Source organism: Lepidochelys kempii, chromosome 3, assembly GCF_965140285.1.
Source record: "Lepidochelys kempii isolate rLepKem1 chromosome 3, rLepKem1.hap1, whole genome shotgun sequence".
In the NCBI taxonomy this organism is placed as follows: Eukaryota; Metazoa; Chordata; order Testudines; family Cheloniidae; genus Lepidochelys; species Lepidochelys kempii.
The window spans coordinates 203,870,557-203,942,645 of NC_136382.1; the positions used below are offsets into that span (position 1 = coordinate 203,870,557).

General features: G+C 44.0%; 1 protein-coding gene across 2 annotated transcripts; it reads right to left on the reverse strand.

Annotated features, from left to right (window-relative positions):
* Positions 1–28,094: 28,094 nt before the first annotated feature.
* BMP2 (bone morphogenetic protein 2) lies at positions 28,095–35,682 on the reverse strand. 2 transcript variants are annotated; one of them, XM_073339674.2, is made up of 3 exons: positions 34,655–35,682; positions 33,382–33,722; positions 28,095–30,111 (listed from the first exon to the last, which is right to left on the reverse strand). In XM_073339674.2, the coding sequence occupies exons 2-3, from the start codon at positions 33,713–33,715 to the stop codon at positions 29,267–29,269; spliced, it is 1,179 nt and encodes a 392-aa protein (XP_073195775.1). In that variant the 5' UTR covers positions 33,716–33,722; positions 34,655–35,682; the 3' UTR covers positions 28,095–29,266. The 2 variants fall into 2 exon arrangements, with proteins under 2 accessions (XP_073195775.1, XP_073195774.1); XM_073339673.2 differs by lacking the exon at positions 34,655–35,682 and having other exon boundaries at positions 33,382–33,931.
* Positions 35,683–72,089: the final 36,407 nt, after the last annotated feature.

Here is a 72,089-nt window from a genome sequence, read left to right on the forward strand (position 1 = left end):
ATACACAAGGAGTAGAATGAGAGAGAACCAGGCCGGTGATCTTTCTAAGCACCAGTCCCATAAACTCTGCGTGGGATCTGACTCTATGATTGAATACCATTTAATATCCATTCAGTCGAGCTCCAAAGGCAAGCAGGAAAGAGAACTAAGGAATTGCAACTAAGCTTCATCTGAACGTGCATGGGCCAGATCTTCAGCTGGTGTAACTCCACGAACTTTAGTGCAGCTACAGCAATGTATACCACCAGAAGATCTGACCTACTGGGGGCAGGAATGGACAAACTTACTTGAGAATTTGGAATGAGTTACTTACATGAACCTTCCTGGGGGGATCTCCATACTAACTACCACCCTTGACCTTTCTTTGCAGATAGATCCATGAGAGCTGTGACAGGCACAACTCTAATTGAGCGCCTTCTCCTCCTACAACACTTAATCCTTTTCAATCTCTGGTACAGCAGATCAGCTTCACTGGGACCTGCTCTATACCCAACATCTCTATAAATCAGGTCCCTTCAGGTATGTAAATTTCTGTTTCGGTGCCTGACCTCAGACCGCCAAGTTTTAAGATTTTGGCATCATTTTTTTTACCCACTGTCTTTTGAGACATCCTGGCCCAGATTTTTTTTTTTCTTTTGAGCTAACTGTTGCCATCTTCTGGTAACACATAGTGGTCAAACTTTAGGAAAATCTGCCAGAGGACTATTTTACGTTATCAAAACTGCAACTCTTTTAGAAAGTTCAGCATGGTTTATTTCACTATAGTTCTTGTCATACAAATGTTTTAGTGGCACTTATTTTTCTTGAGAACTTTGATACCACTCCTAGTAGCTGATAAACATTTATAAGCCAAAGCATAATTCTACCTAACTGGCCTAGAAAGGAAAGGTCACACTGTAAACAGAGTATTTTTGTAAAGATTTTGTTCATTAATGTTTTGAATTCTTGTTTTCCTTAAGTAAACGGCAGGCAAGAGATAACAGATGCCTAATTTCAAAGATCATGGCGATTATAATTTGGCACGCAATGACATGAGTTGTAATGAAGTTTACAGAAGTACGGTCAGAACCTTCACACGGGCTCTACATGAAAATTAAAGTGGGGACTGCTGTTTTATGGAAAGCAAATACATTTTAAGAAATTCTTTATCCAATCAAACTTTTAGGGAGTGAAAGACCAACATACCTCTTCTTCCCCCCCTCCCCCTCCCATCCTCAAGGTTTTCCTCATAACAATTAATCCCTAACCTCGTACATTTTGTCTTAAAGAGCAGAGAGGATGGATAGCTAGAAAGGCATTATATAAATATATACCACACACTCATATATACATACACAAAGAGCAGGTAAGCAGGGCTACTACTGAAATGTCTGTATTGTTAAGTAAAGGGTTGGATCTATTCAGATTTACAGCAAACTTCAGAGAATTTTCATTTTTCAGATCCACCCATTGTAATTATACAAAACACTATGATGGTTGCAAACTCCTGCATGCGTTTTTTTTTTTTAAGTGTTTCCACTATATTTGTCTCAGTGCTCCCAAACAGGCAGAGATTTCATTCCAATCTGAACCTTTTAAAATGTGCTTTCATGAGCTGTCGATGTCAACCGGGTATATTGTATTCCTCTCATTCAGCTGTGGTCCCACAGCTCACCACATGCCTGGATAGAGTGGCATGCTCTTGTTTTAGATCCATGAAGTGGCATAGATCATATCTGTGTTGCAGGTAAACCAATAAACTGCTGACTGTGTGATAAAATTAACTAATGAAAGTCATGAGATTAACTGGAAATAAAGGCAGCAATGTAAGTAGTACCACACGCCCTTTAAGTTGAAGTAGTTTGTTATGGATCAATATCTGAACTGCCTGGAGAGTTATCCTGTTTAATTGACCTTTTTTTGGTACTACAAACGGAAGCCATCGAGGTGCCCGGACCCAGCACTGGAAGTCTACTCTTCCTGCTCTAAAATTAACATTGGTAGCTGGGCTAGGAATCTGAGGAACACAGGAATCGCCAGACTGGTTCAGATCTGGGGTCCATCTAGTCAGAATCATAGAATTTAAAGCCAAAAGGAACCACCAGATTATCCCATCTGACCTCCTGTATATCACAGGCCACTACCACCGCCCAGCACCTGCAAGCTAAACCCAACAACTGAAATTAGACCATAACATTACAGCCCACAGGAGACTAAACTGTTAGGTGCCACAGGCAGAGAATGGGAGGGACTGAAGTGCACCTGTGCCTGAGGCCCACACAATGGCAGGAAAATGATTGAGAAACACTTGAATAATTCTGGCAAGTGACCCATACTCTCACACTGCAGAGAAAGGTGAAAAAACTCCACCAATCTGACCTGGGGGGAAATTCCTTCCCATCCCCACATGTAGTGATCAGTTTGGTCCTGAGCATGTGAGCAAGAACTTCCAAACAAGCACCTGAGAAAGAGAATGCTCAGTGCCACCTCAGAGCACTGGTCCACCCCGACCAAGATCCCATCTCCAGCCGGGGCCATTCATGGTGCTTCAGAGAAAGGAGATAAAAATATTGGAGAGGACGGGGGCAGAATCCCTTCCTGACCCCTGCAGGTGGCTAGCTGAAATCCTGAAGCACAAACTTTTAGAAACATAAGACAAATCAGAAGTGAGCCCCAAGGCTTCTGAGCCCTGCTTCCTACCTTCTGAAGCAACCCCATTAAACAACTACATTTGTAAGTTTGTCCAGCTCTTTCTTAATACTAATTAAGTTGTTTGCCCCCCACTACTCCTACTGGGAGTCTGTTCCAGAACCTCACCCCTCTGAGGGTTAGAAACCTTCTTCTAATTTCCAGCCTGAATTTGTTCATGGCCAGTCTGTACCCATTTATTCTTGAGCGAACACTGTTCTTTAGCTTAAATAAATCTTCACCCAACTTGGTATGTACCCCACTGATGTATTTAGAGAAAGCAATAATATCCCCTCTCAGCCTTACTTTTTCTAGACCAAACAAGACCAGCTCTTCCAGTCTCCTTTCAAGATAAGCCCTCCATTCCCCTGACCATCCTAGTAGCTCTTCTCTGCACCTGTATCAGTTTAAATTCACCTTCTTGAACATGGTTAACCAGAATTGTACACAGCATTCCAAATCAAGTCATACCTTAGTCCAGTATTCTGTCTCTGACAGGACCAGCACCAGATGTTGCAGAGAAAGGTTCTAGATTTATGTAATCCTGCCTTCCATTTCTTGGGTTAGAGGAGTTAAACAGCTCCTCCAGCAAATTTTAGATGGCTGTTATTTGCTGCAGTAACATTCAGACTAAGGCTAGTAATTTAGGAGTCATCTACCAGGAACAAAGATACAGTCTAAATACTTAGGCCAGGAAGGATTATTTAACTATTATTGTCCTGCACCCTTTAGAAGTCGTCTGAAAAATAGGATATATTTTATGATAATAAATATATTATATATATTTATATATTTAGATATAGATAGAGCCAGGTGTAATGAAACAACTAAGCTCCGCTTTTGGCCTAGAAGTATATAATTTCATCAGATATTAATGATGGCAATTAACGCTGTGTATTCTTGAGACCTTACAGGGCTTTTTTCTGTACATTTAAATGATTTATTTAGTTAGTTATTTAGTTAGTTTATTTAGTTGGGAAATGGTTTAATTTTTTCCCACTGAAATTTGCTGATGGAAGCCAAAACAATTATTTTCATCTAAATTTTCAGAGGAAAAAAATTGACTTTTTGTTGAAAAACAGAGAACCTAAAAACCAAATATCAGAAATGCTGAAAACTGAGTCCCTCCCCCCAACGCACACACCAGAACCTGCAGAAAACGGAAAACATTTCTGACAAAAAATTAAAAAAAAAAACCCCACCCTAGAAATGTTAAAGGAGAGTAGACATTTTCTACAGAAAATTTTGTACAGTCGAAAATCCAATTTTCAGTCAAAAATGTTCCAATGGCAAATTTTAACCAGCCTTCAATTTACTATTTCCGTCCACACCTCCACTATGTATTAATAAGAGCACAGCCAATATAGTCAGTGTTTAAGTGAAGCGACTTGAGATTTTCAGGACGTCCTTTGCAGCTGCCCCTGGGAGAAAAGAAAATATCAGCCCATTGAAGCTGGCTCAGGTGAAGCGTCCCCATATTGAGACATGCAAAAATCACTAGTCACTTTTGAAAATCTTGGCCAACCAAACCTGAAAGGATGTGGAACCTGGGTAGCTTGGGGATCCCAATAAGGAAATTCAAGCAGCCAAGTTCTGTGAGAAACACTTTCAAACCTTTCAAAGCTCAGAGGGGAAGTGTTTGGCTGGTCATACAGGCACTCATAGTCCCAAGACTGAGTCTGGCTGTTTCAAAACCTCACTGGTTTAGTTTTCACCATATTTGGTCGGAAGAAACCTAAACCAACAACAACAACAACAGTCACCTGGTGTGACCCAGCCACTGCAAGATTCCCAGCAATTTAGAAATGATCATTTCCCTTCAGTGTCCCTGGAAGCCTAAGAGATTGCTTTGGTTACCTGCTGGCTTTTCCCCCTCCTGTTCATTCTTCCTTTCTTTGCTATGAATGTTAATTTGGGGGCTGGGGGGAAGAGAATCATAGCCTAGGGCAACACACCTGACGGCTTCCCACCCCAAGGTCATTTACCATTAAATGCATGGGTACATTCATTCTTCTGCCTTTTATAGTTCCATAATGAGCTTGAACTGCAATTAACAAAATGATCGTGTTCACTTTAACATGATACACCCGTGAAATAATACCAGGATCTGAAGCAACGTTTAAGATGCATGCACACACACCCTCCCCCATATTTCAGCACAAGCTGGATACCCTAGCATGAATTTGAATTTTAATTGGTGCAAATGCCTGTATGTGGTTATTTTAAGTTCTCATTGGTTGAAGATTTCCCCATGGCGCTTTATTAGCATTGGCATAACATTTTTTGTAAGTAAGAACCCAAAACATTGTTCATTTCTTCTATTGTGGTCATTTGCCATTCTGGAGCTAATGGATTTTTATTGTATGGAAGGATAGAAGTTAGCACTGTAGTCTCTTTTCCATGTGACGCTTTTTAAGTCCCCTGTTAGAAATCATTCATGTCTGAAACTTAAGAGGGAAAAAAAAATACCTACCAGAGGCAACTAATCCATATCTATAGATATTGGCTATATTGTTTTAATGAATAATTAGCTCTTGAATCTGCATAATGCAGCTGATTTCCTATATTTGTAGCCAAATATAACAGAAAGAAACGCAAAACACATGCCTGAATAATTAAGCGGAGAGCAAAAACAACAAAACAACAACAATTTAGTGTATGATATTAAGAACACAAGGACTAAACTGGATCTAAACTGTTCTCAGTGTTAGCTGATGACAGAACAAGGAGTAATGGTCTCAAGTTGCAGTGGGGGAGGTTTAGGTTGGACATTAAGAAAAACGTTTTCACGTGGAGGGTGGTGAAGCACTGGAATGGGTTCCCTAGGGAGGTGGTGGAATCTCCTTCCTTAGATATTTTTAAGGCCCGGCTTGACAAAGCCCTGTCTGGGATGATTTAGTTGGGGATTGGTCCTGCTTTGAGCAGGGGGTTGGACTAGATGACCTCCTGAGGTCCCTTCCAACCCTGATATTCTATGATTCTATGACTCCGCTAAACTATCTTTCTTCCTTAATTGCTTTTCTGATTGTCCCAATAGATGTGATTTCCTCTTAAAGGAAGTTTGTTCCATTGTCAATAAGTGCACGTACCTTTTGATAATGGGTACGTATTTACGGTGAAACGGCTTCACCCTGAATTTATAGGCAGGGCAACTAGTTTCATAAGCACAGTTAGGATCTCAATTAGAGCCTTTGTTATATAAGTGCAATAATCACTTGCAGGTCGCTTTGCAAAGGGTCTATTCAGACTAGAACGGCCAGCCTGACTGCATCACCTGTGCAGGAGGAACTGTGAGTATCCTCAGCTCTGCAGAAGCAGTCGCAGCTTCTTATCCCAAGTGGGTGATTCCCACACCTGAAGTGCTTGCATAAAGCTAATTTGGGGCTTTGCAATGAGGTGCATTGACCCATTTCAGGAGCTGGCAAGGAAAGGGTTAACATTCACCTTCTGAAGGATGGAAAGATCAACGCTGTAGAGCCTACCTCAGTTTCACTGCTTTCCCTGCATTGAAAGTCATGACGTAACTGAGGGGAGAACTAGGCCTTCAGTTTATGTCTGAAATGGTGGGAAGTTGCTCAAAGTGGGCTGTAGCAATATGAAAGTCCTAGCAGACGCTTGCAGGCAGCATATTGTTTCCTGGCTGGAACTGTTTGGAAGCGACACCTCCTGGGGAAGTGTCTCAGAAGACAGGAGGCTGAAGAAGCCATGTTGGAAGCAGCCACCACAAAGCTGGAGTTTGTTAATTCACCCTGTGTCAGAAGTGAGATCTCATATGGCAGAAGATCCAGATACAAATGACCCATAAAACACGATGGCAGAGGTAATCAAGCCCTAGACAGCAGGCGAGAGCTGCACTGCAGAGAGCAGGATACTTCTGTCAGTACACAGTTTGTTTTACAAGACAGAGCTGATAACAGAAAATGGAGGGACTGAAGCCTCCAGGCACATGAAGCCTGCTAGCTAAGTGTGGAAGAGCTGGAAAGAGGAATTTAACCTCTAGTAGATATTGCTATGGCAGATAAAGGAGATGCTATGAAAATAAAATGGTTTTGGTACCTGATTGGAGAAAGGGGGAGAGAGAGAGAAGTGAGACTCTGTTCATAGAAATTCCCCAAGCTCAGTGCACCTTAGAAAATGGCCTGTTTTGATACTCACTGTAACCCCAGGAAGAATGAAATGGTGGAAAGATACAATTTCTTTACTTGGGATCAGACAGCTGGAGAGGGTATAGCTCAGCAGAGCACCAACTTAAAAATGCTAGCAACCAGTTGCAATTTTGGAAATATTAAAGATAGGTGACTGGATAGTGCCTGGGATGCGAGGTTTGCAAAGCCAAGAGCAGTTGCCGAGGGAAGCTGACTTCACTCTGGAGAAAAGCTTGGAGAGATGCAGGCCTGCAGAGCTGTCCAAAGAGAGGCCTAGAAGTCTGGAAGGGAAGTCAGTGGAAACTGTCCATGCAATACATAAGGAAGAGAAATCAAAACCATATACAACATCAGTAGATGACAACAGTGTGGACACATGCAATTACTGTAGGAGAAAACATAAAACAGAAAGAGAAGTGCCTGGCTTATGGGGAAAATGCCATATCTGTGACAAATTTAATCATTTTGCAGCCAAGTGTTTGTTCAGAAGGAGCAAAAACAAATCCAAGGGACACACAGTAACCACAGAGAGCACCAGTGTCTATGAGGACATTATGTGGGTGACTGAATAGTGGTAAACACAGCTCAAGAAGACCCTAGGAAGCACCAGAAACTGTTATATGCAGCCATGTTACTTGGGAAGAAAGTGATATGATTTCAATTAGATTGTGGTGCAAAGTTGTAACATTATCCCGATCAGTCCAGTGAACCCAGACATACAGTTGGAAGAGACTAACCTGCTGTTAATGTAGAAGCTTACTGCTTTAAAGCCTGTGAGGGAAATGTAAAATGAAATTAAGAAATCCAAGGAACAAACAAAATACAGACTGGACTTTGTGGTCCTAGATGATGAGACAGCAGTCCCACTTCTGGACAGCAAGACTGCCCAAGCCATGAACCTGATAGAAGTACAGTTCCAGAACATAATGAAAGTGGATAGCAGGGTGACTGAAGATACCTTGGATGGTATTACTTGGGATCAGGATGTGATACAGAGGGAGTATAGAGATGTGTTCAGGGAGACAAACTGCTAAATGGTGTTTATAAAATAGAGATTGACACCAGTGTGAAGCCAGTTAAATTGGCAAAAAGATAAAGTACATTACTACAGTCACTGAAAGACGAACTGCAGAGTCTACAGAATTGTGGAATTATACAGCTTATAGAGAAGATCACAGACTGGATAAGCAATCTTGCAGAGGTAAGAAAGCCATTCTGAAAACTGAAAATGTACATAGACTCAAAACCTTTAAACAAAGCTTTGAAATGGAACCATTTCTCTGTGCCTACAATTGAAGACATATTACCAGATCGGTCTAAAGCGAGACTCATTACAGTGTGTGATGTAAAAAATAGATTCTGGCACATCAAACTGGATGAAAAATCCAGTTACTTGACAGCCTTTGCAACTCCATGCTGGAGATACCGATGGACCATAAGGATGCCAGTGGGAATCAGTCTGGCACTAGAAGTATTCCAGAGCAGATTGACCCTGACAGGAATCTGGACAATAGCAGACTATGCACTGTCAGGAGAGAGACTGATGATCCAGAACAAGCACAGTGAGATCATGACTACAAGTGACTACAATTTTTACAGAGATGCAGAAAAAAGAATATTAAATTGACCTTAGACAAGCTCAGGTTGAGAGTAACTGAAGTACTATACATTGGACATTTGTTGATCTTCAAAGGGCTGAAAGTAGACCAGAGAAAGTGAAGGCAATTAGACAAAAGCCAAGATTCATTGATTAAAGGAATCCAAAGATTTCTGGGAATGGTCAATTATTTAGCAAAGTTTTGCAACCAACTGTCTGAGAGCTGCGAGATCCTAAGACAGGTCACAGGTCGAAACACCTTTTGAGACTGGAGAGACCAACATGTGCAAGCATTCTGGAAAGGAAAAGAGATGATTGGGAAGTCTCCCATTTTGAAATAGTACAATGCAGAGGGACCCCTGATGCTGCAATGTGATGCATCTGAGTCAACTACCGTGCTGTAAAGGGGACAACCTGTTGTGCTTGCAGACAGAGCATTGTCCATGACAGAGAAGGCCTATACTCAAATTGAAGAAGAGTTGTTAGAAATACTCTTTGGAATGGAAAAATTTCACCAATACACTTATGGTTGCCCCGTAAACATAGAATCTTACAATAAACCTCAAAACCATTTGGAGAAAGCCAGTGCACCAAAGTGCTTACAGCAGATGATGGGGGGCAGGGGGAGGGATAGCTCGGTGGTTTGAGCATTGGCCTGCTAAACCCAGGGTTGTGAGTTCAATCCTTGAGGGGGCCATTTGGGATCTGGGGCAAAAATTGGGGATTGGTCCTGCTTTGAGCAGGCGGTTGGACTAGATGACCTCCTGAGGTCCCTTCCAACCCTGATATTCTATGATGTGACTGCAGAGGTACGAGGTACAGATCAAGTATTGTCCAGGCATAGACTTGGAGTTGGCAGACACCTTGAGCCATGCATACCTGCCAGAACCCAGCAAGGAGGGATCTGCAGAGGCCAAGATGGAGACAATAAATATGGTGCAGTCCTTACCTATCTCAGAAGAAAGGCTGAGAGAGATAGAGAGGAAGTAGATGCTGCAGACATTGAAATTCATGGACCTGAATGGATTGCCAGCAACAAAAGATTAAGTACCTAAAAAGAAAACATCATTCTTTCAGATAAGAGATGAGTTGTGTGTCCAGACTGGCATTATATTTTGGGGAGAAAGAAGAGTTATTCCAGCAGCTCTTAGGAATGAGAGTAGGCACAAAATTCATTAGTCACATTTGGGACTTGCAGGTTGCTTAAGCAGGTACTTTCAGGCTTTCCTGGGAACTGCCTGAGAAACCATGAGGCGGAAGAAGCCATGTTGTAAGCAGCCACAATAAAGCTGGAGTTAGTTAATTAATCTTGTTGTCATTGTGAGATCTTATATGGCAGAAGACTCAGAACAACGAAGCATAAAACACTGGCTATGTCAGTCAATTGGACTTGAGAAAAGGCAAGTCCTAATCCCTATCTGGACCAGGATGCACTTGTCCTATGAGAAGGCTGTCGTGATTGCCCAAGGATAGTTCCGTCACCGGCAGGTAACTCTGCCTAATCAAAATATTGTATGCAGTGTTGTCGCCGCGTTAGTTCCAGGATATTAGAGAGACGAGGTGAGTGAGGTCATATCTTTCATTGGCCTACCAGAAGTCACCTTGTTTTTCTAATAGCCAAAATATTGGCATTTGGGAATGATGTCAGAATACTTTGGGTACATCTCTTGGTCATCTGCCATCTCCCTTTCTATCTATGGTACTTATATGGCTCCTGTTGCCACAGTATCTGAGCACCTTGCAATCTTTACTGTCTATCTCCTCACAACACCCCTATGAAGCAGGGAAGAGCAATTATCCCTGTTTTACAGATGGGGAACACAGAGATACTATTGGATGTATATAGGTATTTAGGTACCTAAAGATGCAGATAGATGCCTAGTGGGATGTTCAAAAGTACCTAGGTGTCTAACTCCCACTGAAATCGTTGGTCTGGGTTTTGTCCCAAGGACACCATGTTTTCCACACTCCTGAATATTCCCGCAAAAAGCCCTACTAGTGTTAACACTAGTTCAGCCGTTCTGGTGTTCGCAACATTATCATGGGCAGCGGGTATCATAGGCTGGGAGAGGCTGTGCCTCCCCAAACAGCCTGGCATGGCTCTGCCCATTCTCTGCCCTCAAGCTTCCTCCTGCCATTCCCTGCGTTCTGAGGCTGCCCTGGCCCAGGCTGGCTGAGGCTGGGGCTGGCCGTTCTACCGTGGGGACTTGGGGCAGCTGGTGCTCAGGCCGTGCTGCCACCCAGATCTGCGGCCACGCCACCCATTGCAGCAAGGCTGGAGGCCGCAGCGGGGGGTGCTCTGGGCTCCTGTGGGGATGGAGGGGCATAAGAGGAGGGGCAGGGAGCTAGCCACGCAAGTTCATCGGCTGCCCATAAATATTAGGACTATTTTGTAAAGAACACCCTGAACAGTGTTATCACTTTTTTTTGTGTGTAAATCATGAGTCTTGTGATATTTGGTGTTTTTCTTCAAGCCCCATCTCCTGGAGTCAGGTAATTATGTGAGAATTTTCACTTCTGCTGTTAAGAAGTCAGTCACCAGCCCTCGTGGTTGCAGAGAAAAGCCTGAAAGCATAACCCTTGAAGGCTCAAAACACAGATGACAAACAAAAAGAATCCAAAATGTGTTTGGTTTTAAATCTCCTAATTATTCAGCCATCTCATGATTTTTGGGGAGGCCGACTTCATGATTTTTCAGCACTTGGGGGTGGGCAGTACCACTAATGTAGACAGACACTGCAAACCCTAATAGCTGTAGTTCACATGGGTGTCAATGAACTTTTTCTTTGCTTCTGGGGTGGGTGAGTTTGCAGCCCTGGTTTCACACTGAGTTTTGGAATTAGGGCTGAAACCATGCAGAAGTGCCACATGTCAGTCTTTTTCACATGAAACCATAAATCCCGCCCCAGAACCCAAGGGGGGCAAGTGGAGGAACAGGCATGCTCAGAAGGGTCACAAACTTTGATAAACCTGGACAGCATTTGGGGTTTGTAACAAGATATGAAGTGGGGCAGGGTGGTTTGTGGTTCTGTTACAAAAGCCTTGCCTAGGCCCCAATAGAATTAGTCATAATATTTAGAGTTAAGCACACATGTAAGCCTTTGCAGGATCAGGGCCCCAGGCAAAAATTGTAATGTCATTTTGATGGTGCTTGTTTGTTTTTCCAGTGAAAGAAGAAATAAATAAAATCTTTTCTGGAAGATTAGGAGGCAAATATTTGTCTAGGGTCATTCTAACCCTCTTTTGTAAATAAGTATTTAGACAGGATCCTTTCATATTGTATGTTTGCATAGATTTTTAAACCACATATTTACCAGGCAGAGGCAAATGAGCAAATTTAGAGGTGTGAAAGTACATGAAAATACTTACATGGCCATTTAATAGAAATCCTTCTGAAATGTCTCTAGGAAAAATAGTTTTATGTACACATTACGGAATAACCATGTGTCAACGTTTAATATCTTGGCTTTTTTGGGAATAAAGTTTAACCAAAGTAATCAGAAAAATCTTATAAAATAAGTCACTGTCCCAATTTCATTTTAAAACACCAAGCGGTTTCAGTTTTCACAGATAATATTTGAGTCGAGTGGAATGCAGAGAGAGAGAGAAAGGCTCAGGGATTTGAACATGATGCTGTAAAACTTTAGAGGAAAAAGATAGTATCGGTGAAGTTCAACATACCTTTCCAAATTCAGAATGTACAAGGGACATTGAAGAATCTGAGACACAAATCTTTGGTCCCTGGAAACAAATGTGTCAACAAATTAGGAATGGATTTAGTTCATGTAAAACCTAGAATGGCATCATAAAAGATTAATTTGGGGCCATATTTGATACCCTTGCTCATGTTAAAAGTTGCCATTCATCATCAGTAAAGGTGTCAGAATCTGGTCCTCTGGCCACAAAGTGGTCATGTGATAAACCGGTACATGCATTGGTGACAACAGGCCTGATTTTGTTTCCTCTGAAGTTAAAGACACCATGACTGCAATGGAAGCTCTTTAGCGCTGGGGCTATGTCCTAGATCCTCAGAGGTACTTAGGCTCCAAACTGCTTTTGATTGCAATAGAAGCTGGGACCCAAAATACTTTTGAGGATCTGAACCTATCCTCTTACTCTGTGTTTGTACAGTGAGGCCCCGTGTGGGCCTTCTAGGTATTATTGTCAAACAATAAGGGTGATATGCAGCATCAGACCCATCAATAGCAGGCAACTGAAATGATATTGCCACCAGCCTCATATTATCGATAGATCTCGGAGCACTGTACAAAATCGGTCAGTATCATTATCCCCATTGTACAAATGGGGAAACTGAGGCACCGAGCGGGAAAGTGACTTGCCTAAAGTCACCCCAGTCTCTTGAGTTCTAGTCCCGCGCTGTAGCCAATAGGTTACACTGCCTCCAAAACACTTTTCTGACCAAAGTCCTATCAAGAGTAGCAGCCCTGTGTTGAACGTGTTCAATGTTGAACAGACCTCTGATGACCAGTTTTGGCAATAAGATTGGCGACATGTAAAAATTGGTTATTGATAACTGCTCCCCTTTCCTTCCCAGCAGATACATGACTGACGAGAGTAACAAAAATGTCAGTTCTGAAGGAGCCTTTAATCTCTGAAGTGAAATAGGAAAAAAAACAAACCACTTACAAACCACTTTAATGGAATGTTAAAATTGTGAATTAAGCTCACAAAAGTCAGGGAACTCAGGAATTAAGGGCTCCCTTGGTTCCTCTAACCCTTCCCTTTGCCCATGTGCATTATGGGGCTTTCATTGCATGATCACATAATGCTGGGCAACGGGACATACCATAAGTTATGTTGAACAGGGTGTATGGCTTGTTATGAAGTCAGGCTGAATAAATGGAAATGTTAATAAGTAGTCATTTTGTCTTGTAAAAGTTTAATGTTCACTGTAAAAAAAAAATGGCAGAACATTATGGAACTTAAATGAAATCTAAATGAGCTTTTCCCGCTAATAAATATTTTGTTGACAGTGTTTTTGCAATGGTGTTTGTTTCCCTGTGGGCCCAATTGTGTATTTTGAGTAACTATCCAGGCTTATGCCTATGTGTAAACAAAATCTCTCTTTAAGAAGTCCTGACCAAACTCTGTGGTGTTTTGAGGACAGTGTTGAAAGTGCAAACTATCACTTTTAAGGGGTTTTCTGGCTCTGTTTGCAGGGCAGCGGGCTCCGTAGGGAAGCTTCTTGGAGTAGCAGCCAATCTACAGCCAGCCTAACTGTAAGGTGGGCTCAATTGTACCTCAGTTTTAGGGAGCAACCTGCTTCGTCTCTCTGTTTTGGGGTTCTTGTGCTCCACACTACAGTGAAGATAGTGGCTATATCAGCGTAACCCCATAGTGTAAACAAAGCCTACAGCAGAAAGGGATTTTCTATCGCGTTAGGACCCACCACCTCCCCAAGCAACAGTACCTGGGCGAGACAAGCATTCTTCTATTGACCTAGCTGTGTCTACACTGGGGTTTATGCCAGCATATCTGTGGAGCTCAGAATATGAATTTTTCATGCCCTATAATACCATAGCTATATCATAAGAACTGCCATATTGGGTCAGACCATGGTTCATTTTGCCCACTATCTGGTCTCTGACAGAGGCCCACGCCAGAGCTTCAGGAGGAATGCACAGAACAGAACAATTATGGAGTGATCCACCCCTATCTCCTGGTAGTCAGAGGTTTAGGGTCACCCCATGCATGGGGTTGCATCATAAGAACATAAGAATGGCCATACTGGGTCAGACTAAAGGTCCATCCAGCCCAGTATCCTGTCTACCAACAGTGACTAATGCCAGGTGCCCCAGAGGGAGTGAACCTAACAGGTAATGATCAAGTGATCTCTCTCCTGCCATCCATCTCCACTCTCTGACAAACAGAGGCTAGGGACATCATTCCTTATCCATCCTGGCTAGTAGCCTTTAATGGACTTAACCTCCATGAATTTATCCAGTTCTCTTTTAAACCCTGTTATAGTCCTAGCTTTCACAACCTCCTCAGGCAAGGAGTTCCACAGGTTGACTGTGTGCTGTGTGAAGAAGAACTTCCTTTTATTTGTTTTAAACCTGCTGCCCATTAATTTCATTTGGTGGCCCCTAGTTCTTATATTAAGGGAACAAGTAAATAACTTTTCCTTATTCACTTTCTCCACACCACTCATGATTTTATAGACCTCTATCATATCCTCCCTTAGTCTCCTCTTTCCCAAGCTGAAAAGTCCTAGTCTCTTTAATCTCTCCTCATATGGGACCCATCCCAAACCCCTAATAATTTTAGTTGCCCTTTTCTGAACCTTTTCTAATGCCAGTATAACTTTTTTGAGATGAGGGGACCACATCTGTATGCAGTATTCAAGATGTGGGCATACCATGGATTTATATAAGGGCACTACAATATTCTCCCTGACCATCTGGCTAATAGCCGTTGATGGACCTATCCTCCAGCAATGTATCCAATTCTTTTTTGAACTCAGTTATCCTGTTGGCCTTCACAGCATACCATGGCAATGAGTTCCACAGGTTAGCTGCATGTTGTGTAAAAATACTACTTCTACTACTAATAATACTTGTTTGTGTTAAACCTGGTGCCTATTAACTTCATTGTTTTTTGTATTATATGAAAGGGTAAATAACACTCCTCTATTCACTTTTTCCACCCCATTTATGATTTATAGACCTCTTTCATATCCCCCCTTAGTAGTCTCTTTTCTAAGCTAAACAGCCCTAATCTTTTTAGTCTCTCCTTGTACAGAAGCTATTCCATACCCTTGATTGTCTTTGTTGCCCTTCTCTTTTCCAGTTCATATCCTTTTTGAGATGGGACAACCAGCAATGGACACAGTATTCCAGGTGTGGCGCGCCATAGATTTATATAGTGGCATTATGATATGTTCTTGTCTTATTTTCTATCCCTTTCCTAATAGTTGCTAACACACTGTTAGCCTTTTTGACTGCTATTGTGCGCCAAGTGGAAGTTTTCAGAGAACAATCCACGGTGCCTCCAACATCTCTTTCTTGAGTGGTAACAGATAATTTAGACACGTCACTGTACATGTATAGCTGAGATGATTTTTTCCCAATATATATTACTTTGTACTTAACATTGAATTTCATCCGCCATTTTGTTGCCCAGTCACCAAGTTTTGTGAGATCCTTTTGTAACTCCTCACAGTCTGTTTGGGACTGAACTATCTTGAATTATTTTGCATCATCTGCAGACTTTGCCAATTCACTGTTCACAGGGCCGTCTTACCCATACGCAAAGTACGCAGCTGCGTAGGGCACCAGGAAATGTGGCACCAAATTCCCTGGTGCCCTGAGTAGCTGCGTGCTGCTCCAGCCCCTGCTCTGGGGAAGCCCCCCCCCCCCCCCGGAGGCCTGGGGCCAGCCCCCCTGTTCCCCGCCGCCGTGGCCTGCCTCCCCCCCCGTGAGGGGGGGCCGTGTAGGGCCCCAGAATGGCTAGGAACGGCCCTGACTGTTCACCCCCTTTTCCAGATCACTAATGAATATGTTAAACAGAACACTACCAGGGCAGATCCTTAGACCCAGCTGTTCATCTCCCTCCATTGTGAAAATTGACCACTTATTCCTACCCTTTGTCTCCTACCTTTCAAGCAGTTACTGATCAATGAGAGGGTCTTCCCTTTTATCCCATGGGATATCTTCCCTAAGACCCTTTGATGAAGGACCTCGTCAAAGACTTTCTGAAAATCCAAGTACACTCTATTGATTTATCCCCAGACTTGCTAACTCCCCCAAAGCATTCTCATAGATGGGAAGTCACACCTCACCATTTACAAAAGCCATGTTGAATCCTCCCCAACAAATCATGTTTACCTATGTGTTTGATAATTCTGTTCTTTGCTATAGTTTCTACCAATTTGGCCAATACTGATGTTAGGCTCACTGGCCTGTTATTGTCAGGATCTCCTCTGAAGCCCTTTGTAATAACTGGTGTTGTTTTAACTACCTTCCAGTCATTGGGTACAGAAGCTGATTTAATTGATAGATATGAAATTGTAGAACTAATAACTTTAGTATGTAATGTGATCTGAGTTCCTTCAGAAATCTTGGATGAATCCCATCTGGTCCTAGTGACTTATTACAGTTTAGTTTATCGGTTTGTTCTAAAACCTCTTCTATTGACGCATCAATGTGGGACAGCACTTCAGATTTGTCACCACAAAAGAATAGCTCGGATGTGGGTATCTCCCACACATTCTCTGCAGTGAAGACCGATGAAGAGAATTCACCCTCTGTTTCTTTAACACCTTTGTTGTCTAGTAGCCCCACTGCCTAGCTGGAAGGCTTCCTGCTTCTGAAGTACTTTTATAAAAAAATTAGTTTTAGCATCTTTAGCATCCGATGAAGTGAGCTGTAACTCATGATAGCTTATGCTCAAATAAATTGGTTAGTCTCTAAGGTGCCATAAGTACTCCTCATCTTTAGCAAGTTGCTTCTCACATTCTTCCTTGGCGTGCCTTATATTTTTACATTTTACTTGCCAGAATCTGTGCTCCTTCCTATTTTCCTCATTAGGATTTGATTTCCACATTTTAAAAGGATGGCTTTTTGCCTCTAACAGCCTCCATTACTCAGCTAGTTAGCCATGGTGGCATTCTGTTGGTCCTCCTACAGTCTTTTTTTATTTGGGGGAATACATTTAATCTGAGCCACTATTATGGTGTTTTCAAGTCGTCTCCATGCTGCTTGCAGGCATTTTACCTTTGTGACTGACTCAAGTTAACCAGAATCCTCATTCTTGTATAGTTTCCCTTTTAAAAATTAAACCCTACAAGGATGCTAAATTTAATTACATTATGGTCACTATGGCGGAGTGATTCAGCTTGGACCAGATCCCGTGTCCATTTAGGACTAAATCAAGTTGCTCCCCCTTTGTGGGTTCCAGGACTAGCGGCTCCAGGAAGCGGTCATTTATGGTGTCCAGAAACTTTCTGCATCATGCTCTGAGGTGACATGTACCCAGTCAATAGGAGGATAGTTGAAATCCCCCATTATGATGTTTTCTGGTTGTGTAGCCTCTCTAACTCCCCTTAGCATTTCACCATCACTGTCACCACCTTGGTCAGTAGTATATTCCTACTGCCATACTCTTGTTATTCAAGCACTGAATTTCTGTCCAGAGAGACTCTATGGTACAGTTTGATTCATGTTAGATTTTCACCTTATTTGACTCTATGCTTTTGTTTAACATATAGTGCCACTCCCCCACCAGTACAACCTACTCTATCATTCCATTATATTTTGTACCCTTGTATTACCATGTCCCACTGATTATCCCCATTCCACCAAGTTTTTGCAATGCCTATTGCAATGCCATATCCTCATTTAATGCCAGGAACTCTAGTGCATCCATTTTAGTATTTAGACTTCTAGCATTTGTACGTAAGTACTCATAACTTTTGTCAATATTTAGTTGCTTGCCTTCATGTGTATTGTTTACGAGACTCTTACATTTGACTATTCCTCACTAGCTCCTACCTCTACTTCACTAATTTCTGTCCTATCCTCTATACTAAGATACAGAGTTCCCCCCTCTTCTAATAAATTCATCCCTCAGGGATGTCTCTGCCCAAAACGTGTGCTCCTCCACACCAGTCGGCTTTCCCCCAACCCTTATATTAAAAAATCCTCTACACCCTTTTTCATTTTATGTGCCAGCTGTCTGGTTCGACCTCAGTTTTAGGTGTAGACCAGGCCTCAGAAAGAAAGTAGCGTTATTGCAACTTTTCAGCAAGCGTATTTGTTTTTCTTTAACATTATATGCTGTGAACGTAATCTCTGTATCCCATGCCTAAAATGTGGCTAGATATATCTTTGGGGGCAAAGCCTACAAGGTGCTGATACAGTGTACTCTCATCACCCTGCGTGCAAGTCATTAGCACCTGTGTCTATGTATATCTAGCGAGATACTTCTTTGGCCCCTCACAATCATTAATTAATGTATCCTCTTAATGTCCCTTTTGAGGTAGGGAAATATCCCCCCAGTTTTACAGACTGGGAACTGAGGCACAGGGAAACTAAAGCTGTAATTTTTCAAAGCTTCCCAGTTAATTAAAATGGCTGGGAACCAGGTGTCCAAATTGTTTTGACAGCTTTGAAATCTCAGCCTAATTATCTTGCCAAGGTCACACAGGGAGTCTATGGCTGACCCCACATTCCCAGGCCAGTGGCTTAATCACTGGAACCATCTTTCCTTTCCAACCTAATACTGACCAGACCTTATTCACATCTAAACTACTTACCAAAACTGTGAGTATTGCCGCCTTGCAGAGCCAAGCCCTTATGTATCTGGCTCTGGGAAGGCTTCCCCAGCAGGAGTAGAAGCATTTTGCACAGATCACCAGTCCCAGGCACTTCCTATCCTTATGTACAATTGGGTCACATTTCACAGTCGCAATGAAGCTCTCTCTAAGCTGCATGGAGCTGAAGCAAATTGGCTAGTGCACAGTTCCCTAGAAATGCCTTGTGGGTATCCAGGGTAACTACAGCACCTCCTAGAAAGAGAAATCCATGGCCAAGAGTTTTGAGCACAATTAGCTATTTCAGGTGCATCAATTCTTGGGGACACAACTTGAGAGGCCTGATTTGCAGAAAGTGCTGAGCACCCACCCCCTGAATATCAGGCACTGTAAAGGCTCTTACTTTGGGCACTCGAGAAGTGAGGCACCCAAAATCACTAGTTGGTTCTGAAACTCTTGGCTGACTTGCCTATGGGATTCCTCCCACCTTATCTGGTAGTAGCAGGAACTGTGTAGCAATCGCCCTCTGGTGTCAGAGCATGGCACTGTGGGTGTCTTCACCTCAAACACCCTTATACAGCCCTTTGGTGCTGCAATGGCCTGTTTCTGTCCACAACTTAGCCCTCTAGCTAAGTCACATCTAGTCTGGATCCTTTCCAGGGTAAAACTAGAAGTCCAAACTTCCCAACAAGACATCCTTTCACCCCTCTCAGGCTCTCTCTCAACACATCTTCTGGGCTGTCCTCAGCAGCACCCGACTGGATAGTACTTGGGTTGGGCTTCTCTGCTCCTTCCTAGGGACTACTAGGGATACCCAGACCCACCCTCTGCTCTGGGTTCTGCTAGGGACCCTGTGTTAAGCAGCTAAGCCTTGCTCCTGCTTTCCTGGGCCACTTCCCACCTCCAAGTCCCTTGTGTGGTTTCCCAGTAACCTAGGATTAAGACATGCACTTCTCTGGTTCACAGGCTTCTTTCTAGGGGTATGTCTACACTACGAAATTAGGTTGAATTTATAGAAGTCGGTTTTTTAGAAATCGCTTTTATATATTAGAGTGTGCGTGTCCCCACAGAAAATGCTCTAAGTGCATTAAGTGCATTAACTCGGCAGAGTGCTTTCACAGTACCGAGGCAAGCGTCGACTTCTGGAGTGTTGCACTGTGGGTAGCTATCCCACAGTTCCCGCAGTCTCCGGAAATGAGATTCAAAAGTTTGCGGTTCTTTTCGTGTCTACCTGGCCAGTGTATCTGAGTTGAGAGTGCTGTCCAGAGCAGTAACAATGGAGCACTCTGGGATAGCTCCTGGAGGCCAATACCATTGAATTGTGTCCACAGTACCCCAAATTCGACCCGGCAAGGCCGATTTAAGCACTAATCCACTTGTCAGGGGTGGAGTAAGGAAATCGATTTTAAGAGCCCTTTAAGTCGAAAAAAAGGGCTTCATCGTGTGGACGGGTGCAGGGTTAAATCGATTTAATGCTGCTAAATTCGACCTAAAGTCCTAGTGTAGACCAGGGCTTAGACCCCCACCTGCTTCTTACTCCTCCCCTAGAATGCCACCCCACAGGATTACCACGCTGGGCCTTGCCCCTTTTCCAGGGCCCACTCCAGGGACTAACTCCATCCCTATGGCCCTTTTCAAACTACCTTCTCCAGACCCTTTCTAGGGAGAGAGACGCCTTACCTCCACTCTCCTGGATCTCCTTCGTGACTGAGTTCTCCTCTTTCATCCAAGATACCTCTTGGGTGGTCAGAGGCTAAAGCCTAGGAAGGAAGAGGCTTTAGGAAGGGCCTGGTTTATCTGCTTTATGTTGAACTCTTTCTGTTTAGAAAAATAAACCCATCTCTGAAGAAAGGGATAGAAATTCTAGTGCTTTGAGGAGCTTTATTAATGCACAGGCCAAAGTGTGGGCCCTGGCTTATGGAGGGACATTCAAGACATGTGTATTATGCTTCTGTAGAGTTTCCCCTAACAAGACAACTGTCTTACAGAAACAGATACAAACGTTTGTCCAATCGACAGTCAGGAAAATAACCCATTGTCAAAGACAGAAGGCTCTATGGGCACAAACAGTTTCTCATCCCTTTGTGCCACTAGCCAAGTAACTATTGGGCGTGAGTCAATAATTTAACAGGTGCAGAAGTGATCTTTATAACACTCTGCCCTATTTTCAAAGCTGAAATTTTTCATTTCCGTCAGCCTTGAAAAATTGTTTGCTCCTAAACATTGAAACTTAGGAATTAACACATTAACACTTGCAAGAAATAACCACAGAATAGCTGAGGAAAAATATATTCATCTTTTATCCTGTTTTTATATTTAAAGCACCTACCATATACCCGATTGCCAAATCTGAACATTCAAAAGTTGTGAGATGATTTTTAAGTCTAGGGAAGGTGGTGGTGTTCTTTTTAAGTTGTCAGTTTTTTCTTTATCATCTGCTTTCCGTGCCTATAGGGTGCACTTGGGTTACCTTTTCAAGCTTTCCTCTTCAATCAGGAGGGCTAAAAAGTTCCTTTGTAAAAAAAAAAAAAAACTAAACTGAAAGCTGAGATTCTTATGTTATCATTTGACTCCAGGAGCTGGAGCTTTAAGATAATCACCAGTTATTGCAAGACTCATGATACTATTGTGAGAGTTGCCCATGCTTCATATATTGAATATGGTATCAAAAAATCTACACAGCCATGATCTGTGTGATCATGTGTGAGCTGTGTGATGAACAAGACAAGGATCAATAAAGGTAGCTCCATTTTATCATAGAAGCCTTTGTGCCCTCTTATTCTTCATCTAAAGTTATTGGGCCTAATTATCATTAACTGTAAGATCCTTTTACCCTGCCAGCGCTGCAATAAGGGCTTCTGTATAAATTAGGGTCTGGCCCAATAGCAGCAGTTTGTGACATCAAACTAGCTTACTGTGGATATCATAATGTCAGATGGAGGATCAGAATTTGTCATGATGAAGAAAAGAGCAAGACGGGATGAGTTCTTAAAGGGAGATCCTGCTTTTAAGCAATGGGTCTTTTCATGCAACTGAAGGAAGAAGGGAAAAAAATAAGAGCAGGAAAATTATATCTGAATTGTCCTTAAATAGAATGGGTTGTTTTTAAATGTTTCCATCAGTGGGGCTGATGTTTATAAGAAATAGAATGTACCCTGTCTCACTTCCTAATTCCTAAAGAGTCCTTTGGTCTATTAAGTCTCATATGAAATTATCAATAAGTCATGAGAAAAAATGCAAAAGTCAAGGTTATAATGAAATGAAGCATTGTTTCTGGCTGTAAAGAGCAGAAGCTTTTTGCTCAGCATGCATGCCGTAGTGAGATATTCTCCCCATCCCCCCTTGGCCTTGCAGTTAAGCTTCAATATGCCTGTATGTATATTATTGATGTGGAAACAGCATCTTACCACAGACATTCTATGCTTTTGAAGCCTGTGGTTGCACGGTCATTATATCCTAGAACACTTGCCCATCACTTGGATGTACAGAGTGCCATCAAAATGGTTTTGTGCAAGTTCCAAGCTCCTGGAGTTATGGCCATAGCTACTTTAAATACAGATGGTCTCTTGCTGGCTTCCAAAGCTTTGTTTTAATATGATGGGCCAGATCTTCAACTGGTGATGTCAATGGAGCTGTACTGATTTCCCCCACCAACGATCCAGCCAAATATTTCAAAGTTCTGATTTACATGTTACTTCCAGAATAATAATTTTTAAAAATCCTGTACTTTTACTTCAATGCTGCTGACATTAAACCAGAAAGCATTCAATGAAAGACATTGAATGAAACAGTACCCTGCAGTTCAAGAAAGGCCTGTCAACCCTCTCCGGCCTTAGAATTACTATTCAAACTGCAGTACAATCTTCAGAGGTTTCTTGGTGATCTCCCACAAAGACCTTCTTAATTTAATCTCTAATGGGATTAACAGCCTCATTAAATGGTAAATCTGCCATCCTCCAGCTGTTGTGGGAAACTGACTTTTTGGAATCTTATCAGTTTACTGCTGTGATCTTTCTACCTGAAGTAGTTTAGCAGCTTTAAGCACTTCCAACTTCAGCTCTCTTCCTTGTTCCCTCCCAACCCCCCCCCCCCCAAAAAAGGAAAAAAAACCAAAACCTCAGCATGCACCTGTTGAAAACTACAAACAGGGGGGCAAGATCCACCAACTTGGGACCTGACCCTGTACATCAGCACTACATACAAGAGAAAAGGAGTCTCTAAGGTGCCACAGGTTCTAACAGATTTATTTGAGCATAAGCTTTCGTGAGCTACAGCTCACTTCATCAGATGCATCACGAAAGCTTATGCTCAAATAAATTTGTTAATCTCCAAGGTGCCACAAGTCCTCCTTTTCTTTTTGCGAATACAGACTAACAGGGCTGCTACTCTGAAACATACAACAGTGTAGTAACTCTAGACTGCTAAGGATGTATTGGAGGGTTACCTAATATAGGATCTGTGGAGTCATAAAACATACAGCCCAGGGCCACCTCTCCATGCAGGTTGAGGACCAAGCTGATCCACTGCAGGTTTTCTGTCTCTGTACATTGTGGGGAGTTCTCTAATCTCTATTCACCAAGGGCAATACAAGTCCAGACAAGTATCACAGTTGAGTGCATTCAGAACCGTATGTAAATATATATGCAAAAGAGCTTTGGCCCTCAGACTTCTAGCACAAAGATGGCCCTTGGTCTTACAAAGCCTGTATCCTTTGACTAAGGATGTACAATGGGCCCATTCACAGTCCTTAATCAGGCAACATTCCTATTGAAGTGAGGGGCAAGTTGGCTACAGTAAAGACTGCAGAATATTCCTTGATATTCTGGGATCCAGGTGACCAGCGTAGAAGAGTCACAGACAGCATTACATGTTAGACTCAGTTTCAGCATAGATGAAAACCCAGTGCTTGCTGTAGGTAAGGTCGAGGTACAGGTAGCGAAGGGTTAACACTGCAAGGGAAGCAAAGATCCAATCTACAATATTTCTCTCATCAACTTTGTCCCCAGATGCACTTGGGACACAGTCAAATGTGACATGTGTGTGAGAACCATTAAATTCTATTAAACCTCTGGAATTTCTTAGAGAAACAGACGAGTGCTTTAAAGTATAGTCAAGTCAAATTAGGTTCTTAAAGTATGTTAAGCAAAGACCACGGTCTTTCTTTAAAAATAACAGTAGTTTTGTTTTTTTGTAAAAAAAACAGCCACAGTTCTGATCTACTGTGAAACTATGAAGGTCTTGCATCCTTCATCTACCCCCTTTTTGCCCCCTGTGTAACTGAAAAACAAACAAAGTGGTTTGTGCCTGTAAGAACCATTTATTACTTCTTTAAAAATACATCTTTAATACTTTTTGGCTTTTATTGGTATTTCAAGCAGCTTAAGTCGATGGGGAACAAGACTTATGGTTCTCATGCACTCCTATATTGTAAGAGCACAACAAATTTAGGTCTCATAGCAGCTGTCTGCCCTACCGCAAGGGAAAAAGTAGCCTTTATATTTAAAAAAAGGCATATTCCATATACATAATGAGATAAAGTAATACTTCAGGCAAGATACGGCATCTTTACAAATGCCTTTTCAGGCTTGAGTTTTTCCTCTGCTTGTTACTACAGAAACCATCTAGCAACCAAAATCTAAGACAGACTCCACCCAAAACAGAGAAAAACAATATAGACACAGAGTAGGCTTTTTTGTTGTTGTTGAGGGGTGGGTGGGTGCTAAGGAAAAGTATCTTACTGTGCAAAGGATAGAAGTATTTTGCATGTAGCTGAAACAGCAAAGCTCTGCTTACAGATGGCAGAAAGGAAAGCCGTGAATGAGTAATGAGCAACGAGAAATGCGTAATGCAGGATGAGAATATAATTTCCACACATCGGCTGAAGAAAGGTTTACACTCTTAAGCAATAAAAACAAACCATTAAGCCAGACCTGCACTGTCAGGAAGTATAAAACAGTTCTTGAAACTCTGCAGTTACTATACAAAAGCTTTTCATAAACTTTGTTTCCTGATCTTCATTAAACATTAACATCAAGCTGCCATATGGCAATTAGCTGCCTCCTGAAATCAAATAAAAAAAATCAACAATTTAGGAATACTTGTATGGTAAAATAGTTCAATAATTATTCACTCCTAGTGGTGTGGCAAAGTGGGTCTCATGTAAATCCAGTCCAGATGAGCTCCTACTTCAGAGTCAGAATACAATAAGCAAGTAGTTTTCATATGCAGGCCCCATAAAAACTGATTGCATAAAAGTGAAAGTCCACTAGAAGCTTAAGAGGGGTGAAAGCAAATAGTACTAGGTGTAGGCATGAGCCTAACATACCAGCAATGAGGACCTCGCTGTATAAATAACGTCATTTACATCAACTGAGGATCTCCCATATATGTTTTTATATGTTGCTAACCTCAGAACCAGACTGAATTTTATGTAAAATGTTTAGGTTCACTCGGGCAGTGGTTCTCAACCAGAAGAATGTGTACCCCTGGGGGTACACAGAGGTCTTCCAGGGGGGTATATCAACTTATCTAGATATTTGCTAGTTTTCCAAACACGCTACATAAAAAGCACTAGCAAAGTCAGTACAAACTAAAATTTCATAAAGACAATGACTTGTTTATACTGCTCTATACAGTATACGCTGACATGTAAGTACGATATTTATTTTCAAATTGATTTATTTTATAATTGTATGGTAAACGTGAGACAGTCAGCAATTTTTCAGTAACAGAGTTCTGTGACACTTTTTTGTCTTTTTATATCTGAGTTTTGTAAGCAAGTAGTTTTTAAAGTGAGGTGAAACTTGGGGGTACTCAAGACAAATCAGATTCCTGGAAGTGGTACGGTAACCTGGAAAGGCGGAGAGCCACTAGGGTGTCATGTGAAAGGGTCAGGGATCCTAGGCAGAGATGCTGATCACTTCATAGTTGGAGAGATGCCGATTTGAAACTTACAAACAACAACATGCCTGTCTACCAGGTTCACCACGCATATAGATCAGAGGCACGTCAATGAGTAATATGCTTGCTAATGGAAATGTAAGATTGTGTGTCAAATACAGGCTGATTAGAAAGGGCAATGCTATAGCTTCTGTATCTTCCTCTTATGAGGAAAAAGACAACTTCTGTTTCTTCTTGTAGAGAAAGAATACTCTAAGGACTGTGGTAACAACACAGTTCTAGTACTGAGGAGGCTGATTTAGCAGTTGTCAGTGGACCCAAAACTCCAATAGGACTGTCAGAGACCATTTTCCAAAGTTTAGTAGTGGGTCCCAATTAACCTTCAAGACCAAATTCACTACAAATATCTATACTCTGCGCTATTCTTTTAAAGTCCCCGACCACCCTCTTCAACTCAGCTCTGTGACATTTTCAGTCTTGAGAGATGGTTGGGGGAGGGGGTGTTACACTTTTCCCCAAAAATATTGTAAACCCAGCTCTGTAGACATGCCTAACTTGACGCACACGAGCAGCCTCTTTGAAATCAACAGAATGATTCACGTGCAAAGTTACACAGCTACAACAGCGTTCCCAGGATCTGGGCCCTATAAGGGCTTAAAGCTACTCAGGGGCCTCACCATGTATTTTACTAAGAGTGCAGTCCTTAGTCAAGCCAAGCCAATTGGTTTCCATGTGAGTTTTACCTTTATGAGGAATGCATTGTCAGGCCCTGAGCCAGGTACAGCTCATGCATGGACAAGTGCTGTAGCATCAGTGTGTTCTCATGCCTTAGAGGAGTGAAACAGTCGTTATTCTCCAAGTCTCTTAGACTAGTGTTCTGTACAACAAGTTAGGAGCTGTGAACTTTAGTCAGGAGACATAAGAATTTAGGATCTGATTCAGGGTCCAATTCAAAGCGTAAAGAGAAGACAATGGATGTTTTCCTATTGATTTCCGGGGGATTTAAATCAGACCCTTCAGGCTAATAGAAGTGGTATAATCCAAGGCATGACGCTTGAATTTCTGTGCCGTTCAGGAGTGGCTTCTGCAGCATGGGGTGGAGAAGGCTCTATTATTGCTAGGACTAGAAAGACTATGCATTGCAACTGTTCACGGTTGAATGCCCAGAGAATCTGTTAACTGACACATGGGACTGACAGCGTTCCTGAGCCAGTAGCCATGAATGCATTCAACAAGCCAGAGTGCAGACCAAAACACTGTGCATATTTTTTAAGGGGGCAAGGAACTGAAAGTTAAAATAGGCAATTGTTAAAACGGCCAAAGCAGATCTTCACAAAACCACAGAAGGTCAGGGTTGGAAAGGACCTCAGGAGGTCATCTAGTCCAACCCCCTGCTCAAAGCAGGACCGATCCCCAATTTTTGGCCCAGATCCCTAAATGGCACCCTCAAGGATTGAACTCACAACCCTGGGTTTAGCAGGCCAATGCTCAAACCACTGAGCTATGCCTCTCCCCAAATGCCACTAGAACTTTAGAAACCAAGAGGACTGACCATCCAGCAGAAGCCTAGGCCATGATCTTGAATCAGCATTACAAATAAACATTAGATGTTCCAAAGTACACAAAACTAGAGAATGGGAAAAAAAATCTCTTTATAGATGTTTTTAAATGATATTGCTAGAATAAGTGTATATATTAAACTTATCCTGACACAGAAATTGACAGAGAAGCCTAATAAATATCTTCAGCTCAAAAAGAAAAATGGCATTATTAAGAAAGGAATTATTCTTTAACAGGCCTTAAAGATATAGTCTATTTAGAAGGCTTTTGACCCATGCGCCCAGTGAGTACATCCATTGTAGTATACTGGTTTTTATTAATAGTTAAAAAAACCCACAACCCAGCAACCACATGTTAAGCAAGTTAGTGACATGGCTTGCATCTGATACTATTTCAGAAGCTGGCCTAAAAGGTCCATGGATGGAGAATTGCCCTCTTGGCTTTGAAATGCCACCTTCTGGCAAAGGTTTTGGTTGATTAGATTTAAAAACAAAAAAGCAACTTTCAAAGTTCCTGGAGGATATAATCACAGAATCATTATTCTATGGCCAATTCTACAGCTTTTAAGAGTTAAGAGTTCTGAATGTAAGAACAAACTTACCACCCATAGGCTAATTTGACTTCACTCTGCACTTGGCTTCAGTCCAATTTACAGTACATCAGCAAGAAGCCAATCTCAGGTACTTTTTAGTCTAATATTTGGCAGGGCTTCCAATGCAACAAGGAACCCAGCCTCTGTATCCTCTTCCTATCTTCTACAAATTACTTGCAAACTACCACACCAAGAGTCTTGTAAATGTTCAGTAAGTATGAACTGCGATTAACGCCTTGCTTGCCAACTGCAAATCATGTTTTTGCCCTTTTTAAAATATTTTTGTATATATATATATGCACACACACACACATATATATAAATAAAATGAAGACTTTAAGAAGCAAGAAAACCCAGAAAACACAGTTTATCTTTGTGAATGAACCATTTGCTCTTACAGATGGGACTTTGCAGAATGAAATGTCAGAGCTCTATTATTTATTATCTGAAATCGGTTTAACATTTGGCAGGAAAATTCTTTCCAAACACAAGACCCCGGAAAGAAAGACAAAACTACTCCGAGAGTCAGCAAAACCAGCAGCTGAAAGTAGATAGCGCCCACAGCTAACAATAGTTTTCTGTACTTAGGGTAAAGTTTGAAGATTCGTTCTCTAGAGCATTCCGCATAAAATGAGCTCTCATTTGAGGTAAGAAAAAAAAATAATTGTATTCCCAACTGTTAGAGACAAGGGCCAGTAGAAATAAAATTGTTCCTTTTTTAGCATATATCACCACACAAAAAAAGAAAAGAAATCATCATATTTTATTATTTAATATTTGGCCAGGATAAGGATTTAAATGAGAGGAGAAGGATGACAAACATTCAACTTTTCTGTAGGTCTAAGATTTCTATTGGCCCTGCTTATATTCACTCTGCAAATTAGTTGGGAATAGCAGTATTTATACTAGATCAGTAATGTCTGGTTCTTATCCAAATGTTCCACCTAAGGAGGATGCCAGTTCTCATGGATTGGACAGCCCACCCTGCAGCATTCCTGAGAATTGTACAATAGAATAATCTTGAAAGTCAGCAGAGTGGATTATCCACTTTTTTCTGGACTTGAACTTGTGACCTTAACAGTAGCACAGCAGAAAGCAAATGTGCTACGCACTTTGCCATAGTAACCTTCCATGTATTCTTTTCAATTTAAATACACACAATTAAAACAGCTACAATTTTGGAAAATTATGTACAAACCCTATATTTTCTCCTTTTGATTACATATAAATACAAATTAGCTATTCTTCTAAAAAGTGGTTATAATAGTAAATAAATACAAAATAAGATTCTGACCATTATACTTCATGTGCTGGGATTAAACCCATATAAAATGTACAACTAAAATACATTTAAAATCTTTAAAAGGAATAATTCTCTGATTAAAATATTTGTTTTCCCAACTTTTTTTGTGGACATAAATATATTTTCAAAATAGTTGTATTTTTTTTTCCATTTCATTACATAAATAAAGTCTTCATTGGGAAATATTAAAGTGTCAGCTTTTTTTGTATTTCTAATATATTTTGCTGTGTTAGCGGCACCCACAACCCTCCACAACCATATCTTGATAGTTCTTTAATACAACTTTTTCGTTCTCGTCAAGGTAGAGCATGGAAATAGCACTCAGTTCTGTTGGAACACAGCAAGCCTTAGGGATTTTGGAATTCACGGAATTGACCAAAGTCTGAACAATGGCATGGTTTGTTGTGTTTAGATGATCTGCCAATGGAAAAGGGCATTCCCCATGGCAGTAAAAGGCACCATATCCTGGTGGGGCAACAATCCAGTCATTCCACCCCACATCATTGAAGTCCACGTACAAAGGATGTCTTTTGCAACTGGATTTGTGGCGTTTGCGCTGTTTGTGTTTTGCTTGGCGTTTCTCTCTTTTATGGAGAGGGTGTCCCTTGCCATCATGGCCGAAAGTTACTAACAACGGCCGGAGTTGAGACCAGCTATCTTCATCCTGATGCAAAGACCTGCTAATCCTAACGTGCCTCTTGGAAACACTGCTCTCATTGTCCAAGTGAACCACCTCTACTATAAACCCATTATTAGGCTGTCTATGTGCAATCCACCTCATTACAGCTGGTGTTACATCAAAGCTTTCCCATTTACTTGCATTCTGATGCACCAACCTGGTGTCCAAAAGTCTCGCGGCAGGGTCCTTAGAAGTGGCTGTGGCTGGCTTTATAATTTCATAAATATTAATACGGTGATGGTAGCTGCTATTGTTCTCAAAGGTTTCCTGCACCTGCTCCCGAAAAATCTGAAGTTCAGCCGAGGTGAGAAACTCCTCGTTAGGGATGGAAGTTAAATTAAAGAAGAAACGCCGTGCTGTTTTCCCACTTGCTTCTGGCAGCTCTTCCCAAGCTTCTAAGTTCATCAAAGAGGGAAAACAAAAACACCATCAGTAACCGAACAAGCAGCAAAAACGTGAATTACTCTTCGGCTGGAAACTTTAAACAGTGTAACGCCACATGTGAGATTTGAAACTTTTACAAAAAAATACTGCTTCCCTTGTCTCTGTTTATTTATGCAAGCATGTATAGCATGAAGTTAAGAATACTTCATTCATTGTCAAGCCTTTTGATCCAATTCTGGTAAACTTTGCATTCCAGGTGGTTATAATAACGGGTAAGAAATGTGAAGCATTACTTTGGAATTCAAGGACATTAGCAAGAAAACTTTAGCACTGTAGTTAGTGGAGGTCTAATCAGAATAATTAAAACTGATTGAGGATTTAAGGTAATTACTGCATTTCTGTTTTTTTCAAAAATATGGCTTTATGTCAATCCCTTAAACTCCATTCCAAAAATATTACTCCACTATTTAGATTTACAAATCTTAATATACAGATTTTGGGTCCTAATTGGAGACTAGGAACTCCACATCTGTGATGGTATTTTATGAAGCATACCCTACTATTTTAGTCTGAATATCCATAAAAGGTGGCATTTGTATTGATTTTTTTTTCTGCTGAAACTCAGGGGTGGTACTATGACAATGAAACGAGTTCATTCTAAACAATACAAATGAGAAATGGTTTCCTAAAGTTTATCCTGTTCTCTCCCCCACCCCCAAATACTAAACATTTTGGGATATTTGAGGGGGGAAATGCACGGGTTTGCCTGTGGCTCAGACCATGTGTGTAGCCCTATAAATTATAAACAAGAGTATTAACAAATAAGCCTTTCCAAAAGTGTTTTTTAACTTTGGTGATAAATATGCTGGACAACAATTCATTCATCTTATTAGCTGAAATCATTACTCTGGTGAGTAATTCTTACTCAAGTGATTAATCCCATTGACTTTAATTTCAATTTCTTATATGAGTAAGCATTATTCATCAAAGTTTCTGTATCCAGCCCAAAATTTATAAATATATACAGCTGTATTGTAATTGTCTACCTCAAAACATGGACTCTTGTTTTTTTCATCAGTCAACAGGATTTCCAGGTAGCTAGATCTGACCAATGGTTTTAAGGCAAGTGCTTTGAGTTTTTGGTTTTTTTTTTAATTTGTTGCATGATTACTTAAATTGCAGATTTAAGCTATAAAATGTGCTTTTGTAGAGTTCCAACTTTTGTAGACTCTTCCCCCCCCCCCCCAATCATGTATAGTTTTACATTCAGAAATGTTTTAGCATGAATGAACCACGCACTGGATTTTCCCCCATTCATTATGAAGAAATTTACTTTCACACACAAGCACAAACCACAGTGCAAGGTTAGATTTCACCATTAATCTTCTTCCTCATTATAAGGCTTCCCATCAGACAATATAACGACTGATCTTAGGCCACTTCCTTTGTATACCAACTTAATTAAATCCTAATAAAATTTCTTTCGTCACAGCTCCATGTTATAACATGTGGAGTCTGTATTTTCATTAAGTTTACAGTGAGAGTACAGCATGCCACCACTGAAGACTAATAGCTATAAGTTATTTACAAGTTCTGGAAACTTTTTTTTTTGCGAAGAGCAGATGGGCAACATACAAACCACTAACTGTACAAGTCTATCTGTGTCAGATTAGATACCCCAGTTCAGCTATGTTATGCAAGTTTATTTGTCCATCCATGGCCATACAACTGGAAAGCCAATTAACTACAAAATGGACAAATTTAAAAAGGAAGAAACTCATCCAGGAAGTCAAGATCATCATCTTTGTATGCATTTAGTAAGCATCAAAGATAGGAGTGTTAGCTGTATGTAACAGCTAAATGTAACTAGTTTTTGGAACTTCTACATATAGAACTCCAGTTATACAGGAGTGATCTAGTTAATTGGATTCAAACTCTCAAAGCTGGAAAGCTTTCAACAAATAGATTTATGTGCAAACGTTTAACAAAGCGGAGAGATGATTGGTACTAAAAGTTTGTTGAACAACTGAATAGCTTTACTTTACTATATTTACTTTAAGCCACAGACACTCCAGTTCTTGTAAGTACCCATTTTACCTACTTTTAAAATGCATTCAGCATCTTAATTAAGAGATGACCACGTTACCTGAAGGCTCAGGTGCACATGAAGTCCAATGACCAGCTGTGGCAATGCTTTTATCAACCCTTTTTTTTTTTTGAAGGCTTACATTAGATCTACACTAAATCTATCCTAGATTCAAACCCAAAACAAGAAAGTCATTGTGCAAACAATACAATTGATTGTTGCATTGATCTCTCCCAGGGATTAGAAACCTTCCAAAAACTTAACCCAGATCAACTGGGCGACTTTTCTGGTGTTTAGCTTTTATTTTTGAAGGCTATTTGTGGGAATTCTTAATTTGAACCCAAGCTGTAAAAATAAAATGAAAACTACACATGGGATGAAGGGGGCTCGGGGGAGACAAGCGGGAGGAAATTTTCGGAATAAATGCCTCAGAACATTAATTACATTGAAAGGACTGCTTTGATGAGGGTGTTTAAAACAACCACCATCAAACAAAAAACGTGACTACACCGTTCTTGTGAGTTTAACAAAACTTATTAGCAGCCAAACATTCACTATTCGCAAAAAGAAAAGGAGGACTTGTGGCATCTTAGAGACTAACCCATTTATTTGAGCATAAGCTTTTGTGAGCTACAGCTCACTTCATCGGATGCATAAAGTGAGCTGTAGCTCACAAAAGCTCATGCTCAAATAAATGGGTTAGTCTCTAAGGTGCCACAAGTCCTCCTTTTCCTTTTGCGAATACCGACTAACACGGCTGTTACTCTGAAACCTATTTGGAAAGATTTCCACACACATACACACACACCCCTCTCCCCACCCCCTTTTTTTTGGGGGGGTCCAATGCTGATGGTACACACACACACACCCCAACCACACAAGACCTGCTCACACTCATCTACACAATACTCCTGACAACTGAACACATGCTTAGGACCCATAGCTTAGGACCTACCAACGCCCCCCCCACCCCAGTCCACACACACACACACTCTCCCCCAAACCATATCCTCCCACCTCTCCCCGCTCCTGTAGGGCAAGGGGCAGCAGAACCCGCACCCAGAGCTCCCAAGAACCGCTGGGGCGGGGCGATCCCCAGGGGGGCAGCGCAGAGAGACCCCCCCCTCCCCACCCCAGCCCAGCAGAGAGACCCCCCCCCCCGCCCCACCCCAGCCAAGCCAGCCCCGGCCCCTACCTTCGTGGTGGAAGCTCCTGACCGTGTTGGCGCGGCTGGCGGCTCTCTCCAGCTGGTGGCCCAGGGCGGGGGGGCCCAGCTGCTGGCCCGCCTGCAGGCGGTAGAGGTCCAGCATGTAGGGCGGGATCACGGCGCTCTTGCTGGGGCTCGGCCGCCGCTTCAGCCCCAGCATGTTGAGCAGGCGCAGCTCGAACTGGCTCCGCAGCTGCTGCGGGGCGGCGCGGCCCGAGTCGCTGAAGCGCCGCCGGCCCACCTCCGGGATGAGCCCGGCCGAGCCGCCCAGCAGCACCTGGTACAGCAGCAGCGCCAGCAGGGAGCGGACGGCGGCCACCATGGTCAACCTGCGCGGAGAGGGGCGGGATGCGGGGGGGCAAGTCAGGGCGGCCGGCGAGGGGCGCCCACTCCCGTCCCACCACCCCGGCATGACCCACGCGGCCCCGGGGCCCGATCCAGAGCTGGCTTCCCTGGAGGGGGGGGGCCGGGACACACACACACACACCCCCCCGTGGGCCCGGTCCTGCACACCAGCTATTGCTCCCCCGGCAGAGGGAGGCCGAGGGCACGGCTCGGGGCCGTGGAAACGGATCAGCCCTGTCCACACCGGGTCACACGTCCCGCTCTCGGTTACACCCGCAGCAGCTCCACCGCCTCCCGAAGGGACTCCTGATCCCAGGCCGGATCCAAAGCCCCCCCCCCGCCGCCCCCATGGGCCCGGCCCTTGCACAGCAGAACCTGGCCCACAGCAGAGCGGAGCCCCGTAGATGGAGAGAGACAGGGCACCTCTGCGCACAGCGACTGGCTGCGGACAGGAACCGCTCCGGCCATCTCCATGTCGAGGTGGGATCCCACTAGGGCCACGGCCAGCTGGTTCCAGAGAGGGGTGTTAGCTGGGTTAGGTTGGTGGTTGCGGGGTGCTATGGAAAGATGGGGGGGCGTGCAAGACAAAGAAGATCGGGGGGCGGCTCAAGGGCTGGGCCAGCCTGGACCTGGATGGCCAGGCTAGTGTCACCCCTAGAAAAAGCCCTTTCCCCCCCCACACACACACACATCATCAGTGGGGTGTGAACAGCCACCCTAAAGTAGCTTCCATGAGGGCTGCTCGGAGGCGGAGTGGGAAGGCGGCACGCGGGGACTGCAATGTGCCGATCCGCCGTGGGGAGAAGGGGGAGTAGCCGCGTCCGGTCGGAGCCCCGGCGGGACAGGTGTGCAAAAGCCAGAGGCTCGCGCGGGGCTCGCCCAGGTGCCCGGCCGCTGGCCCGGCCGCCTCGCTTACCTTTAGGAGCCCGCCGATCGCCTAAGCAGCGGCGGCAGCGCACCGGGGCCCGTCCATGGACACGGGCTCCACATAGAAAGCGTCTGGCCCGGGAAGAGCGAGGGGGGGGCGGCTCCCCGCCGGGTAGCGGGCTTGTATCCGTTGCCAGCACCGCCCCAGCGGCGTGCGGGGGTTGCGATGCGGCACCCCCGTGGGGAGGGAAGGGGGGGGAGACGAGAGTTATTTTCTCCGGGCACGGTTCAGCAGCTCCGGGGGGCTTGGGGGGGGGGGAAGCTCTCAGAAGCAAGAGGGGAAATAGTCCCGCTACGTCCTTAGCCAAAGCCACCGGCGTCCCTGCCCTGGGAGACACTGGGCGGCTGCTGGGCTCGGCGCCCGCTTCCTTTCAGCGCTCTAACGCCCCCGCGGCAGCCCATCGCGCCTCCTGGGAGTCATCTCCGGGCAGCGGGCTCGGCGACGGCCCGGGCGCTACCTGCGAGCCGCAGCGGCGGGGAGGGGGGCTCGCGTCCGCGGCGGGGACTCCGGGGCGTTCCTGCAGCATCCCTGGCTGTCGCTCCCCTGACAGCGGCGGGGCAGGAGGCAGAAGCGCCGTCCGCCTCGGACGGCCAGCGGGAGGCGGCGGGTTGAGAAGGCGGCGGCGGGAGGCGGGAGGCGAGTCTGAGCCAGGGGACGGGGGGGGGGGGGGCTCTCCCTGGGCAAAGCAGCGATCCACAAGCGTGGTGGCTTCGTGTGCGCGCGCCGGGGGGGGGGGGGCGGGGGGAGAAAGGAGGGGGGGGGGAAGATCGATATGCAAATCAGTTAGCCGCCGCCTCCTTGGAAAAAATACGCCCTTAGCATCAGCAGCGAGACGAGTCCAGCCGCCGCCGCCAGCTGAAGTTTTGACTTTTCCTTCCCTCCGCTCCCGTTTTCGCGAGGCGCCTGGCGGCGGCAGGAGGCGGCGGCGGCGGCGCTAGGGGGACCCCCGCGCTCTCCTCGCACGCGCTGCTCCCGCGGCGCGCGGGGGGTGCCCAGGCCCTTCCCCTTCGCTGGCAAATTGGCCGAGGGGGCCGGCTGCCTGCTTGGCTTTTTGTGGCGCTGCTGATGTCACGACCCCGGGGGCTGGAGGCTCCCCGCCAATCACGAGGCCGGGGAGCGAGCGGTGGCCGCGCCGCGCTCGCGGCTTTTAAAGGGGACGCCGCCTCCTCGGGCCGGTCCCAGCTCCGCTTTGCAACCACCCTAAAGGGGAGCGGGGTTGGGGCGCCTCGCTTTTTCTCTCTCTCTCTCTCTCTCTCTCTCTCAAACACACACACCCCGCTGCTTTCCCAGCCTTTCCGGGTTGGGAAGGAGGAGAAGGCTGTGGGGGGAAGCGAGGACGAGGCGCGGCTGCCAGAGCCAAACCCAAACCCGCAGCACTAGGATTGTAAAACTTCTGGGAGGAAGGCGCAGGGGTAGTTTCAGGAGTCACGCGTCGCACCAGCCCGGGCCCATTAGCCTGCAGCATTACCTGCCTCCAGCTGGCTTAGTTCGGAGGCGGGTGAGTTTTCTTTATTTTGTAAAAGATCCTCCAATAACCTGGTGGCTAAAGTTAAACCGAGATCAAGGGTCCGGACGTGTCATTTTTGGTAGGGGGATTTACCTTTCCTGCGTTGCAAATCAAATCTTGAGCATTGTCTCTCCTTCCACCCACCCCCTTTCCCCCTCCACCACCACCCTGGTCGCGGTTTGATTTCTGCAGACACCAGGGCCTGCTCATGCAATAAATAAATAAATGCAGCGCCCGGTGCCCTGCCAGCCTGTATCGGAGCTAGTCATCCCGATGAGAGACAACGAACGTGCAGCGTGATTTTTTGCAAAATAAGGCGCCTCCGATGGGAAGCGGATAATGCTGCTCCAATAGGAGTTGGATCAGGCTGTCAGCCGGTAGCTGTTAGTTTAGCGTCAAGTTTAATAAGTCTAGTCCTAGGGATCTCCCGTGCCACAAGATCTAGCCCTGTAGGGAATAGTTTCTTCTCCCCGAGTCCTTGGGCAAACGAGAATCGGGATCAATCCATGCATTGGCTAAAACGTCCGGCAGAGCACAGCCTTGGAGTTAGGGAATGACAATCGCATTAGCTGGAGCCTGCGCGCCTACAAGTGGAAAATCAGAGGAAAATCAGAGATGTGTATTGAACAATGATCCATTCATTATACGTTTCCTCTGCAAGAGAAGAGAGAAATAAGTCTCGGGCTCTGCTTATACAAATCGGATTAGTTTCGTGTCGTGGGATTTAGGTGTTTGCTGACTTCTAAGGTGTGAAGGTCAGCTAAGGTTTTGGGAGAATCGGAGTGTTTTAAAATAAACTAGGCCGATAGAAAAAGTAAAAATAATCTACACACTAGATTTTCAGTGGGTGAACATAAAGCATAATGACATAAACAACAGACCCCGGGTCCTCAGTTGGTGTAAATGGCCTCGCCCCATTGTTGTGGAAGTGGTTCAAAGACTTCAAGGTCTTATAAACAGCATCCGAATGGTTACTCTAAAGGCACTTTTTTCAGAGTAGCAGCCGTGTTAGTCTGTATTCGCAAAAAGAAAAGGAGGACTTGTGGCACCTTAGAGACTAACCCATTTATTTGAGTATAAGCTTTCGTGAGCTACAGCTCACTTCATCGGATGCACTGTGTCTAATGCATCTACATGTACTCTGTCTAATGTTAAAATGTCTAACACAATATAGCAGCCCCGGTCAAATCTAGAGCAAACCTCAGCCATCTTTTGAACCTTGCACAGATAACCGAAAGCTCATTTCTCACTTTTTAAAAACCTGTTTAGATTGCAGTGGATGTGTTTGGCTCTTGGAGAGGAAAACTAACTGCTGCTGTCATGCCAGCAAGGAAAAACTCGGTCGAGTTCCCATATGCACCCCTGAAATGAAGGGGGGTTCATATCTCCTGCTTGTAGAATCTCCCATGGGTAAGACCTTTCATATTCAAAAGATTTCAGAGGGATGACTCCACAACCAAGAACATGTGGGGCTTTTTAAGTAGGTATCAAGCTCATTGTGCTGCTTTCTTGTCCTGGAGCACCTCCAGAAATGTTCCCCTAGACTCAGATCAGTTCCTTTTCCCAGAGGCACCTTGACTTCTTCATTCCTTCAAAGCACACTGCCTGAAATGTACCCATCTTACAGGCCAACCTTGGCCACGCCTATGACTCTGTGTCCCCAGGCTTGAGCAGAGATATGAGACTCAGAGTGACATAGCCCCCTCTTTGTTAAACTCTAGCATCTAGTTGGATCAGTAGTAACAGAAGGGGAGTGGAGCTTCCTGCTAAAACGTTTGCCACTCGCACCTTGCGTGTCACACAGATAAGTAGCCTGGGGAGCTGGAAATCATGTGCTGGCCCGACTGAAAGAAAAGCATCAGATTCCCGAGAAAGCTCCTTTTATCCTTTGGGAAGCACCATTTTATATGCATTTGACTTTCTAGGTTCAGCCCCTAGTTCTTGGGAATTCAGGGCTGCTTTGCTGACAGCCCTGAACGTTTTTAAGATATGTCTGCCCTCCAGTGGTGGACATATGTCAGAACTCTCTGGATATGCAACTCCTCCTTAGAAAACCTTTTTGGATTGGCTTTACCACTGAGCCTCTCTCTGTGTCCTACTCAGCAGAAGCAGGGTGCCGGTCTATAGGCTTCGCGGCCTGATTGCCCATTTCCACGACTAGTCCCCGTCCATCCTAGAGCTGGTGCTGGCGTGTGATGCTGCGAAACCCTTTGATGTGGCAGTTGATAATGTATGGCCACGGCTACTCCAGTTTGCTGAAGCTGTTTTCAGAGACGAGTTCAGAACATGACATGGAAGAAGGGGCTGGCTCTACTGTGCCTGATCTAGTTCATGTCAAGGTGAATAGATTCAGTAAGGGTGATATATCTTGGACTCACTGAGACTCAAGGGACCTGGCTTCAGGTCCCAGCTCTTCCACACACTCCTTGTGTGACAGTAGGTAAGTCTTTAGGCTCCTAACTTCTGGGCCTTAATCTCTTTGTGACGTGGCTCCCTGTAGAATAGGGATACTAACATTTCCTTTTCTCTACCCTTTGTCCTACTTGGATCATGAGCTCTTCCTAGCAGAGACTGTCCCTTATTATATGCATATACAGTGCCTAGCACACTGGGGCCCTGGTCAAAGTTGATGCCTGTAGGTACAAATGCAACAGAAATGACGATACAAAGGATCAACTGTCCAGGTCCTACCATAGGCTCTCACTTGAACTAGCCAGAATCCCTTGCCATGTTGTGCCTCTTCCTCGGAGCACCGCCCAGGATGGGTGGGTGAGGGGCCTTGCAAAAGACTGATGGGATTTCACAGATCAAATCAATGTGTGGAGAATTTAAAGCCCCAGGAGACAGTTTCATGGTCATTTCCACATTCTGAGTGGCCCATTTTGCACAGTTTAGGGCTTGTCTATATAGGAAAGTTACACCCGTATGAGCTAAGGTGTGGATTTAAATGGCTCTAGTTACACTGGTATCATTCCCCATGGAGACACTCTTCCTCTGGTAAAACAGCAGCCTTCTTTGGTTTAGTTTTAGTTGCTTTGGAAAGGCTTTAAGCCAACCCCGAAAAAGCCACTCTTATTCCAGAGCAAGAGTGTCCAAATGCGGAGTTATGCCAGTATAACTATAGCACTTTAATTACACTGAGATAATGAGAAAAGGAGGACTTGTGGCACCTTAGAGACTAACCAATTAATTGGTTAATTAATTGGTTAGTCTCTAAGGTGCCACAAGTCCTCCTTTTCTTTTTGCGAATACAGACTAACACGGCCGCTACTCTGAAACCTGAGATAATGAGGTAACTGATAAAAGTTTCCTATGAAGACAACAAGTCCCGAGACTTGCCAAGCTCTGATTTCTACTTTGATTCCTCTTCATTGCATGGGCAGGAGTGGTGGCCCAGGCTGACATTCAAGCCCTAGAAAGGGTGACAGCTTAGGGACTTTTCCTTCAGCACTCCATCCCAGATCATGTTTAATTTTATGACTTCCTGGAGCTCTTTAGCTTGAATTTAAGATGCATGCAGTGTGACTTCAGGGCACTCCAATTATGTAAATCAGCACTAAAATAACAATAGCAATGTAGTTTACACATCACTGACATTAAATGAGCACTTCAACGTTTAATTGCGATTCCAGTTCAATCTGCAGTGGGCCACGCCAGGAAAAAGTCATTTCTTGCCTTAACACTTAGTCCCTGCGCCTGGAGCATGGGTGGTACTGAATGCCCAGCTTTACTTTATCTACATATGGTTGCTATATTAGGATAATGAGCCATAGTAGAGAGAAATGTGTCTACAGTTGTTCAAAAGGCCTGGATAAACTCTGACCTGATTTAACATGTCAAGAGGTTCCTATAGGTTTGTTGCCTATTTCTGATTTTAAATATAAATAGGTCCATGGATCCTTCTGATGTTAAGGCCATAAAAGCCTTGGAGTTAATGGAGAGATGTTTCCCTTCCCATCCTTTGTCTCTTATCTGTTCAGAATGGAAAGCCCAGATCCTCAAAGCTATTGATTTCAATGGGCGTGAGGTACCTAAATACCTTTGGGTATCTGGGCCAAAGCTCTTGGGGGCAGGGACTCTCTCCTACTATTTGTTTGTTCAAGTGCCTAGATGTGAAAGGGGAGTTCATTATACCCTCCCCCCAATTGCTCCCCCAGGAAATCTAGCTCTGAATGCCTAGTCCCCCTCTTCCTTCTAACTTCTACATCGGACGTGGGAATCTGAACAGACTGGCATATCAGAACTGAAGCAGAGATACTTGTATCAGTTCAGATTTCTCATATGAAACAGGTAAGGCATACAGGACGGTGCATATTTTCTTGCCCCATAGCAGATCCTCTGCTGATCAATGGTAAAGTGGCAGCTAGCTGTTTAATAGATGTAGGAAGGTGTTCTCATCTGAAATACACTGATTTGAAGCTCGTGAAGAGTTTGTTCAGAGAGGTGTCTGTATCCCTGCAGCTGACTTTGTCAAAGGAGGACTCAGCTATCGAAGTTCTGGCTATATCCTTCAGCCCCAAATAGAGCTGTGTGTAGGGTATTGCTTCTGCAATCATTTCTGCTTCATGCCTCATCAACATAACTATTAACGCAGTCTGACTTGCAAGGACACCTATGCAACCCAACGATCCTCAAGTTACGCCTTCACAGTTGTCAGTGGAGAGAAAGAGTTGCACAGGTGTAAGTGAGGGCATAATTTAATGCAAAAGGGGTTGCACAGGTGTAAATGAGGACAGCGTTTGGCCTGGCGAATCTTTATACTGGTGATGATGCACAAGCCAGAAAGAAGCCATCTGGATTTTAAGTTCCCAGACTGAGCTGTCACAACCGTGCTCCCCCAAACCCCTCAGTTTAAAATGTAGGGGGGGGGGGGAAATCTATGATAAAATATGGAAAATGTAAGTAATATCACATAGGGGAGGGGGCTGTTTCAGAAAATGATTTAAAGGTGTGAGTGCTGTTTTGGCTTCATAATTAGTCAAGACCATCCTGAACTTTCTCTCTTTCTAAACTCTTCTTCCTGTTTGCATCGGTGTGGATTTGATGTGCGGACATTTCCTACAATCTCACTTAATAATGAGCCTTAAAGACATGTTTGCTCTTGATGGTTTGTTTAAGTTCTACCAATTGTGTGTTCTGGCCCACCTGTCTTCTGTTCCCTTAAAGAAAGAGGGTAGATTCCCACTCAGGAGGCTACTTATGAGGTGAGTTGTTTTCAATGACAGTAATTCCATGTAATTCTTTTCCACCTTGGCTGATGTCTGGCATCTCTTCAAAGTTGTTGCTTTCTTTAATATCATCTTTCACTTTCATGAATGAAATCTTGACTTCCTTTCCATCATAGCTGTAAGGAAATCAGAATTGTATTAAGAAACGTCATGCAGACGACAGTGTTTTGTACATTTCCATAATGTCTACATTGCTAGTGACAGACAACAGAACGGTGACAATATTATCACATGAACCTTTCCCTCTCTCTTTGCACTACAAAACTTACGAGCATCAAAGAAAGAGCAAAATGACATGTAAAATTGTATTCAGTGTTTTATAAGCAATAGTACTTTAATTTCTGTATTCCTGGGGTAGAATGGAGATTTCAAGGTCCATTTACCATCAAAGTTTTTCCTTGTAGGTATTGCCTTAGACCAAATGATTTTGAAAATGATCTTGAAATCACCAATCTGTTTACATTTGCAGCATTTATTGAGTCTGTGGGTTCAAGAAGAGCCCCTTTCTACGCTTAGTGAAGCTACAGGTGGAATGCAGAGCAATGACTTCGACCCAATTCATCAAAGCATTTAAGCATGTGCTTAAATCTGTCCCTTTTCATCAAGGCAGTTAAATCAATGGGACTTTAGCACGTGCCTAAAATTAGTCACATGCTTAAGTGTTTCCATGAGCAGGGATGGATCACTGGGTGTGATTCCATTCGGTGTTCTTTGTCTTTTTCCACGTTGATATCTCTGCTCTTTATGTTGTTTTCAACTGATCATTTCAACAAGGAAGTAACAAAAAGGAGCCCATGCTGCACACAAGAACAAATCTGTAACTAGAATAGGCCTTATGTATGGAGCAAACAAACCTTTCAGCTGAAAATGACATTGTTAGAGAAACTGATTCGGTGATTGTGCAGTACTGCAAAATTGCAAACTGAATAAAGTAGACTGCAACTCAGGGACTGAGAAATGCATTGGTATAAAACTCCAGACCTTGACTGTCTTCCGTCCTAATCTTATGTTTCCAGGAATTCTCACACATATGGCTTTGAAATTTGTTTTCTGACACCATTCAACGGGCACAAGTGTTTCTGGAAAGCAAACACAAATTGATTTAACAATTGGAATGAACATTTGCAGCATTCCCCCCCATCCCAAGATTCATTCAGATCTAGATCACACTAAAGGCCATATTTGTTTTATGGATTTATTACTTCACTGTCTCCAGAGCCGTCTGTTGCTCTCAATCCAAGGGAAGCACCATTAATATCAATTGATTTACATCTGCAAAGGATCTAGAATATGGTGATCAGTTCACATGTTTGTGCAGCATTAACGCTAAGAGACAGATTGATTGTCTGTGATTATCATTTATAGGGCTGCTCAGAAAACAAAAAAAAAACAACTCTCACACACACACACACACACACACACACACACACGCCAAAAAGGCCAGAGGGGGAAATGAACATTTTCACATAAACTTCACCCCCTCCTCTATATTTTCCCCCTGAAATTTCAAAATTGTAAATTTCAGCAAAATTTTGAAATTTGCAACAACAAAAACGCATTTCCAGCTGTTTCATATATTTTTACAGCCCTTAGCACAATGGAGTCATGACTGATTTTTAGGCATAACAATGTGTTAAATAAATAACGAATATCATTTATTGTGGGAGGCTATATGGCTCATTGGATAGTGTGCTGGCTTGGAGACCAGAGTTCCACTCTCAGCTGCACCACTGGCCTGTTGGAAGATATGGGGCAAATCAGTTCCCTTCTCTGTTCTTTGGATTCCCCATCTATAAAATGGGGATAATCATACTGACCTCTTTCGTAAAGTGGATGGAGATCTACTGATAAAAAGTAGTGTACCAGAGGTAGACATTATTTGGGGCCAAATACTTGCTTTATCCCAATACTATTCAGCTTTATCCTGTTGTCGTTTAAGTCAATGGCAAAACTTCCACCGACTTCAGTGGTGTAAAATCGGACATTTGAACAATACTGTTATGGAGAGGTAGAGGATTCAAACAGGAAGGTCAAGAACAAGCAGGGTTTTTCAATTATATAAATCTTAATGGTTAAAAAGCTAGGTGTGGGTGTTATCCTGCATAAAAGAGATGACTGCATCACAGTTATGTCACTTCAGTAGCTTATAACTTCGTCACTGCAGAGATATTGACGTCAAATAAAATGGAGGCTAATACAGAGCTGTGCATATTGCCTTAAAAGCTGCATATCTGAGCAGTGAAACTGGATAGCGTTTTGCAATTAAAATAAAATAAAGGCAAGTATGACGTTCAGTTTAAGCAGATTGTCTCTATGAAGGCTTTATTGTAGCTGCAGATTTAGAGCATATGAAAAGGTTTTCTGTGCTCAGTGTCAGATGAAAAACATTGCATCATCAGGCATTCTTGTTCTCTAACACTTATTTGCCAATATTCCCTTGATAATGAACACTTGCCATTTTATTTTCTGGTCTAGAGTCATGTTTTCTCAGCTCATTATCATTCCAGCTTTCTAAATATCCTATTAGAATAGAAATATCCTATTAGAACTAGACAAGACTGCGGGAAAAAACAATACAGTTTTGTGGCTTCTGTATGGTATGTACTCTGCACAAGCACTCACTCATGACATTTGTTTTACGTTGAAAGTAAAGCTGTTTTCAGGGTTGGTTTTAATCGCTGTTTCAATTACTTGCCTTGTTCCCAGCTCTGTCTAGTTTTCAGAGGAGCGTTAGCTATAATTTGTCTTAGTTCATACATAGTCTATCATCTTTAATGTTGCTCTTAATGTAGCTTTTGGTGGATTAATTTTTTTTACATCTACTGTAAGATGAGAACAGGGTGGGGGTGTTCAAAATAGTCTAAGTGGTTTAGGAGCACGGGTCCCATCCTAAGTCCCTCTGGGGCTTTTGGAAAGTTCCACCTACAGCATATTGGGGAGCACTCCTATAATACAGAGACCAGACATTAGTAGCAATACCCTGCCCTGCTCCCCCAACTTATCGTGGCTTTCTATCTATCTACAGTACTTATATGGCCTCCCTTACCCTAATAGCTGAGAACCTAACAATCTTGACACATATTTACCCTCACACTACTCCTGTGAAGTAGAGCAGTATTATTATGCTTATTGGGGGTGTGTCTACACTTGAAACACTAAAGTGGTGCAGCTGTAGTGTAGACACTTACTACACCACCGGAAGGGGTTCTCCCCTCACTGTAGTAAATCCACCTAAGAGGCAGCTGGTAGGTTGAGGGAAATATTCTAGCAGCATCTAATGCTACAAATTAGGTCGTCTTAACTACATCGCACAGGGTGTGAAAGTTTTTCACAGCCTTGAGCGATGTAGTTAAGCCAACCTAATTTGTAGGGTAGACCATCCCTAAGGAACAGATCCACAAAGGGAGTTAGATATTTCAACCCCTAACTTTTAGGCCCCCTGCTGCCCAGTGAAATTCACGGTTAGGTGACCAGATTCTCTATCCTATGCAGAAGGAGTTTGGCACCTAAGGATGGGATTCACAGAGGCCAGCAACCTCAGTAGGGAGCCCCTAAGCTAGTCAGTAAGAAATGTCAAGGAGAGGCCCCACCACTGAAATGTAGTTAGGCATCTACGCCAATCAGTTTTCTCAGCTGTGAGCCTCCTGCTGGAGTTAGGTGACTAAGCCAGGTCAGCCAGTTCTAGCCAGAGGCCCAGTGGTTAGGGCCCTCACCTGGGATGTGAGAGACTCATTTTCAAATCCCTGCTCTGGCTGGTTTGGAGCAGAGATTCGAACGTTGGTCTCTCCTGTTCCACATCAGAGCCCCAATCCCCAGGCTCTTGGCTATCATGGAATGAGTCTCTCAATATCTCCTGGTGAAGCTATACCACTTTGTATAAATAAAACATTCCTCAGCAAAGACTTGAACTGAGGTCTCCTACCTGAGGGCCCTAACCACTGAGCTATCCAGTCAGTCTCACCCAGGAATATGTAGTCCATACAAAGTAAAACAGCTTCAGCAGGAGACACTGAGACCCCACTCCAGAATAGCCAATAGCTCCAAGGTGAGGGCACTCCTGAGACGTAGGAGACCCAAGTGTACGTCCTTGCTGTGAATCAGGTGGCGTGGTGGGGATCTGAAAGCAGGTTTCTCACTCCGAGGTAAGGGCCCTGGCTATTAGGTATGCTGGGGTGGGTACACCCCCTGACTGCCATCCCAGTCAGCCCCACTTGTCTTTTGTGGAAGGCCTAAGAACATCTACCAGACCAAGCCCCTCAAGTGAGATAGGCAGGGGGATGCCCAGTTGAAGAATCCTGCCAGAATTTAGGCGTGAGCATCAACATCAGGACTTAAGTGATTTTGCACATGCCCAACAGCAGAAACATAGGCACCTAGGGCAGTTGCTCTCAACCTTCCCAAACTACTGTTCCTCTTTCAGGAGTCTGATTTGTCTTTTAGTTTTTAAGTTTCACGTCACTTAAAAACTACTTGCTTACAAAATCAGGACATACAAATACGAAAGTGTCACAGTTCACTATTAGTGAAAAAATGCTGACTTTCTCCTTTTTACCCTATAATTATAACATAAATCAACTGGAATATAAATACTGTACTTACATTTCAGTGTACAGTATATAGAGCAGTATAGACAAGTCATTGTCTGTATGAACTTTTAGTCTGTACTGACTTCATTAGTGCTTTTTATGTAGCCTGTTGTAAAACTAGGCAGATATCTAGATGAGTTGATGTAACCCCTGGAAGACCTCTGCGTACACCCAGGGATGCGTGTACCCCTGGTTGAGAACCATTGACATATGGGACTTTCCTAGCAGAAACCTAGGTACCCATAGAGCAAGACAGCAGCTGAGCAGAGGTTTTGAGACTCTCAATAGCACATAAGTGTTGGATTTAAGCAATTAAGTCCCTTTGTAGATTTAGCCCTAACTGACTTGCCTAAAGTCACACAGGAAGCCTATGCCTCTAACCCCTGGAACATCCCTCCTCTGCCACCTGCTTTGTCAACTCACATCACATTAGCTGAAAAAACTAATAGTTAACAAGGCTCTTATAAGTGATAGTCTTAGAGGCCTTGCTGCTGAAATCAGATCAGCGTGAGATCTTGGGCCTGGGCAGAGCCCTGTTGACTACAGTAGGGACTGCAACAGAGTCAGCCCATGAAGATCCAGTTACAGGAGTGGAACCTTACAGTGTCTGCTGTTTGGAGTAGGGACTATGTCTTGGTATGGTGCCTAGCACGATGGGGACCTGATCTTGATTGGGCTTCCCGGGTGCTCCTCCCCTGGAAATAGAATAGAAAGAAGTAAAATCAGACAAGGGTAACACGGTGTAGTGTTACCCTGTAGTATTGGAGCCCCTCATGATCTTGTACCGTTTTTCCTCACAACTCTCCTGGGACATAGGGAAGTGCTATTATCCCACGTCACAGACAGGGAACTGAGGCACAGAGAGACGAAGTCAATGGGAGTTAGGCACCTACATAAATACTTTTGAGGATCTGGGCTTACAAAGCTTGCCCATGGTCCCACAGGAAGACTGTGCAAGGCAGGGAATTGAACACCATCCTCCCAAATACCAGGCCAACACCCTAACCCCCGGATCATCCCTCCTGCATCAGAACTCAGTGGGGTAGTAGGGTCCAGTATATAGGGCACTGATTTGTGACTTAGGGGACCCGGACCGTATTCCTGACACTAGTCTGTTGGGTAATCCCAAGCAAATCACTTCACCGTTCTGTTCCTGTTTACCCTCCTACCATGTGTCTGTCCTGATTTAGTTTGCGAGCTCTTTGGAATAGAGACTGTCCTCTGTGTTTGTAAAGTGTTTAGCATGCTATCGCTTTGAGTCTGGCTGGGCCTCCAGCCCTGACTCTAATACATATAGCTTACATTAAATCACTGCAATTCTGAACATAGATCAGAAGTTTGTTTTTACTCAACCCAACTGTGGCTAATTGCATAGAAGTCAACAGAAGATAATGTAGCCGGTGGGTGGGATGGTCCACAGGAGACTGAGATAGACAACTCCAACTAACAGTGTTTGCCCTTCTCCCCTTCCCCCCCCCCCAAAAAAAGCCCCCAGAAGTTTGTATTTGACCTGAGTGCAGAACTGAAGAAATAAGAGAGCTGTAAAATAAAGCCCTGCAAAGCACGCCCCGTCAAAGAAAAACACCCTACCCTCAACAATCTGTATCAAATTGGAGAAAGCATCCACAATTATACCACAAAAAAGAGTGTATGTAAAACACCCCGTTGAACCATTTTTTCCTATTGTAACCGGGCTGCCCTTTTGTCACGCTGAATAGGAACAAGTGGAAATACATTTAAGATCAAAGGTACCTAACAATGCAAATGGACACTATTGGAAAATCCCAGTAGGTGCCTTTCTGCATCTTTAGGTTCCTAAATACCTTTGAAAGTCTGGCCCTAATCCTTGGGGGGTGGCTGATGACAGTTCCTATTGTAGCCTTCAAGGCCCAGCAGGAATACAAGCCTCTTGCATTAAAGGTCATCTCTGAGTCTACAACGTATCAACCTCACTGTCGATGGAACCTCGTTTAGTATAAATGGGCTCCAATACAGCGGTCTGACCTGTGTTACAACAAACACCATTCAGGATATCTACACAGCAGATTTGTGGCCACTACAGCAGCCAGCCAAGCCTGGGAGTGTCTGTCCACATCTTAGTGTCAGTGTACTCTGAAAGAATCCAGGCAGCTATCCTACACATAGACTCCTACAGTGCTGCCGGCCTAGAGGATTGTGGGAGATTTTCAAGAAGGTCCACCTGGCTTTTTTTGAACTTTGGGAGCTGTTTGGTGGCTCCATGTCCTGCATCCTCTGGCTGTCCTATTTCTATGCCTGATTGTTTGGAAGGTGAGCAGTGAAGAAATGCTCCTAGAAGATGAGGCAGTATAAGAAGAAGCCATATCCAGGTTCAAGTCTTTACAGTGCTTGGTTCAGCTTGGCCAGGTAGGACACTGGACTAAGTCCAGCCCTTCCCCTTGGAAGAATACTGCTGTGGTACATGAGAGTGACAATATATGTCTGATCAGGCCTGTGTTTGATTTTCTCTGCTTAGGTCTTGCCCCATATTGGAGCACCAGTCTAATACATTCAAGCAGCAACAGGACATCCTTGGGGGCTGTGGAGGGATGTTGATGCATCAGGTCTTTGTCAGCTAAACCAGAGGTGTTGCTGCTAAATCTCAATCATAGCAGCAAATATGCATGACTGTTCTCCCCTCTGCACCTCTCTCCTCCATCCTTCCTCAGCGTCCTTCTGCTTTTCCTGTCTTCCCTCCATCTTTCCTCAGCAATTGTGCCCCACGCTCCCTGGAATACTGCAATCTGCTATCCTTCAAGTTCAGCACTTCAGGTGGATTGCCCATGAGAACCTCCTCCTGATTTCTCTCTCTTCTTCCAGCAACTGTTAAGAGCAGTCAGCTGCCAGGGTTTTCATTTTCCTGGAATTTGTATGGCACAGACTGCTCCAAAATTAGCAACCAGGCTGTCACTGGAATCTTCCTCTTGTAAAGATTGTAGATCCAAGAGCATAAGAAGAGGGAGATGCGACATATTCATAAAAGGAATTATAACTTTCCAAAGTTCATCAGCATCACCCAGTTAGTAGGTGGGCATTGGTATCTGTTGGCTGTGCAAGGGAGCATTTATGTCCCAGACCCTTCCCTCCCCACCCCCTGAAAATAGGAAACCCCTAGAAAATTAAAAGCAAACGACTGTGGAATTTTAGGGTTCAAGTGTCAGGAAATATAAAAATTACATCTCCTACAACAACTTTAACCAGCCCATGATGCACAGAAGGATAGAAATGTTACCTGCATTTCTTCTTAAATGTGTATTTGAGCAGATTACTATATTTAACAACTTGAGTTTACACTCTTGCATACAGTGACTTATCCATTTAATTTTACACATTTATTCGTTTCAAACCATGCTGCAAATAGTCCTAAAGTCAGGCATGTCCTTAAGTTTTGTCAGGAATCAGGATCTTAAGACACCATACAGCATAAAACATACAGGATGTGCAGTGTATTTTGGTTAACATTCCTGTTGGTGCCTTAAACTTTTCATTTTCTAATTTGAATGGTGCAGTTAGAATAGCATTACTATGGGGGTGTTTGATTTTTGCCGTTTATATTGTTTTGAATCATATTTCTATATGATATATATTTTTACACACATACACTCCGTACACACTCACATGTGGTGGGTGAGTATGACAAACATTGAATAAATTCCTTTACTCAGCCATGGGATAAACTCATTTTAAATAAATCAAAACACTAAATAAACAAACAAGCTGTGGAACCATGGAATAAATTTCATTTATTTTGCATCTTTGACCTTCTCACCTACTCTCTGCTCCCTGATCAGTCTCCGTGGGGACTGGGGCTAACATTCCAAACCTCTGAGTAGATTTCCAACAGTCACTTTTTAAAACCAAACCAAAACAAAACAGCCCACCAAATATTATTCTTCACCCTCCTTCCCGCCCCACAAAAGATGTCAGGAGCCTGGATCAGGTGAGACCATGGATTACTGGTCTGATACCCAACAACTGCTAGTCAAATTCATCTTATACAAGCCAGCCATCCAGAATACAACCCACGGATTCTGATCCTGCAAACACTTACTGACATGCTTACCGTTACCGACAAGAACAGTCCCATAGAAGTCATAACTGTTAAGCTCATGCATAAGTGTTTGGGGAATCAAGGCCACAGTCTTTATATTCGTGGAAAGCTGAAATTCCACATTGCCCAGTGAAATGAAATGTTCATCGCTACGGCTGGTGGGGAATTCCCCCCCCCCGAAGAGATTACAAAATAGTGATGCAAATAAATGTTGTTCTGGTGGGGGTCTTTTTTGTCTTGTCATTTTTGCTGAAAGTTTTCTATGACATTTTTCATGTTTTTGTCTTAACCCCTTAGTGACTGTGGCAGGATGGGGTTGATACACCCCATCACAATGTGGTAATATGAAGGTTTCATAATCACTAGGTCAGGATGAACTGTATCATTCACAGTAATGCAGCCATCCTAAATGAATGCCAGTAAAACCAGCTTCGTTAGCACAAGGTACCACACCCCATCATGCCCCAGAAACACACAGACATGCATGCATTTTAGTTCTCAGCGGAAAACTGCAAAGCACACAATTCCTCTGCACCAGATGGTGGTGAAGATTTCTAGGTAAAATGTATATCCCGCTTTTAACAAGCCTGTAAATTCACTCCTGGGCAAAGGGCCAGTGCAATTCATATGCACCATGTATGTTGCATAAAAACCCTCAAAATATGACTTAAGTTGTACATAGGCCTTATGTTGGTCCACTGCGTGGGTATGAATTTCACCCACAGCGCACCCCAGACACATTGTGGTCAACCTCTGAAGCTGCGCAGAGCGTGTGGAGAAGTCCTGCTACAAAAGGTTGTTGCTTAATGTCCCCATAGCAAGAACAAAAGGCAAGAGCTGAAAGGTTTATTTAAGTGCTCAGACTTATGGCTTAGGTGGGAAATTGTACTAGTGTATTAAACTGTCCAGCCCATCCACCCTGCTGGTGAATTGTGCATACAAATTGCCATAGTAACTTAAAGAGTTGCAGAAAATACCATTCTGTGTTTTCAGGCCCAACCACATGGGTTTCAGTTACTGAAATATTTTGATTTGGGGCCTGATTCAAAGTCCATTGAAGCCAAGGAAAGACCTTTCAGCTTCTCTAAAGAATCCTTTGAATGTAGAGGTTGCTGGATTGCCAGGTGTAAACAGTCCAAATGAAGCTCTTTAATGTCAGCAGTAAATTAGCAAAGAGAATATCCCGGTTGTGTTAGGAGATGTAAATAGATTTTGATGCCCCTCAAGATTGCCAGCTAGTACTTTACAACAATCTCCTAATCAGCCCTGCTAGTGACAAAGGAATTTTTAATATTGCTATTTTTAAACAAACAATGGGGTAATAGCAAGAAAGGATAAATAACCCATTAGAATCAGGCAGCTTTATGGTGCAGTAGGTTATAGGCCAGGCAATTTGCTGTCAGTCAAGGCCAGCTGGCAAACAGTGGCATGTGCTATATGTATAAAAAACACATTTTTAAATGGCTTTGAGCCATTAAAATGCTCTTTTACCCAACTTAAACAGCTGGAAGCATCATGCCACAGAACTCCAACAGCTATAGATGCTTTAATCAGTGTGTTACTTTTTCAGGTTGTTTCCTTGCAGCTGATTATGATCTTTTAGGGATAATTAAAAATGTTCAAAGGACCAATAAAAAAGCTGAATCCAGTGATTGTATAAAAATCAGAGGGCAACATTTGGGAGAACACCAGGTTGGGGAGAAAAGTGTAAAGGGCCTTTCAAAAAGCAATGGATTTAAGGCTGAAGACATATCCTAACGGCTCAATCCTGTGCTTCTTTTCCCCAAAATACCTGGGCCTTATTTACCCAGCACAGGAAAAATCTCAAGCATGATGGAAAAAATCAGATCAGGGGTGTGAATATTCCATTCCTGAGCGACATAAATTGCACCAGCATAAGCGCGAGTGGGCACAGTGCTGCCCGCGGGAGAAGATCTCCCACCGACATAGCTTGTGCCCCTCGCGGGGGTGGTTTTTTTATGCCAATGGGAGAGCTCTCTCCCCTCGGCGTAGAGCATCTTCACCACATGCCCTAAGATTCTGGGACTGACACGGCGACAACAACACTGCATACAACACAGGGCCTGAAGGTTGCATGGGTCACAGTTGGTTTTAGATAGTGGAATATTCAGAAGTACCCAACATTGACCCAACTCTGCTCCCCCTGCTGTCAATGGGAGTTTTACCATTGATGCGAATGGAGGCAGAACTAGGCCAACGCTGAGCGCTTTTGAAAATCCCGTCTGTGCTGGAAAGTGAGTTAGCCGCCTTAGCTATGGACCTGCTACCATGGCTCGATTTTACATTCAAACTACCTCACTCACTGCAGTGGGAGCTGTGGAGCACACAGCACTTTTGAAAGTCTGACCAATTATTCAGGCTCCTAAATAAGGATTTAAGGGCCAATTTTTTAAAGATATTTGAAAAATGCCTACATACCTGCAACCTAAAGATGTAGACACCTAGTGGGATTTTCAAAAACACTTAAGTGAGTTAGGTGCCCAACTTCCCTTGACTAAGAAGGTTAGACATCTACTTTTTTAGATGCCCAAATACCTTTGTAAATCTGGCCCTCAGAGTCTAACTTTAGGCACCCATTTTTCAAAATTCTGGCTTCCGTCTTTCAGAGCAGGGCACAATGTTCATAGGCTTCAAAGCTCCAGATGCTGGTGCTCTGGGCACTGGGGCTAGGAAGGGGAGTAAGCACTGTGACAGGTAACAGTTCTGCTCTCCTTGCGTAGGCTGAAAAGTTTAGATTTAGATTTCCTAGTCCCACAAAGAGAATGGTTTTCAGACCCAGGGCTTTGGCTTTGGACGTGCTCCAGTGCAGAAAAATCATGGCTCAATCTTTCCCTCATTTGTGCCCGACACATTGTTTATAATACTGCTAGTTCATCAAAACATAAATCCGGGGTCAACTGCTTTCCAGTGTCCTGTCACACCACACCACACCACACCACATCCCCAGCTACCATTCAGAAGTTCTTGGAGAAATTCGAGGCACTCCATACCCCTCAGTATTAACTATCACCATCATGATGCTACTGCTGCTTAGGGCCTTTCCACCCTTTCTGCGGTAAATTACTCAGGGCTCTTTCTGGGCTCCATTTTAAAGGGCCAATCCTGCTCCTATCAAAGTCAATGGCAAAATTCCATTAGGAGCAGAGTGGACGCCTAGTTAGGAACATTGCCACTTCCTAAATACAAGTGATCTTTACAGATTAAGTGGCCCTTTCACTACTAAGGAACCTTCCTTCGGCTCCAGTTTCTTGGCTAACCCCTTTCTGCTACTCAGCATTAGGTCTGATAAGGTTAGATTATTTTAACACATGAATAGCTGTTCCCTTATAGTTCCACTGCATTCAAGGGGAAAAACTTCCATTGACTTCAGTAGAGCCAGGATTTTAACCTTTATCCCTGGGTCAGACTAGTCTTTTAATCATAATTCCCTGGCCATTTGATGTAGCAGCTTCCAAAATCCCTGTGTTTACCTCCTCCCCTGAGGGTGTTGTCTGGCTTCCCTTTCCTAAGCCTCACCTGGGGACATGCTTACCTCCCAGGACCCAGTCAGGATCTCATCAGTTAAGCAAACTGAGAGCAGGTTTGGAAAGTTTTCTAATCATGATTGCAAGCACTTTGTTAGAGCAAACCTTTAAAGAAAACCAGGTTCTCGATACAAGAGCTTTTAAGGCAGCCTGAAAGCTAAAACATCTTAAAAAGGAGACTGCCTTTCAGTGGTGCAGACAGTACCCTGTCATGCAAGACTGATTATAAAATGGCATGAAATTCTTAGAATAACGCCAAGTCGGAGAAAGGCAGCAATGTCCGTGCGGACTCCAGGAGGGCATGGCGACACAGCCGGTACAAACAGAGCTTCTTCGGGGAGCTGGACAACTGCAGCCAAACTTGCCCATAATGGCAACACTCCCCCGCAGCTTGAATGGGAACTGGCAAAACTGCTGACAGCAGCCAATCAGGATTCCATATGGGTTTGAGACAATACCATAAATTGGGTCACTGGCATTGTGGCTGACCTAGTCCGAGTTTTGGGTTTGTCACTTTGGGTTTCACTTTGGTTCAGATTTCACTTCCAACATTTCACACAGCTTCGATTAATACATTTTTATCCAGTATGCCAGCAAAAATACCTGTGCATTGGAGACAAAGGGTTAAGTTGATCCCCAGTTAGCATTTTATTCTACTGCAGTCAAGCAGGAAGGCTGGGATTGGAGTTAAGCACTGGAATAGGACTCAGGCAATCTGAGCTCAATTCCTACCTCTGCCAGAGGCTTCACGTGCAACACCGAGGCTATAGGTGGGGTTCCACGGCAGTCAATGGGGTTGTGTGTGGGTGCAGGGCTCTGATCACATTGTAGGATCAGGACCTTCATTTTTTTTGCCCCATCTGTAAAAATGGAGAAAATAACCCTTCCCTTCTCCACTCTTATCCATGTTGCCTATTTAGTAGATAAACTCTCTGAGACAGGCATTACCTTTGAGGCCTGGTCCACACCTAAAAACTTAGGTCAACCTAGCTACATTGCTCAGGACTGTGGAAAGTTTCATGCCCTGTGTGGCATTAGTTAGGTCAATCTAACCCCCCACTATCGACACAGCTAGGTCAATGGAAGAATTCTTCTGTCAACCGAGCTACCAGGATTTACTAAAGTAAAGAAAGACCTTCCGCACTGTAGTAAGGCCATGTCCACACTACAAAATTAAGTTGACCTACCTTACGTCAGTGCACTGCCGCGGCAGCACTTAAATCGCTTTTGCATGTCCGCTCTCGTGTCGGCGGCGGGCCTCCTCCCCAGGGTCGCTTGCACTGATTTACCTGCCATTGTGAGGGACTGTGGGACGGCTTCTGACAGGCAGCCACCGTTGATGTAAGCAACGCAGCGTCTACGTTGACACTGTGTCGACCTAACTACGTTGACCTAACGGTTACGCCTCTCACGGAGGTGGAGGTATTAAGTCGGCGTAGTGGGCGAGTTACATAAACGGGAGCAACATTACAGTGTAGACGCTTATAGAGTTAGATCAACGTTACATCGATCTGGCTTTGTAGCGTAGACCAGGGCTATGTGTCTACACTAGTGTAGTGTACCTGCAGCTGTGACACTTATAGTGTAGACATACCCTTACTATGTGTATATGTAGAGGACCAATCTCCGTGCAGGCCTCCAAATGCTACCGCAATACCAACAAACAATAACACACTGACAAATGTTAGTTAAACTCTTCAGTCCGTGTACCTGATTTCAAATGTAGACGGCTCCATTCATGCTCTTATCACGGCTCAAATCTACAGGAGCTCGCTCAGAACTGAATAAGGTATGAATTATGTAGGAAAGGGAAAGCCTAACTCAGGCGAGCGGGCTTACAGGACTACAGAGCCCTGAGTAATAAAAATATGTTGTAAGTTCATTTACTATTGAGATCAAGCACTGAGTCTGGAGCGACACAAAATGGTTTCAATTAAACTCAAGTAATTGCCATTTTGAGTGAACATAAGCTTTTTGGGATAGAAAAGGCAGTAAAAGCTCAAGGAAGCCCCCATCTGAGATTTAAGCTTTCAAAGAGAGAGCGAGCGAGAGAGAGAGAGGCAGGCAGACAAGGGGAGGAGGGAAGGGGAGGCCTGGCAAGGGAGGAGTGGTTTCCCCAAGCTGCTTTTTCTTACTGGGTGACCCATTCTCTGTCGGAATATTACCCATGTGATCTGCCCAGACTGTTTCAGCAGCACAGCAACTGTGCAAGCATGAGGAGCACCTGCAGCATCATTAAAATAATTGGCAAAAAGAGCTAAGCTCTACAAGTAAATCACAAGCTTAGGAAGCGTGTTGAAACCTTGCACTTTTGTAACATTTCCCTGCCCCTTCCTCCTCCTTGGCCCCCGTGCAGTTGAGAGGTAGCGTGGCTGTTGGTAAAGAAGGAATCAAATAGGGAGATGGAATAAAGCTTTTGTTCTGAGCAGTGCGCGTCGCACCATTAGCAGTTGCCTGCTGCCATCAGAGTGTCAGTCCAAATGAGGGAACCTGTTTCTGCTTTTTGACATGGCAGTTAGCTGCCCACAGTAATGTAACGTGCTGCGGTCCAGGAAAGCAGTAAAAAAAACACATGGGAAAGGAGGACAAGACATCTGTTACTAGGCCTTCAGCCATCGTAAGTTGGGTGAGCAAGAGGCATCTTCCCCTACTGCAGCAGCCACTTTCAGAGAAAGTGTTTGAGCATGTAGTAAATTCCAGACCAGTGCCAGCTGGATCACTACGGCAGCTGGATTAAAGTCAGGAAGAAAGAGCTGCAGCAAGCTGCTTCAAATGCCTATAAAGGCCACCTTTGAACTCTCTTCTGACACTCAACCAGGAGGTTCTCCGAGAAAAGAAAGAGTGCTTCTCCTTACCCTAGACCACCCTACTGGCTTGGTCCCACCATGCCTACACTCTGCTGAGCATGGTACAAAGCTACAGGGCCAGATCTAGAGCCCACTGAAGTCAATCAGATCGAGGAACATGATCGTTCCCCTCTATTCGACATTGCTGAGGCCTCATTTGGAGTACTGTGTCCAGTTTTGGGCCCCACACTACAAGAAGGATGTGGAGAAATTGGAGAGAGTCCAGCAAAGGGCAACAAAAATGATTAGGGGTCTGGAACACATGACTTATGAGGAGAGGCTGAGGGAACTGGGATTGTTTAGTCTACGGAAGAGAAGAATGAGGGGGGATTTGATAGCTGCTTTTAACTACCTGAAAGATGGATCCAAAGAGGATGGATCTAGACTATTCTCAGTGATAGCAGATGACAGAACAAGGAGTAATGGTCTCAAGTTGCAGTGGGGGAGGTTTAGGTTGGATATTAGGAAAAACTTTTTCACTAGGAGGGTGGTGAAACACTGGAATGCGTTACCTAGGGAGGTGGTGGAATCCCCTTCCTTAGAAGTTTTTAAGGTCAGGCTTGACAAAGCCCTGGCTGGGATGATTTAGCTGGGATTGGTCCTGCTCTGGGCAGGGGGTTGGACTAGATGGCCTCCAGAGGTCCCTTCCAACTCTGTTATTCTATGATTCTATGATTCAATGGGAAAGACTCCCATACTTGGTGGTGTTTCTGGATCATACCCATAGTCACTGGTTTTCTGTGTGGGAGTCCATTCTTTGCTCAGTGGATGAGAGTAGCTCCCGTTAGCCCCATGGGATTAATGCATAGAGAGAATGGGGAAAGCCCCATCCACAGTAGCATGCAGAGCTCCTTCACACTCCCCTCCTGGGTGGATCAGGCTCTGGCAACCCCGCTAGTGCAAGATTCTGTGAGGATTCAAGACAGACCCAGTTAGTCAACTTCAAAAGTAGGGAGGGACCTCTCTGAGATCTGAGTCCCATGGTGGAGAGAGGAGGGAAGCATCCTCCAGTGGTGCGTGTTGATAGCATGCTCCTCAAAGGTACAGCAACTCAAAGCATGGGATCAGGGCAAGACATGTCAGTTATCCTTTCCTAGGGGTGGGCTTGGCTAAACAGCAGTGTACTGGGGAAAGAAGGATCTGGTTAAAGTTAACTGAGCAAGAGACTAAATCTGCAGTTGAGGAAGAAAGTCATCAGTGTTTGTACATGGAAGGGTTTGGGCTTCTTTTTCAAGCTGCAGGCCATGTGAGAAGAAGGATGGTCCAGTGGTTAGGTTGCTGTTTTGGACTCAGGAGACCTGGTTTCAATTCCCTACTCTACCACAAACTTCATGCATGACCCTGTGCTTCTCTCTCTGCCTCAATCCTGCAGCTGCCAACTGGTTAAAATAGCCCTTCCCTAACTCCTTGGGGTGATGTGACGCAGAATGCACTACAGATCAGAAGGTGCTCAGCTGCTGTGGGAACAGAGGCCATCTAAGTTAGATTTTGCCAGTTAAAATGTAGAGGAAAATTTGAAAACTCTAGGCAATGTTGAGCATTGAAATGACCAAATAAATGTTTTTGGGCTCTCCCAATCATGTGAGGGTATAGCAAAGAATGGACTTAAATTTGTATCCTGCATGCAAAAAAACAAACCACAACCTAGTTTAATATTGTCAGAAATGACAGCATGAGGAAGATTTACATGCAGGGTGCAATGAAAGACAAACATGCCCAAGTTCAAATGCAGAGACAGAAATTTTCCTAGTGGATCCCATATATCATTTAACTATCTTCCACTACAGACATTTTCCTCAAGCCGATATTTGCCCAGGAGGAGCAGAACGTACCAAAGGGGCAGAGAGAGGGTGTTGATTCTGGTTCTTCTGTGCACTTCCCTTTCTTCCATTTCTTGTCCTGATGAGTCTACTCAGTTTCTAACTTTCACTTTCCTGTCAAGATCCTGTAACATGCGTTTCCCAGCACATGTATGGTGCCTAGAGGGCTTCAGCTCTCTGGGAAACACCGGTGGCGGTGGGGTAATAGGACACAACTGAGACTTCCATGCTCCGTCTTGAGGCTTTGATGCTACTGCTCTGTCTTTCTCTATGCATACCTTGGTATATCATGTGCACATCAATGGAACTTGAAGTCAAAATGCCCCACTTACCTTCCATTCAATTTACCCTGCCCAGCCCATGTTGCAGATTTACAGGTTCAACAAGGGATGGCTATCCTTGCCAGTAATGTCCATATGGATGTGTCATAGGGAGACTCATCAGCTCACTCCAACTGGGCTTAGAAGAGGCACCTAGGCCCTAGAGGGTGAGAGACCTGATGAGTCAGGCTTGCCAGGGTTCAGTCAGGAAGGGCGGTGAGAGCTGTCAGAGAATGGGAGAGTCAGGAGATTGGCAGGTGAGAGCTGCCAGAAACCAGGAGAAAGAAGGAGGTCCCTGAAGGAAGCTGTAGGTGGTTCTTGGGGTAGGCTGGAGGCAGGAGAGCAGCAAGACCTCCCTAAAGCCAGAGAGCCAGGGCTGGAGAGGACAGAAGGTTAGAGAGGGGCAAAGGGAGTTACCTGCTGACCTCTAAACCAGAGAGCTGAAGCCAGGGGGAATGGTGGATGCTTCTCTGGTGAGAATGATCTCCCAGCAGAGAAGCTGTGGGTGTTCCCACTGGGAAGCGTGGGGTTGCCTTTCAGGTTTAAGTGCTAGGGTGGCTGTTCTGACTGAGGGACAGATGATGACTGACAAAGAGTCCAGGTAGAGAAGATACCAGAATGTGGTCTGTGTCAAGTTAATGGGTGAAAAGAGGTGTGATTTTAAGGACTATATGCACCGAAGGTGAAGCATGGACTGTTTGGGGACTTTTGTTATGGATTAGCTGAAATATGTTTTTGTAATAAACCAAGTCAGGAGGGGTATTACTGAGGCAAGTGAGTCTGGTGTAGAGTTAGTGGGGACTCAGAAGGGAAACCGAGGCAGGCCTGTGGACAGGCTTTTTCATGCTATTTCTAGTAGTCCTGTTTCCACTCCTGACCAGAAATACTAAGTCAGATCTCCAGCTGGTATAAATGGGCATCGTTCCATAGTTCAGGTGCCAATGCACTTGAAATTGAGGATCTGGCCTGTTTATAAGGCCATTTGGCATAGTACGTTGGCACTTCTGGTTCTAGTCCCCCATAAAAATTGGAAATTAAAAAAAAAAAAAAACCTTCTAAAATTTTGGGGAAAGTTCAGAGATTTTCATTTTACACAAACTGATTCACCCATAGCTCGTGCTGCTACCAGCCTCCCACATAGGATAAAGTGCAAAAAGTCGACTTTCTATTCATTTTGATTGTAGCACTAGGTGGTACAAAATGCAAAAGAAATGATCAGGGATTAGAGAGAGCAGAAAGAGGAAGAGTATGAAACCAGAGGGAATAGAGGACATCAGGTAGAAAGGGAAATAATTAAATATGTAAATATTGCCTCTTATCCAACAAGTAGTGATGGTTGGAAAATGCCACTTTTTCAGCATGAAACTCCAAAGCTTTCTTTTTAAAAAAATATTATCATGATTCCCCCCCATCCCCATGTTTCCAATGAAAGCCAATCTCCCCCTGCCCCCACCCCCAATTTTTTGGGGGGAAAACCATTTCCTTTTTTAAAGGGAAATGTTTAGTAGCTCTACCGCCAAGCCAGGGAATGTAACGGCTACTACACAATCTGGTGTTTCTAGCCCAAGCACTATGTTCAAAAGGCCCAGGGAACTGAACTCAAAACGAGCAGCAGGTTTTTGCCCTCTGTCAGGAATTACAAAGGTACAGGCACTTGTGAGTACGTTCATCCATTGTTTTAGATGTGTTGGTGCGTATACATGGGCGCGAATACTCAGCTCCAGAGCCAGAATGGCGTTTGGTCCAGCTATTGGAACCCAGGAACAAAAGTTTACAATTTCTGCCCCTTGATTTCCTCTGCACTGGCAGTGTGGTGCTCTTTCTTACGTTCCTGCCATCAATCGCCTCTCTGTATCCTGGAAACTCCCTCTGTACCCACTAGGTCCTATAGGCCGATGAGCAGCAAGTCATGAACCACGAGCTCAAAACCAGTGAAAGATCCCTCGGAATGAACAGTGAGGTACTTCTCTCTGCCTCCCCTCCCAAGGGCTGAGCATGCAGCTTCCACCACACTCTTAAGCCTTGTGACCCAGAAACCGAGGACGCACAAGAGACAGCATGTGTCAGGGCTGGTCAGTTACCAAGTTGCAGTCAGAAGACATGCAGTGGAGTCAGGGTCAAGCCAGGTCAGGATACCAGGAAGTCAGGGTCAGACATCAGGTTACAGACAGAAGGCAAGTAACCGAGTCAGGGAAAAACTGGGATCAAGAGCCAGAGTCTAAAGTTCACAGGAAGGGACAGTCTGAAACAGAAGCAAGCAGGCATACTACATATCTCCCTGCAGTGGCTTCCTGGTTTATATACCGACATGGGCCAATCAGTGGGCTGCGGGGAGCCACCATTTAGGTCCTGCTGGGCGGGAGTCTTGGGGTGCCTAGCTTCACAGGGACCCCAGTAGAAACCTGCCCTGAGTTCCTGCTCGTGGTGCAGAAGTGTCAGTAGCCTAGTGTTTTAACAGTCCCAAGGCTAGTCCTGTTGGTGCTTACAGCATAAGGCAGTAATAAACCAGCCTATGTTATCTTCTATCAAAGCACATTGTGTTATTATCCTGTCCATTTAGTCCTTTACCCAACATAATTCATGCTACCCTGCAAAAAACTAGGAGACTCTGGATTCCATAAAATTAAGTTCCATCCTTGCTTAAAGAGAGGCTGAACTGAAAGTATCCGTAAGTTGTGACCATCTCTCCAATAGCTCTATGGTAATACAGATAAATAAATAAAATAATAGTCTGCCTGAGTAATGTTTAGTGGATCAAGCCAGGTGTGTGCACACAGAAAGAAATCAATGGGTGTTTTTTATTACTGTCTTGTGTATAACTATCAAACTCTGAACACTGATTGGTAAGTCTCTCCACAATCTTGCATCAAGGATAATGAGTTAGAGAAGACTACAGGACAGGACCTGGGCAGGATAAAATGTATTGTACTGAAAACAAGGGAAAAGTACAAATCATTATTGGCATTGCTGTAGCCGTAAGAGGGCCCCATTGTTGTCCTCAGCTGTGTTGAAACACAGAGTCAGAGCCAGCCTCTGCCGCAAAGAGGCAAGACAGACTAAGGATGAACTGGAGGATGGAATTGAGGCACAGAGAGATTAAGTGACTTACCCAAGGTCACACAGGAAGGTAGTTGCTCCGCTGAGAATTAAAGCAACTCTCCTGAGTCCAACTCCCTTGTCTTAACCACAAGCTCAAAAGTCCTGATTATTTGTTGGTTACAGTGTAACCTAGTATATAATCAGCCCCTACTTTACCCAAGATAGTACCTCGCATTCTTTTAGTTTAGTCTATCTCAAGTGTTGCCGGTCCTCTTATATTATCTCCCAGTTTAGTTATGTACACAGAACCTGTAGGAGAGACTCATTGTTTTGCGGTTGGTTGTAAAGATTTGAATCTCAACTAACAAGACCAGCTATTGCGAGAGGGCATATGTACCTTTTTCAGGTTTATAAGCAGGTGCCATCATTCCACAAATAATCCAACATTGCTGCATTAGCTTTTTCTGTTGCTATATATAAACTTTTCCAGATGTTTTGGTGTATTTAGTGGAGATGATCCGGCCTCATCAACGCCTGTATCATTGGTCTCATGGAACTGTGGTTCCTTGTAGTATAAATGTGGGGGCTAGATCATCAGCGGGTGTAAATCAGCATAGCATTGACTTCAATGGAGGTATACACCAGTTGAGGATCTGGCCCATGAACTTCAACGCCAGAAAAACAGTATCAGTGATGCTGCCCAGGAATAGGAGAGCTGTGAACTATCAGAGATATGCTGCACCCCAAACAGTTCTCTTTATAGCCCTTTAAAACCCAGAAACTTAGATACTAGCCATCCTATGGTTTCCATAGGGCCAGCTTACAATTGTCCCATAACGCCATATCTTGTATGTCTCTTGGATTTGCAACACTGCTCTCCACTGAAACAGTAAGTCTACCCATGGAACATATGAGTTCTCTACTGAAGTCAATGTGAAGCTTGCAAGTTGCTATCCTGGACTGTTACACTTTTAACAGGAAAACCTTGATACATAGCTCGAACGCCATGTGTTAAGCCAATCTCTAGGCCATAAGGCAGCTAAAGAGAGGTATGCAGGCGTGCAGTGAACAAAGCAGTATAGAGGCATGCCCTAGCGCTCCCAGCTCCCAGCTCAAATTCCTGCATTTCAGAAGACAGATCGGATGCAAAATCTATTATGTATTTGAATGTCTCCTTTCCTCTCTCCACCACTATGGCCTTCCCCCATGACACAGCAGCACAAAGGAGTCAGAACAGAACCAAGTCCAGAAACTCCAGGTTAGCCAGGTCATGCCTTTTGGTTGTAACACTCTAGGGCTCTTAGTGGACAGTTCCTTCTGGCTGAGTTAGATGTGATTGCTAATGAGGATGTCCTTGGTTTCCTGGTCTACCACCACCTGCAGTTCCAGTACCGACCATCCTGGCTTCTTAAAGCTCGTGGGACACAATGTGGTTAATAGCAGACTTTAACAATAGACTGATGAGTGAGGGGAGGGTGCCAACTGCTCTAAAACATACAGAGATCTTCTCTCTCCTCCTCCTCAAGACATCATCCATTGATGTTGGAGCACTTGCCATTCACCACTATGTCACAAACCTCTTTCTTAAGGAATATGAATGAATGGCGTTTCTTCTTTGGGTGCACCTCAACACCACTCATGTCCTGGTTTGGTTCCAATCCGGGTTCAACTCTTGTTTTGAGTTTGCAGCTACACTTGAATGATTCTTGGTGGCTCCAAATTGGATTCAGAGTTGTCCATTTTGGACAGGACTCTTGCCAGCTAAAACTGAGCATGCTTTGGTGCTTTGGCAACTAACAGACCAGTTTGTGAGAGGCAGTGTGCTCTAGTGAGTAGGGCACTGAACTGTGATTCAGGTTACCTGAGTTCTGCCACTGATCTGCTGTATTATGATCTGAGGCAAGTTGTTTCATCTCCCTGTGCTTTTGTTTCCCCTCCCACATGTTGTCTTTTTAGATTTTAAGCAACTTGGGGCAAGGACTGTCTCAATATGTTTTTTTACAGTGCCGAGCACAATGAGGCCTTGACCTCAGTTGGAGCCTTTAGGTGCCGCTAAAATACTAGTAATAAGTGATGATGGATGCAGTATTTGGCATTATCCTCCTACGGTTCTAGTCATATCCAGAAGATAGTAGTCAGGTGTTGATGGAGAAATTATATGTCTTCACTGGGTGATTTGAAATGCTATGTCCTTCGAGGTTCCAGCCCATATTCCATGGTTTCTTGGCAAAACTGTTTGAATGTAAAATTCAAAGCAGAACATGATGGGGGCAGAGGGAAGGTGAGAGTTAGGAAGAAGAGTATAGATGCCAACCCACGTTAATGGCAAATGAAGAAGACATTCGTATGAAACCTTTATGAAACAAAACAGCCACGCTTCATGCAACTTGAGAGGGAACCATTTTCAAGGCTAGCATCCTCATCAGCCAGATTCAAACATGGTTCTGTAAAATGGTTTAGAAATGACTATTATGGACGCAAACAATGCCACTTGCCTTCAGACAGAGTTAAGCTGCTTAACGTGACATAACATCAAGAGTGCAGACAGGGCTAACTCATTGACACTATGTTTATTTCATTGTTGGAGCTAAATGAGTATTAAAATTCAGAACTGGGCAGAGCTGCTTAAGGAATATTTTACTGCTTGCACAAATGTAGCGTAGTGAGAAGTCCTGCATAGGCACCAGGCTGGGTCAGCGGTGTATATTTAACTAACATCACGTATCAGTATCCCAGGAGCCAGTTCACACTTGATGAAAGAGCCATTCTAAATCATTTACTGTACATCATATGTCAGGTTTTAATTTCAATATACATATCATGCATAATTTAGAAGCAGGACAAATTACAATGCAGGTTCTGGCATTTTCCCCCTTTTCAGCTGTAATTTCCACTCTGTGGTTTAGAGGCTAATTCCCCTCGATGATTTGCTGTTAATTTTTTTCTGTAATGCTTTTCTCTCTCTCTCTCTCTCTCTTTCACTCACACACACACTTCACTTCCCAGCGCTGCAAATCTCCTCTGGCTTGAATCATTTAACAGCCCATGCTCCTTCCGATGTGTTACTGAAACACAGCTTGGCTAAGAGGCTCAAATGCGCTTGCCGGAGGTTAGCCCAAGAGGCTTTGCTTTCTTTGTCTCTTTTATCCTGGGATCTGCAGCAGGGTGGTAGCTTATTCCACTCCATTAAACGAGTTTCTGTGAGTCAAAATTCCCCTTGATGGAATTACATTTTATTTTACCTTTTAATGCCTCCTTTTCCCTTTCTCATTTCCGTTAGTCTCTGAGGATCCTAGAAGCTTAACTTGTGTTTTAGCATGTTAACTAACACGTCTGAACTAATGTGACTGTAAATTCCTGCACAAAATGCTGTTCTGAGTCACATTTAAGCCTCCCCTACAGTCTAGGGTTAAATGAGACTAGCAACCAAAGTTTGTGTCCTGCCTATGCTACAATCACATTTTACAGCTGCATTGATGAACATGTGTGAAAACACAGCTACAAACTCAAGTGTAGTCATACACGGAGGGGCAGCTCGGGGGTCTCCCCGTAAATGCTGCTCTGCTTGGAGCCAGATTGTGAACCCCCGGCAAGCAGCTACTTGCACTAGTAATTCCAATGACTTCATAATAGTAGTTCCACTGATTTCCCATATGTGCTCATGCAAGTAATTGCTCACCTGTATGAGGTTCACCATCTGGCCTTTCAGCATTTAGAATAGTTGGTGATTTTTAAAAGTCCATTACAATGCAGATTTGGCTCTGTGTGCTGCATTGTCTATGCAGTTATTGGCCCACTGGCATTTTCTCCTAATATGTCAGTCTTTGTTTAACATCGTATGGTGTTCCTCTTTCCTACCTCTCCTAAATGGCATAGTGATGTTATGTTCTGATTCATGTTGCTGCTGTCATGTTCCACCCCAGAGTTCGCTGCATCTCAGTGAAAGGTGAAAGGCTCCTTCCCTGCAAATACTTTGGGATGAAAGGCATTGGGTCTGGATATATGATTTTTGGGGCCCCAATTTACCAGGGCAAATTTATCAGTGGGAAATCAAGTGGTGAACACTCTCCCTATTCTGTCCCATTGCTGGAAGAGGGCAACCTCCTCTTTCAGTGCAAACCTACACAAACCCCACTGTAGAACATGGAGACTCAAGGATTCGCTTCTGTTGCTTGTATTTCAAGGCTGACTTTGAAGGCTTCTGTAGACATGTGACATATTTAATTGTGCAAAAGATTAATTTGACCTTGGTACTGGGGCAGTTTCCAATCCCACTGAAACAGGCCATGTATAACCCATGTGATATTTGTATTTTATAGAGCACCTTTCTTCCTGCAGGATTGGCAAAGCGTTTTACAAATCACGCAGGAGACTGCTTCTGTTCTGTCTGCATGTACCCCAATAAAGCTCAGACACTGCTCTTTTTAATGCCCGGCTCTCGCAGATATTGCCACAAGTGTTTCAGGGGATTGGACAGAACGTGCAAGTAAATACCCATCTCGGGTCATCTTGAATTGAATCTGAGGTTTGTAACTTGAGCTCATCTCTAACGGGAACTCAGTCCAATGCCATGACCCACTCATCCCCCCCGTGCATGACACACACTCTGGAACATGGCCTACCTCTAGGCACCTCACCAGGCTTCCTTCTGCGATGCTGTTGCTAATGAGGGCAACCCGGAGAAGGTTCCAATCACTGCGCTAACCAACCAGTAGCAGCTGGCTTGTCTCTCTGATCAGGCATTAACTTGGGTTTCATTTTCTGGATCTCAGCAATGCCAGTTTAGTTTTCAGTCTTACCTAACCTTGTTCCTGCTAATTAGGCATCACCCAGTGTTTTGTTTTGGTCTCACGCTCTTTAGTACTGGCCTCTATAGGCATCCGTTCTATTTTTAGGCACTACTGAAAACATTTTCATTGTGATGCTCACGAGACTCAGTGATGTACTTTCCTCTGAGGCTCTTTATTGAACCGGGCTCTTGCTCTAGGATGCCTGCATTCTAGTCCCAGCCCTGCCACTGGCCTTCTGCATGACCTTGGGCATGTCATTTTGTAACCTGCCAGTGAGTGTCTGTGACAGGTCCCCCTCTGCGCCTGATCTGAAGAGACTATGTATGTTTCTCAGCTCCACCTACACAGCATGGGCCCCTTAGTTCCAGTTGTAGCAGCTCTAGAGTTACCTAGGTCATTCCCCAGGGCATTGGCCAATCACCCTTTCACCTCTCTTTGTTTCCTTGTACGTAAAATGGGGATAATGGTACTTAGCTTTGTGATCTCCAGCGGCTGTATAAGTGGGGGGCGGATTATTATTATACTATATGCATTCTGCATAGTCCCCATGTTCAGCTGGAGAGCAAAGATCAGTATCAAACGCCTGTAAAACCTGTTCTAATAATAAAAATGTTGAAAATGGACGACTCTGCCTGACTAAAAATTTGCCTCTGACTTGAAAGGGTTTCTGTTTTGAAGTAATCAGATGACTATTTGGCAGTTATTCTACTCAGTGTTATCACTTGAAGCTCCCATTCATCACACTGGTTATTTCACCATTGTGCCATCCAAGAAATATTTTTTTCCAGGCACTCGAATTCCATAATGCAGTATGATAAGAGTCATGTGATTTCCACCCTGGACTACTGTAGTTTTCTGTTCTCTCGCCTCCCTAATAAACATCTGGTTATCTTGACATTTCACTCCCACTTAGTATTCAGTCACTCCTAGCAAAATTCTGCCTTCAGCTGTAGGCACATAGCTCCCATTGAAAGCAAGGGGAATTCTTTGTATCTGAAAGGGAGAATGTGTTTCTCCCTTTCTTGGTGCTCTGAGAAGTAACGTGGATTAGAGAAATGCTAGTTCTCTTGTGATTCATTTTTGTAAAACATTCTGCTTGTTCATTAATCATTGTATTTTAAACCTCATGCTGGCAAAGGGGTGGGCAAGTAGATTTTTGAGACTCCATCCATCCATGGAGATCTCTTTGGACATGACCTCAACTGATGGTGTTTCAAGCTTTCCCCCCCTAAACGGGGAACTTCTCTCCAGTGCCCTGAGCTGCATAATGGGTAATATTCAGTCCTGCAAAAATTACAGGTTTAAGGTCCAATATTTCATGATTCAGGAGTATTCAAAGTGGAAGCTTCGGACCATTTGAAAAGGGGGAAATTCAAGCTTTCCATTGGGACATACAACACTTGCTTCTGTCTGGAAGGCCATGCAATAATAGACCTTTACAAATGAGGACATGGTTATGAACAGAAAAACTATTTTAGGACATTTAAAGAAGTTTCTAAAAAAGACAGATCAGTATTCTCACCTGCACAGCTGGACTGGGTGGTTTGAGTTCATTTAGGGAAACTAAATATTGTAACAAGAACATTAGATCTGCCATACTGGATCAGAACATGGTTCATCTTGTTCAGTGTCCTCTCTCCAACAGTGGCCCATACCTGAGATTCAGGGGCAGTCTATAGAACAGGGCAATTATGGACTGATGCACCCTGCCTTCCATGCCTGGCTTCTGGTAGTCAGAGGTTTAGGATTGCCTCAAACATGGAGTTATATCCCTGACCATCTTGGCTAATAATCATTGATGGACCTAACCTCCAGGAATTTATCCAGTTCTTTTTTTAACCAAGTAATACTTTTGGCCACCACAACATCCTATTGCAATGAGTTCCACAGGTTAATTTTGTGTTGTCTGAAAAAGTACTACCTTTTTGTTTGTATTAAACCTGGTGCCTACTAACTTTATTGGATGACCCCTGGTTGTTGGGTTTGAACATTTTTCAAACTCCCTAATACATATCTAAAATTGTTTTCCTATAGAAAACACATGGCACATACAGAATACATGATAAGGTGGCTTGGTATAAAGGGTTTGTGGTGTTAGTTATTTGCGATGTCCTTCCTATTTCACTCATGACTTCACCATTCTGGAGTAATACGACCACTCCAAACAATGAACACCCATACCCCATATCATCATGTACTCTCTATGGATACATTAAGAAAATAATATGCCTCCAAAGATCTGGAACTCTTGAGGTGCAATATTTCTCCATAAATGTAAGCTATAAGCCATTTGAATTTTGCCTGGAAAGTAGGAAGATGGTCTTCCAGTTCAGGCCCTGGACTGGGATCCAGGAGATACAGGTTTCATTCCTGACTCTGCCAGAGGCTCTGTGTATGACCTTGGGCAAATCACTTACACACTCTACACCTCAGTTCCCTCATCTGAAAAATGGAGTTAAATAAGAATACATCCCAACCTCAAAGGGGTATTGTAGAGCTAAATCTATAAATACTTGGGAGGCATTCAGATACTACAGTCATAAGTACATAGATAGACAGAAAATATAAATAAATGCAAACCGAGATGAGCAGACTGCCATGCAATACTAGGAGAACCCAGAAGTTCTCTTTTTTAAATTTCACATTTATTATCCCAAGATAATACCTCATTCTTGAGTGAGCTATAATGGCTGATGGTAATTGTGGCAGTCACACTCATTAAAGCTGTCAGTTCTATAATTTATCTAGGGCCTGATCTACACTACGAAATTAGGCTGGTATGGCTTCATTGCTTAGGGGTGGGAAAAATCCAACCCTGCATGGGGGTGGAGGGAGGGCTCAGGAGAGCAGCAACACCAGCCTCATGGGGGGGGGGGGCGGGAGGGCTTGGGCCAGCCCCATGTGGTGTCCCATTTTCCCTTTGGGAAATATAGTCACCCTAAGCATAAACAGATCTAAGCCCAAACCCTCGCTGTGGCCTCTTCATGTCTCAGCCCACCTTCGCCCCACATGATTATATGTGGCGTTCACCTCTAAGACAGAGGATTTCACCTATAACCCCAAATGGGCTGGTTCTGCTGTAGAACCGGTCTGAGGAATAAAAGTGGTGGGGAATGGAAACGAAACGCTGAAGCAGACCAAGTAACCATGTTAGAGAGGAAGATAGCAATTAGGAGTGGTCCTGGGATCTAAAAATTCCACCTTGAGCCCTCTGGTAGCTACAACCCTCTTCTGTTCTACTTGGCTATTTTGAGTTTGTGACTCACATTCTAAACATTGATTCTATTTTTTTCTATTAGCATTGGGATTTTTGCCTCCATATTGACCTACGGTTGATATTAAGCCTCTCAGGCCAAAACATTTTTATAGCCATTAGCTACCTAAACCACACCAAGCAGTGGCTAGCACAACAGAGCACAATATTATGGAGAATTATTCGTCTGCCTAAACCTTTGCCTTTTATTCACATTGATACATCCATGTGAACCATGCTGCAAATATGTTGCAAAGGGAGGACAATCGGGATTGTAGGTTTTGGGAGCAACAGCTCTGATGCAAATTAGGCTGGATTCTCCCCGCACGCACACTGGAGTTAAACAGGAGACAAGCCAGAGGAGTTACATCATTAAAAAACTATGATGTGAGAGGACAGTCAGGTCCAAAGTGTGTGCTAAGATGTTGCTTGGAAAGAGCTTTGCTACTTTTAACGTGCATGTTCACACACTCACACACACACACACCGCCTAGCCCTTTGTAAAGCAATACATACCCCAAATATTAATTGTCTTCTCTTTGTAATACATTTGCAGCATGGTTTCTCTATCTTATACACACAAAACCTACTTTCCAAGAACATTAAGACTGCAGAGTCAAGCACACAAAAGTTAGGAAATGCCAGGATTAGGGTTGCCTGTGCAACCTTTATTCAGTCCCCACTGTGGATATACATTCTGATACAGTCCTTCACTATATGATCACACCCTATCTTTGCCCCCCACAACCAGTGAAAATCTTGGTGAGTTCATCTCGTTTTTACAGTATTTGGTGATGTTTTCCTGCACGATCTGAGCACTGGAAAATTAAATACAAGTTTACTGGTAAGCAGCAAGGAAGTCACTAGCACATTCGGCTGGCACCCTCGCTGAAGACAATGCCTTAACGTTTTGCACAAGGTAATCTTATTTAAGTTTTTGACACTTTTGTGGTGGCATCCGATGGAGCACAAGACAGTGTTTCTGAAGGTGTTGGGTGTACCTTGCTGCGTGTGGCAAGGACAGGATTCTCAGTTGTTCTCCAGAGTCTCGGCTTTCATTTTAAACCAAAATTAAGTCTCCGGCTATTATGGTTGGGAAGAAAACCTTCAAAACATGACACCTGTGTAACTGGTGTAGAGACTTCTGCCTGAGTTTGCAGAGAGCCTGGATCTGTAGCTCTGCGCTGTGAGCTGCCCCACAGAGAGGGGCCAAAGGTTCAGCTAACCCTGAACTGTGTCCGTGATACATGCTTTACTAATATAGGGCTGGATTGTGACCTGTGTTGGAAGAGGCGCATTGTGACATTCCGGCAGAAGGGGAGGTGCGCACTGCTACATCCCTTAATGGAGTGCAGCTTACTTTCCGCACGCAGTCAGCTCTGCCTCCGCTCCACTCTCCCTTTGGGGAACCAGGCACACTGGTGGAGTAGCTGAGAGCAGCCCTTGTGTTCCCTTTAGAGTAGGGACTACAATTATGTCCAGTCTTTGCACAAGGGGATAATGGGATTCATTCACTCCTTGCCCTCCTCCCACTGTGCATCCACATAAAAGCCAGGTAAAAACCGCCCCATGTTACCCTTCATTTTAATTCCATGACATATTCAGATGAATACTTAAATAAAGTGGCTCTCACTGACTAAATGATTAGGGGATTGATAAGCTCTGAATGATTTATTCATGCAGGACTTTCAGCCCCTCCCCAGTTCATTGGATCTTGTGCTCAGGCACAGACCCAGTTCTGCGTGCGCGGATTAATCTCCCAGCCGGCCTGTCTCAAACAAAGACTGCTGCATGAATGCAACATTGCCGGGTAGCTGTCTGCTCTTCACAGTCTTGCTTAACAGGGAGTTTAAATGCCTGCCTGCTGAAAAGAACACCTGTTGACCAGCATGTATGTGATTTAACTAGTATTGATTATAACTGATAATTATAGAACCATAGACTAGAATATCAGGGTTCAAAGAGACCTCAGGAGCTCATCTAGTCCAACCCCCTGCTCAAAGCAGGGCCAATCCCCAACTAAATCATTACATTATGGAAGTACCTAGATGCCCCAGCTGAGATTAAGGCCCCACTGTGCTAGGTGCTATATAGAGAGGACTGGCAGGGACTGATGTAAATTGGTCAGTTGCCCTATGCTGAGATATACTGTACACGTTTCAGCTTCTTTCCCCAGTTATCTTAAGCAAAACGCTAGCCATCTGATTAGCGAGACCTAGCATTTGCCCTGTCTTTAACAGACACACTCAGTTTTGGCTCTCCATTGCCTTCCTGTTCTGTATTCACCGAGGCGGGGGAGTGTGTACAAAACGCCTTCGTGAGCTACCTGCTCCCACTGCACTTCCCCAGTGACCCAGCTCTGTTTAGAGCTGATGCCTCAGCAAATGCTGTATGCTCCACGTGTGTTTGCTGAACGGCCT

Bases quoted from the DNA above. Each gene is read 5' to 3' on its own strand.
- BMP2 (XM_073339673.2), bottom strand. From the start codon at position 33,805: ATGCCGGGGTGGTGGGACGGGAGTGGGCGCCCCTCGCCGGCCGCCCTG. The intron at 30,112-33,381 runs GTAGGGGCCGGG...TGATGAACTTAG, and splicing joins CAGGAGCTTCCACCACGAAG to AAGCTTGGGAAGAGCTGCCA.